General features: G+C 53.7%; 3 protein-coding genes across 3 annotated transcripts; 2 read left to right on the top strand and 1 right to left on the bottom strand.

Annotated features, from left to right (window-relative positions):
• The first annotated feature begins 4397 nt into the window (after window positions 1-4397).
• On the top strand, window positions 4398-5254 carry CLDN4 (claudin 4). Its single transcript, XM_052654368.1, has one exon. It carries the CDS (start codon window positions 4625-4627, stop codon window positions 5252-5254), a length of 630 nt encoding a protein of 209 aa, XP_052510328.1. The 5' UTR covers window positions 4398-4624.
• Window positions 5255-7035: 1781 nt separating this feature from the next.
• On the bottom strand, window positions 7036-10910 carry METTL27 (methyltransferase like 27). Its single transcript, XM_052636190.1, is given in 6 exon segments — window positions 7036-7225; window positions 7227-7356; window positions 9333-9425; window positions 9805-9940; window positions 10149-10277; window positions 10794-10910. Coding segments are annotated over 6 exon segments (795 nt in total).
• A 27000-nt stretch (window positions 10911-37910) lies between these two features.
• On the top strand, window positions 37911-39482 carry TMEM270 (transmembrane protein 270). Its single transcript, XM_052636270.1, has 3 exons — window positions 37911-37982; window positions 38612-39031; window positions 39195-39482. Exons 1-3 carry the CDS (start codon window positions 37911-37913, stop codon window positions 39480-39482), a joined length of 780 nt encoding a protein of 259 aa, XP_052492230.1.
• Window positions 39483-69733: the final 30251 nt, after the last annotated feature.

Genomic DNA, 69733 nt, shown 5'->3' on the forward strand with positions numbered 1-69733 from the left:
ACAAGTCATTTAGAACCAACTTTCAGCTAGACTAATTTTTCAGCTGAGAGTGAAACTGCTTCTTTTTTCCTTCAAAAAAGCCATTTAGTTTTATACTGATCAAAACGTTATGTCTGGTAGGGGAAGAATAAACCTTTTTTTTTTTCTTGGCTGAGCTGCACAGCATGTGGGATCTTAGTTCCCTCACCAGGGATGGAAACTGCACCCCTTACATTTGAAGCGTGGAGTCTTTAACCACTGGATCGCTAGGGAAGTCCCAAGAAGAATGATTTTAAGCTGACACTGACTTACTGGCTTTGGAGTTCCAGGTCCCAGAAGATGAGTGAAGGGGCCGAGACCTGGGTCTGCTCGACCTTCAGAGATTCTTCTGGATGCCTGGCAGGGGTCTGGTGGACCCGCACAGACCAGGGAGGAACAAAGAAGGTTCAGAAGGCAGCAGAGAGCCTTAGGGTTGGATGAGACACTTTATCTGTCCCTTTCCCAAGGACACTCAGGGAGTTGGGCACGAGCATTGTGCACGCATGTGCACACGCGCGCTTGTGTGTGTTTGTGATCAAAGACTTGGCTGAGCCCCTGGGAACCCTGGTCTGAGAAGTCCTAGTGGAACCAGAGCTGAGGGGCTGTTGGTTTGGGACACGAACTTAGCTCTTTCCTCCTCAAGCTTTTCAGCTCACAAAGCATTTTCATATCCTCATCTTATTTCACATCTGGGGGAAGTGCTAACGCCTTCAGTTTTCAAAGAGAGGTGATGCTCAGATGTGGGGCTGGCTTCTCCCGAGGTCACAGGGCTGGTGAGAGGTTATGGGCAGGGATGGGTGAGACGATCTGGTTGGGAAAGAGGGTTATCATAGATTAAAAAAAACAGCATGTGGTGGCTCAGTGGTAAAGAACCCACCTGCCAAGGCAGGAGATGCGAGTTTGATCCCTGGGTTAGGAAGATCCCCTTGAGAAATAAATGGCCACCCACTCCAGTATTCTTGCCTGGAAAATCCCATGGACAGAGGAGCCTGGTGGGCTACAGTGCATGGGGTCACAAAAGAGTTGGACACGACTTGGCGACTCAACAAGTGTAAGATACAATTCTATTGGCATAAAATTAGTGTCTGTTGGGAGAAAGAAAAAGAAGTAAGTGTTAACCCTGCCCTCCCAGCCTCAAAAGCAAAAGTGGTGAATGGCAGACACATTATTAAAGTGTCACAGTGAAAGGTTGTCTAAGCTGTTGGGAGGACCAGGCTTGGGGAGCCGGAGTGGGTGTAGCAGAAGTGTTCTGGCTTTGCTGGTGTTTTTCCTTTTCCTGGGAGGGACCCAGCCAGTGTCTCCTGGCATAAATGAAGCATCAACAAATATCTCTCCAGCTCCACTCATGTGCAGAGGGTTCATGGCTCCCCCAGGACTGGCTCCTGATTCTCTTTCATACCTGGGCACCTCCAGCTCTGCCTGAGCTCCCCCGCAGAGCCCCCCTACCAACTCCCCCTCACATCCCTCCTTCGCTGTGGGCTCGTCCTCTGCTTGGGGCTCTCCTGCAGCTGTCCACCCCTCTAGCGCTCAGCCCCTCCCCCACCTCTGATGTGCTTGGCTGAGCTGGGTAGGGAAGGACAGCTTCTTAGTCACTTCTGTTGGGCCACACGTAGAAAGTGCTAGGGCCTGTGTGCTTCCCCACCCCCACTCCTGCTTCTCCAAGTGCCAGCTGACGGTGTCCCAGAACAAGAGCCGGAAGTTGGCAGGGGCTGTCGTGGGGTGAATGAAGGTCTGGCCATCTGGCCAATTCACTCCTGTAGGCAGAAACCTTACAGAAGGGCTGGGAAGACCGGCCCGCCCCATGTTGGGCAAGCTCTCCCCCTCCCCAGCCCTCTCTGGACCTCAGTTTACCCGTCTGTGCAGAGGCAGTAAGAGTCTTTGCCCGGCTCACTGATGGGCAGGCTGTGATGAGGTCATCCCAGAGAAGCACTTATCATGCATCTCAAAGGGCAGTTATCTCTGTTGCTCAGTCCACAGCCTGTTTGTGTGCCGTTCCTCAAAGCCTTGTAAGGAAAACGCCAGCAAGGCGTGGTCCTGGCAGAAACCATTCCTGTTTGTGTTGCTGTGTGTGCTTGGGAGTGAGGGCGGGGGAGGGGAACCGGAATAATGCCTCCTGCCTTACTGAGCACCCAGTACATGTCAAACCGGGCACTGAGCTCTGAGGTTGAATATCCTCAGGAGCCCCCAGCATCGTCCAGCCCCAAGTCTGACGCCCTGGGGCGGAGGCTGGGTGTCTAATCTGACCCAGACAGTGTTGTTTGAGCTGCCTGAAAGAGAGCTTGCGTGACTTGGGTGGAAGCCTTCTGTGAGCTCTCTGAAGCGTGCTGCTGGCCGGTGGAGCCCCCAGCCTTGTAGGGGAGACTGAAGTGTTTACAGTCAACCACAGTACAGGACTTCAGCTTCTCCATCTAGCTAGATGATCCCCGCCAGCCCTGCGGTTCCATGGGCCATCAGCACGCTTCAGATAGCTCACAGAAGGCTTCCACCCAAGTCACGCAAGCTCTCTTTCAGGAAGCTCATGGAACACTGTCTGGGTTGGATTATACACCCAGCTGCCCCAGGGCGTCAGGCATGGGGCTGGATGATGCTGGGGGCTCGGGGACTAATGGGAGCCCTGGCCCCTGGGATGAGCTCCCCAGCACGTGGGGAGCTCTGCAGCACGTGGATCACGTGGGGTGCCCTTGATCCAGCCAGGATGAGCCCAGCCACTCTCTCTCACCTCCATAATGGCTGCTTCTTTAGGTTCCCAAAGTCCTCTGCCCTGAATCAGGCCCTTCCTGGTCCTCTGCCCGCTTTCATCTTCATTCTGTCTCCAGAGACTCCCCCTTCTTTTATTTATTCATTTTTTAAAAAATGTGGACCATTTAAAAATTCTTTGTTGAATTCATTACAATACTGCCTCTGTTTTATGTTAGGAGGCATGTGGGGTCTTAGCTCCCTGACCAGGGATCGAACCAGCACCCCCTGCGTTGGGAAGCGAAGTCTTAACCAGTGGACCACTGGAGAAGTCCCCCCAGAGAGCCGCTCAGCCTGCATCCACTGCCTCTGTACACAGCCCAGGGCTCCGCGGTGCCCGAGGCAAAGATTTCTGGCTCTTTTGCTCCGGCCCCTCCCCCACAACCCCTGTCTCCGGTCAGACTGGATTCCTCTGAATCTGTTCTGGTTCCCAGAACTAGCTGCATTTCCCCACCTCGGGCACCTTTGTCCTTGCTGTTCCCTCTCTCTGTTCTCCTTCCCCTAGTCCGGCTACCTTGCCCAACTCCAGGGGGACCCCTCCGTGGAGATTTCTGTCCTCAGAGGCCTCTGCTGCACAACCCAAGAATTCAGTGCCCCCTGGAGTTGAGCCAGGCAGCTCCCCCTCCCAATCAGGCCCTCTCCCTGGCAACCCCACCTCCAACTCCATCTGATTTAACCCTCCCCTTCTCGTGGGACTTTGCTCCCACTCTGGCTTTATTGGAGAACCGCTCTGTGTATCTTCACTAAGTAAACACCTGTTTGTTGGGCTGAAGTCCCCACAGTCTGACCCATGGCTTTCTCTTGCTGACTTCCCCCACCACCTAGTTCTGGCCAAGCCAACTTAGCTCCAGCAGCAACTGGCTGAAACTTCTGATCTTGGGGGTCCGGGGGTGGGGTGGAGCAGGCTTCCTTCTCTCTTTGGCCAAAAAGGTGTCTCCTCCAACACCCATCCTCCACAGGATTGGGAAGCCAGGTGATGGTGGTGAGAGAGGAGGAGGGCAGGTGAGGGACCCAGGAGTCCGGGGCCCCCCCGCAGCCCCTTGCTCCTTAAAACTGGACCTCACCAGGCCAATGTCCAGATCTCAGGTGAGGATGGTGGCTGGTGAGACTCAGCTATTAATAATTATCAGGCCAGTGATGAAGCTGATACAGACTCTGCCAACAGTAATCAAGGTGGGGCTGCTCTTTGGCATTTCCAGGACTCTATCCTCAGACCCTTTCCCTGAAGGTGGTCACACAATCCTCCACTCCCACCCGGTCCATCCATCGAAGCCTGGAATGAGGGAGCCCTGGGACGTGGGGATCCTTCTCTTCAGGTCCCCAAACCCGGCTGGGCCTGACTCCTCCTCCAGCCCCTCAGGGATGTCCAGGTGCTTAGAGGCTGTGACTCAGTGTCTGTCTCCTGGGTGACCTCAGCAGGAGCCTGGGGGCAGGGGGAAAGGGCAGTTTCCTCTGAGACTGGATCGTGATTCAGGGGCCCAGGGCTGGGACCTGAAAGTCCCTTTGTTGGCAGGCTCAGGAATCTAGAGGAACTGGTCAGGGGGCGGCTCCAGGGATTGAAATCCCTCCCTCGGCCCCCGCCCCTCCCGCGGAGCACCATATAACCGCTCCAGTTTTGAGCGCACGAGCTTGTGGCAGCTGTTGGCAGGAAGGGAACTGGTCGGGTCACACTCGCTGGGTTTGTGCCTCTGACTCTCGGGAGAGACGCCTGAGCGGCTCCACCTGGCTTTGCCCCGGGACTCCCTTCCGGTGTAAGGCCTTGCTGTGAAGTAGCCGTCCGCGGCTCTTGGACTCCTACAGCCTCCGGAGGCAGGTCCTCAGCGCCGTTTCAGGTCCTAGACGCGCCCCGCCTCCTCGCCGACGCTGAGCCATGGCTTCCATGGGGCTGCAGGTGATGGGCATCGCGCTGGCCGTGCTGGGCTGGCTGGGCGCCATCCTGAGCTGCGCGCTGCCCATGTGGCGGGTGACGGCCTTCATCGGCAGCAACATCGTCACGTCGCAGACCATCTGGGAGGGCCTGTGGATGAACTGCGTGGTGCAGAGCACCGGCCAGATGCAGTGCAAGGTGTACGACTCGCTGCTGGCGCTGCCGCAGGACCTGCAGGCGGCCCGCGCCCTCATCGTCGTCTGTATCATCCTGGCCGTGTTTGGCGTGCTGTTGTCGGTGGTGGGCGGCAAGTGCACCAACTGCGTGGATGATGAGAGCTCCAAGGCCAAGATTATGATCGTGGCCGGCGTGGTGTTCCTGCTGGCCGGCCTGCTGGTGATGGTGCCCGTGTCCTGGACGGCTAACAACGTCATCCGTGACTTCTACAACCCCCTGGTAGCCTCGGGCCAGAAGCGGGAGATGGGGGCCTCGCTCTACGTGGGCTGGGCCGCCGCTGGCTTGCTGATTCTTGGGGGGACCCTGCTCTGCTTCAACTGCCCGCCACGCGACAACAAGCCCTACTCCGCTAAGTACTCCGCCGCCCGCTCCGCCCCAGCCAGCAACTACGTCTAAGGCACTACTGTTGACTCTTAAAAAATTTTTTTTGCTTTCGTCTTTGTTTCTCCCTGGACTGAGCTCACTGCAAATCTGTGACCCTAGGCGGATGGCCCGGCCATGGGCAGCAGGGGACCGGGTCAGCAGCCCCCAGAGCCTCCTGGCCCTCTCGGACACTTTCTCAAAGCCACCTCCAACACCAGCAAGGAGGAATGGAAAGAGACTCCTGGGCCACCCTCCTCTGAATGGCTGTGGATACAGGGGGCTTGCTCCTGCTGGCCGGGACAGTTCAGCCTTAACTTTGCCTGGGCTCTGCCTCTGAGTGGGTGCTCAGTGGACCAAGGGGCCCGCGTGGACCACCGTCCCCCTTCTTCAATCCTCCCTGCTCCCCTCTGCCAGCATTTTCTGGCTGGGCCAGTGAGCGCTTAGGCTGGGTCTTGCCCATGGAAACCTGGGGCCATGAGAATGGCCGCCTTGCTCACCTACCTGTCCTTGGAGCTTAGTTGCACAGAGTGGACAGACAGGTTTAGAGGGGAGGGGTGGAGGTGCTACAAACTGGTTTGGATAGTGGTGGGGGAGGAGGCCATAGAAGTGGCCCAAGCTGCCTGCACCCCTTCCAGTCCCTGACCGTGGCCCCCGGCCCCTTGACCCTGGCCACCTCTGGATCCTCCGCCCCTACCAAGGTCATTGGCAGCCTGGAGAGAGCAGGGGGAACACTCTTTCTCTGGCCCTCATCCCAGGAAGTCCTGGGGCTTTCCCCTGCCTCCTACGTGGTTTCTGTTTTGTAATTTAAGCTATTTGTCACGGTAATTGCTATTATTTTCTACAATAAATGGGACCTGTGCACAGGAATTCTCTGTATTGATCTGACTTCAGTTGTGGACATGGGGCGGAGGGGCGGGGTTGGAGGCCTGGGCAGGGGGTTTATAAGGGGCAGGACCGCCATGGAGTGGCTGGGGTGGGAAGACTTAACAAAACTGATATTGGGGAATTGTGAGGCATGGAAACTGGCCCTGACCTTTGTAGCCACCTTGCTCAAGGCCTCTGTTTGTCAGTGTAAAGCCCAGGATCCTCGTCAAGTGCTGGGGACCCTAGAAGGGAGGACAGGTGAGAACAGCCAGCTCTGGGGATTGGGCCACCTGCCCTCTCCCACTTTTGTTCCAGGTTTGTCTGGGCAGCCAGGCTGGTCGGCTCACCCTCCAGATCCTTTCTCCCAGCCTGTGCTCAGGCTGTCCCTGCCCTCAGTCTGGAATGTCTTTTTTCCCTCCTCCACCCTCTGAACCCTGTTAGTCCTGAAGGCCCAGCTCCGCACCTCCTCTTCCATGAAGCCTTCCTGTGACTCCTGTATGGAGGAGTTATCATCGGCCCTGGGCACATCCCCACCAGTGCTGGTGCTGACTAGTCACCCAGGCCCTTTCACCTGCCCAGCTCTGGGGCAGCCTCCAAGCTACGCCCTGAGATCTTCCACTCTGCATTCCGATCCCTTTAGAGATGAGGAAACCGAACCCAGGACACGTGAAAGTGTTTGGCCAGATGTGTGAGCATGGGTTCCTGGTCTGCGGGTTAGAGGGAGGGGGCCCTCCACGCTGGGAAGAGTCCTGGAGTCACGCCTGTGGCCCTGGCGTGGCAAGGCCCAGTGACAGCCAGGGGTGGGGGCCCTCTTTGTCCTGTTTCTTCTCTCTGTCTCCCACTGGGACAGACGTCACTCTGGCGGGGGGTGAGAAAAACCACAGCGATGCCCACTTTGGGTCTCATTTAATAGGCACAGCTCTCCTGGGGGCAGGGGTGACTCACTGGCTTCATTTTACAGGCAAAGCAGAGGCTGAGGCCACAGGAGGGTCAGAGGCCAGCTGGGGGCTGGGGGCCGGGCCTCCCTCCCTCAGCCTGGGCTGCCGCCTGCTTCCGGTACAGGTAGATGATGCCGGAGATGAAGCCGTCGCTGTCGGAGGTGCCAGGCCCCACCTCGAGCTCGGAGGTGGCCAGTTCCCACCGGTCTACAGTCCGGGCCTCCAGCCGTTCCCATGCCCCAGCCTGCTCCAGCCCATCCAGGGTGGCCTCCAGCGCCTCTTTGTATCGCAGGTTGGATGGGTTGGTCCTGGTGGTCAGACACACCAGCCCACCTGGGGAGAGGTGGGAGGGGAGCAGACGAGTGAGGGGAGGGCAGGAGCCAGGGACAGGGAAGTTGGTTTCCTTCCCACTCACATCCTCACAGGCGGAAGTCCTCCCAGCTTTGAACCCAGGCCAGCTGTTTCCCATCTCCAAGCCTCTGGGGCTCACTGACCCCTCCGCCAGGCATACCTTCTGCTCCCCCAGCTTGATGGCCTCCTATGTACCCTTCAAGGCTCAAGCATCCTTTCCACTGGGAATTCTTGGCTGAATCCCCTTGACAGAGGGGGGCTACCTTCTCACTGCTCACACAGTCTGTCTGCTGGAGGGTATGGTTGTGTCTGAACGCTCACGGGCTTTGGACCTAGAGCAAGTCCCTTCACCTCTTGGCGCCTCAGTTTCCCAGCTTGCAAAGCGACGAAGGTTACCCTGTCTCACAGGAAGGCCAGCACACTCAATAAGCACTGGCTGAATGAATGAGTGACCTCGTCCTTCCAGGTCTTCTCTAGGCACCTACTGTATGCCCAGCACAGGCTCAGATATACTCAGGAGAGACAGGGGTCTGGAAGGCTTCCTGGAGGAGGAGGTAAGGAGAAGCAGGGTGCTACTGGTGGACAGGGAGCTTTGTAGACGAAAGGCTCTGAAGCAGGAGAGCCTGTGACCATGGGCAGGCAGATTGGCCAGCTAAGGGGTCTGGCAAGCCCAGGCTGGGCGAGGTGGCCTGGTCTCCTTACTGATTCAGGTGATGGAAGTTTCCTGTCCCCCTGAGCCTGATCACTACCTCTCTCTCTGACCCCAACACAATGTCCTTGCCTCTGTCAGCCCCTGTGGTTCCCTGAGGGTAAGCCTGCCCGGACCTGCCCTGATTTAACCACAGCCCCTGCTGGGCCCTGCGGGCAGTGAAGCAGGCAGGAGTAGATGAGGTTTTGCTGGGATGGGGCACCTTCGGGCTTCCAGATCCTGTGCTTCAGCCGGGTCTGAACCACAGAATCCTCATACTTCATCACTCTCCTTTCTGCCTGGGACTTTGCTTAGACTGTGCACCTGCGTGTTACCCCCTCATGCCAGAAGTGGGAGATGCCTCTCTTCCCTGAATTCTCAGAGGATTGAACACCCACATTCCTGGGGCCCACCTCCAGCCTGGTCTTTTTCCCCTGGCCCCTTCCCAGGGAGTGTAGGGTGTGTGTGTACCTTCTCCCCAGTCCAGAGGCTCCCATGGGGTAAGGCACACAGTAGGAACACAGTAACCACAATCCCCACCCGCACACCAGCCCCGTGTGTGGAGTTTATAGAAAAGGGCTTATATCTATCAGCTCCATTTCACAGATAAGAAAACTGAGGCCTCAAAACTGAAAGAGACTAGTGGGGAAGCTGGAAGATGAGGGAACTGAACTGAGCCCCTACTACATGCCAGGATTGAAATGCAGGCCTTATAGACACCGGGTGAGCAAGTGAAAGTCATTCAGTTGTGTCCAGCTGTTGCAATTCCATGGACTACAGCCTGCCAGGCTCGTCTGCCTGTGGAATTCTCCAGGCAAGAACACTGGAGTAGGTAGTTAGTTATTCCCTCCTCCAGGGGATCTTCCTGACCCAGGGATCAAACCCAGGTCTCCCACATGGCAGGCAGATTCTTTACTGTCTGAGCCACCAGGAAGCCCTGATAGACACTGCTTCACCCAATTCTCACTGCACCGCTTGTGGGGAAGGGACTGTGGCGCTCTGCTTATTGGTGAGGATACAGAGGCCAAAAAAGAGTGGAGTTGTTTCCGGTTTCCCAGTGGCTGAGAGGCAAGCTGACCACCTGGGTCTGTTGATGGTGGCAGCTGAGGCCGAGCCTGGTCTGGAAGCTGGTGGCTGAGATGCTAGGCTGTGTGACCCCAGGCACAACCCCACCCCACACCTCGCTTGGCCTGAGGGGTTCTGAGGCTTGTGTCTGTGCCTGTGGCGAAGGGAAGGTGTGCGTGGGCTGGTTGGATGGGCTGCTTCTCACCTGGCTTGGTAACTCGCAGGAGCTCAGGTATTGCGCTGCAGGGCACCTGGCCGTCACTGAGGGCACCCACCATCAGCACCGCGTCAAAGGTCCCTGTGTAGGCGTGCGGATATGGTGTGGTGGTTTGGCTTCAGTGTGGCCTCAGACCACCCTGGAGGACGGTGTTCATGGTGGGGACTAGAGAGGGACCAGGCCTGCTGCTGGGGTCTGCAGGACCAGGATCCCTGGGGCCATATGGCAGCTGTAGCTCAGTCCTGGACTGAGATAAGGTCATGGGATGGAGGTTTCAGAGGAAGCATCTCAATGAGAGATTGTCCCTCAATGAGAGATTGAGGGGCTTGGTGTGGGAGGGGACTTGGGGAGGGCTAGGCAAGGGGGATGGCGTCTTGGCAAAAGGAAGGGACTCTGTCAGCTGTCAGGTGGGCTAGGTCAGAGGGTGGGCCTTGGGCTGTCAAGGGGGGAGGGGAAGTACCTTCAGCGCTGGGTAGTGGCTCCTGGCCCAGGGTGCAGAGGCTGAGGCACTGGTAGAGGCCACGGGCCTGGGCCTGATCCAACATCCCTGGGCTTCCATCCACCCCATGCAGCTGGCGGAAGCCCTGAGCCTGCAGCTGGGGTGGAGGACCCACTCACAGTTCACACTTGCCACCTCCCAGCTGGGTCCCCACACCTCGGGGAGGACAGTGGGCCCCATGGTGGATGTGGCCCCAGTGTCTAGAAACAGTGAGTCTGAGCAGGCAAGTGGGGATCTGGGGCTGGGTTAGTAGGAATTTAGAAGTAGGGGCTGACAGGAGGGAAGGGGGTCTGGGGTGGCCTCACCTCTGCAGCCACAAGGCCAGTACCACAGGCCACATCCAGGATCAGGGCAGCGTGGTGTGGACCCACAAGGGCTTGGGTGAGGCAGTCAACTGCGAGGCGGGGAGCGCGGTACTGCAGGGCAGCCACATCCTGGGGACAGAATGCTGAGCCAGCCACCACCCCATGCTCCAGCGTTCAGGGCCCCTTCTTGTGGGGTAGAGTCAGCCAAGCCAAGCTGTATGTGTGTGCTGGGGGCCCAGGATCTGGTGGAACTACAGTGAGGGGAGACGCAGGTGTGAGGTGCTTTTCTCTGCCAACGGGCCTTTTCTGTGGGCCTTGGCATCACTGTCTGCTTCATTGTGATCACTCATGGCACCTCTTCCAGGCAGCTCCTCTGCCTGGGCTCCTGTACCTGGGTGAGGAGGTCTTGGCTCCTGGTCTCTAGGGGCTGCCAGTCTGGAAGAGGATCAGAGGGCAGGGCCACTGTGGTTGGGCTGAAGAGGAGTCGGATGGAGAGCAGACAGGACTGGAGGTTGCACCCAAATCTTACTTCACTCTCACATTCATCTCCCTGGGATGATGCTAGGCTTACTATTCCGGCTTTACAGACAGGAAAACAGGCCAGGTGAGCGGAGGAGAGCAGAGGTGAGGACATGGCCGATTTACCTGGTCATAGTTCGGAGCCCATTGGTCATAGAAGTGAAGCTTGTGGGCCAGGTCAGTGATGCCATGCGAAGCCCCAACCAGCGCACGCACCTCAGGCAGGCTCCTGCCCTCCGCCATCCTGCTGTGGGAACATGGCCCACCTCAAGCTCTAACCCCCTCCCACCCTCGTGCGCAGCAGAGGAGGCTGTCAGGACGCGGCCTCTGCCGGGCGAACAATGGAATCCCATTTCACAGGAGGGAACTCTTGAGCACAAAGAGGGCGAGGCTGGACACCTGGGGGCTCAGGGCTGCGGAAGGGGTGTTTCCCGCGGTGGGGGCCAGGGGGAGGACCTGCCCTCGTCTCCCAATCGGCCTTGGTGAGAGGGAGTCCAGGGTAGAAGGGCCCTTAAGACGTAGGTGGTCAGAACTCACCGCCAATCTGACCCGCCAGGGAGGTGGGTGGGCTCCGGAACTCTGGGCGGGGCCTGTACTGCGAGCCTGGCCCCGCCCCCATCTCCCTCAATGATTGGTTTTCCTCTAAGGGAAAATGCCCAATCAGAGTAAAGCATTGGCAACCCGTCCCTCCACCACCAGCCAATGAGTTCAAAGTTCTTGGGAACGCCTTCAGCCTGAAAAGATCCCAGAATCTTCACAGACGCTATGCCGGTGGAGGTGTATTTCTTTTTCCTCCCGGCTCCTGACGTCGTTTATGCTTGCCCAAAACATCAGCTTTTAGGCAGTAGGAGCCTTAGAATTCCGGCGGGACAAAAAGGGACGTAGGATCAGCCTTTATTTTTAGAATAGTCACCAAGATCCATGTGAGGCTGTCCAGTAGAACTGATGACGGCATTGTTTTATAATACACGCTGTTCAAATGGCTGTTGAGCACTTGAAATGTGTCTAGTGCTGCTGAAACCAAACAACTCAGACTGGGACTCGAACCCAGTTGTGCTTCAGATGGGACATGAACCCACAATCTCTGGCTGTGGAGCAGGCTCCAAGCACCAGAGAAGAGTGGGTCCTGTAGATGGAGGAATCTGGGCCCTAGATTGTGTGGGGCAGTGTCCTCTCTACCAACCTGCATAGCATTGTAACATGAACAAAAAATAAACTTTCATATTGTTAAGCCACTGAGATTTTAGTATTTGTCTACTACAGTAACTATTTTATATGTGATATATATATATATGTATGTATGTATGAAAGAAATGACAACCCACTCCAGTATTCTTGCCTGGGAAATCCCATGGATAGAGGAGCCTGGCAAGCTACAGTCCAAGGGGTCACAGGAGTTGGACACGACTTAGTGACTAAACAACAACAATATACATATGCTCTTTTTCATATTCTTTTTCATGATAGTTCACCAAAGGATATTGAATATAGTTCCCTGTGCTATATAGTAAGACCTGTTGTTTATCCATTCTATAGATAATAGATTGCATCTGCAAATCCCAACCTGTCCCTTGGCAACCACAAGTCGGTTCTGTATGTCTATTTCTGTTTTGTAGATAAGTTCATTGATGTCATATTTTAGATTCCACATACAAGTGATATCCTATGGTATTTGCCTTCATGATGCTAAAGCTGAAACTCCAGTACTTTGGCCACCTCATGCGAAGAGTTGACTCATTGGAAAAGACTCTGATGCTGGGAGGGATTGGGGGCAGGAGGAGAAGGGGACGACAGAGGATGAGATGGCTGGATGGCATCACAGACTCGATGGACGTGAGTCTGAGTGAACTCCAGGAGTTGGTGATGGACAGGGAGGCCTGGTGTGCTGCGATTCATGGGGTCGCAAAGAGTCGGACACGACTGAGCGACTGAATGAACTGAATGAAACAGGAGGGCAAGGGGGTAGGGCACAACTTTTAAAAGGATGACATAGCTGTCGAAGGTATGACAAACTGGTTAGAACCCACTAGGTCCAAGATGGCAGAAGATTCAACTTCCAGCAGACCTTGAGCCTCATTACATGCTCATTGTAATTCACTGTTGTTGTTCAATTGTGTCTGACTCTTTGTGACCCCATGGACTGCGGCACATCAGGCTTTCCTGTCCTTCACCATACCCCGGAGTTCGCTCAAACTCATGTCCATTGAGTCGGTGATGCCATCCAACCATCTCATCCTCAAACCCAGTCGTGCCTCACAGGGGACATGAACCCAGCTGTGCTTCAAATGGGACATGAACCCACAATGAACTGTATAATTCATTATGCATGTATGAAGTAGCTCAGTCGTGTCCGACTCTTTGCGACCCTGTGGATGGTAGCCTACCAGGTTCCTCCCTCCATGGGATTCTCTAGCCAAGAATACTGGAGTGGGTTGCCATTTCCTTCTCCAGGGGATCTTCCCAAGCCAGGGATCGAACCTAGGTCTCCCGCATTGTAGGCAGATGTTTTAACCTCTGAGCCACTGGCATAGACTATATGACACACCCATCAGTGAGATGACAGGTCTGAGGCTGACCATAAAAGGCCAAAAATGGACAGTGGCCCGATTCCTGGAAATCTCCTCCCCTTCTCCAAAATAGTTGGAATAATCTTCCCACTCATTAGCCTATGAAGTTACCTAGCCCATAAAAACTAACCACCCCATGTATCAGGGCCTCTTGCCTTCTGAAATGGCCAACACTCTGTGGAGTGTGTTTCTCTCTAAATTTGTTAATTTTTTTTCTGGAATAATGCTTAATTGTGTTTAATGTGATTTGAAACAGTTTTGTTAGACTGTGACAGCTGCTGTATCAGTGTGCATTAAAAAAACATCAAAATTGGTGAATTGTTGTGTAGCCATTTTAATATTGAAGATGGAAGAAAAAAGTCACATTTTCTTCATATAATGCTTTATTATTTCAAGAAAGGTAAAAACACAATTGAAATGCAAAAAAAAAAAAAAAAAGATTTATGCAGTGTATGGAAAAGATCTGACCGATCAGACGTGTCAGAAGTGATTGTGAAGTTTCATGTTAGAGACTTTTTTGCTGGGTGATGCTCCACAGTCAGGTAGACTGGTTTAAGTTAATAGCAACCAATTGAGACATCGAGAACAATCAACATTATACCATGCGGGAGATAGCCAACATACTCAAAATATCCAAATTAAGCTTTGAAAATCATTTGTACCAGCTTGGTTATGTTAATCATTTTGATGTTTGGGTTCCACATAACTTACTTGGAAAATACTTTCTTGACCATATTTCCACATGTGATTCTCTACTGAAACGTAATGAAAACCTTCTGTTTTTAAAGCAAATTATGATGGGCAATGAAAAGTGGATACTGTATAATAATGTGGATGGAAGAGATTGTGGGGGAAGTGAAATGAACCACCACCAACCATACCAAAGCCCGGTCTTCATTCAAAGAAGGGGATGTTGTATATATGTTGGGATTGGAAGGGAGCTCCTTCTGGAAAAATCAAGGGATTACTTTCAACAAGTACTGCTCTCAGACCGATTGAAAGCAGCACTCAGTGGAAAACATCCAGAATTAGTCAACAGAAAACACATAATCTTCCATTAGGATAAGGCAAGACCACATGTTTCTTTGATGACCAGGCAAAAACTGTTACATTTTGGCTGGTAAGTTCTGATTCATCTGCTGTATTTCCCAAACGTTGCACCTTTGGATGTCCATTTATTTTAGTCTTTACAAAATCATCTGAAAAAAATTTTAAAGTATTTATTGAATTTTTTACAATATTGTTTCTGTTTTATATTGTTTTGGGTTTTTTTTGATCATGAGACATGTAGGATCTTGGCTCCTCAGCCAGGGATCAAACCTGAAGTCCCTACACTGGAAGGCAAAGTCTTAACCACTGGACCACCAGGGAGTTCAGTTCAGTTCAGTTCAGTTCAGTCGCTCAGTCGTGTTCAACTCTTTGCGACCCCATGAATCACAGCACGCCAGGCCTCCCTGTCCATCACCATCTCCCGGAGTTCACTCAGACTCACGTCCATCGAGTCCGTGATGCCATCCGGCCATCTCATCCTCAGTCGTCCCCTTCTCCTCCTGCCCCCAATCCCTCCCAGCATCAGAGTCTTTTCCAATGAGTCAACTCTTCGCATGAGGTGGCCAAAGTACTGGAGCTTCAGCTTTAGCATCATTCCTTCCAAAGAAATCCCAGGGTTGATCTCCTTCAGAATGGACTGGTTGGATCTCCTTGCAGTCCAAGGGACTCTCAAGAGTCTTCTCCAACACCACAGTTCAAAAGCATCAATTCTTCAGTGCTCAGCCTTCTTCACAGTCCAACTCTCACATCCGTACATGACCACAGGAGAAACCATAGCCTTGACTAGACAGACCTTAGTCGGCAAAGTAATGTCTCTGCTTTTGAATATACTATCTAGGTTGGTCATAACTTTTCTTCCAAGGAGGAAGCGTCTTTTAATCTCATGGCTGCAGTCACCATCTGCAGTGATTTTGGAGACCCCCAAAATAAAGTCTGACACTGTTTCCCCTGTTTCCCCATCTGTTTCCCATGAAGTGATGGGACCAGATGCCATGATCTTCATTTTCTGAATGTTGAGCTTTAAGCCAACTTTTTCACTCTCCTCTTTCACTTTCATCAAGAGGCTTTTTAGCTCCTCTTCACTTTCTGCCATAAGGGTGGTGTCATCTGCATATCTGAGGTTATTGATATTTCTCCTGGCAATCTTGATTCCAGCTTGTGTTTCTTCCAGTCCAGCGTTTCTCATGGTGTACTCTGCATAGAAGTTAAATAAGCAGGGTGACAATATACAGCCTTGACGTACTCCTTTTCCTATTTGGAACCAGTCTGTTGTTCCATGTCCAGTTCTAACTGTTGCATCCTGAGCTGCATACAGATGTCTCAAGAGGCAGGTCAGGTGGTCTGGTATTCCCATCTCTTTCAGAATTCTCCACAGTTTATTGTGATCCACACAGTCAAAGGCTTTGGCATAGTCAAGAAAGCAGAAATAGATGTTTTTCTGGAACTCTCTTGCTTTTTCCATGATCCAGCAGATGTTGGCAATTTGATCCCTGGTTCCTCTGCCTTTTCTAAAACCAGCTTGAACATCAGGGAGTTCACGGTTCACGTATTGTTGGAGCCTGGCTTGGAGAATTTTGAGCATTACTTTACCAGCATGTGAGATGAGTGCAATTGTGTGGTAGTTTGAGCATTCTTTGGCATTGCCTTTCTTTGGAATTGGAATGAAAACTGACCTTTTCCAGTCCTGTGGCCACTGCTGAGTTTTCCAAATTTGCTACAAAATTCTGTTAATGGAAAAATTTTCAATTCCCTGGAAGACTGTAAGAGGCACCTGGAACAGTTTTTTCTTTTTTTTTAGTTTTGGGAAGATGAAATGATGAAATTGCCTGAAAAATGGCAGAAGGTAGTGGAACAAAATGGTGAATACATTGTTCAATAAAGCTGTTGGTGAAAACAAAAAATGTCATTTATTTTTATTTAAAAAACAGAAGGTACTTTTTGGTCAGCTCGATAAATTCACTTCTTACCTATCACTTTGTCTCTCCCTGAAATCTTTCTGCAATTAGACATAACCTGAGCTTTATTAGGTCCTGAGACCAGGAGTGTGAACTCAACTAAGAGACAATGGTTTCTGGCTGAGTTTGAGTCCTGGGATGTGGGTTTAAACCCCAATCTGAGGTGCATGGTTTTATTAAGACTCAGAAAGAAACTTTGGGACTGCGCTGGTGGTCCAGTGGTTAAGACATCATGCTTCCACAGCAGGGACACAGATTTGATCTCTGGTTGGGAAACTAAGATCTCACATACCTCTTGGTGTGGTAAAAAAAAGAAACTTTGACCTTCCCCCTAAGTGCCTAAAATATTTAGATAGCGCTATAGCCATAGATATCTGCAAAGAATGTGAGCTAGGTGTGGTGGGGGGAAATTCCAGGAAGTGCCTAGAGATCAGAGTCCTCTCTTTGCCCCATTATCTCTGCTTGGCCCAGCAAACATTTGTTTACCAAACATGTACTTTTCTGTCGATATCAATGGCCTTCTTCCTTTTTTCTTAACATGTTTGTTTATTTATTTGGCTGTGTTGGGTCTTTGCAGCACTTGGGATCTTTACGTAGCACACTCTTTTTGTAGGTCTTTCTGTTGGGTGCACAGGCTGTCCAGTTGTCGCTCATAGGCTTAATTGCCCCTCAGCATGGGGGATCTTCCTTTCCCAACCAGGGATCGAACCTGAGTCCTCTGCACTGGGAAGCAGATTCTGAATCACTGGACCACCAAGAAAGTCCTGCATTCTTCCTTTTTGACATTCCAGACCCCTACCCCAACATCCTCCTTATCTTTAGCTGACGATGGTATTTAAAGCGAGTGTTTCAGCCGTTTTGTTGAGTTACTGTTTTCCCGGGGTCTCTTCCATGTATGTTGTTGTTGTCAGTTGCTCAGTTGTGTCTGACTCTTTGCGACCCCAGGGACTGTAGCCCGCCAGCCTCTGTCCATGGGATTTCCCAGGCAAGAAAACTGGAGTGGGTTGCCATTTCCTTCTCTAGGGGATTCTCCCCACCCAGGAATCGAACTCACCTCTCCTGCACTGGGAGGCAGATTCTTTACCACTGGAGCCACCAATATATGTTATTAAACTTCTGTTTGATTTTCTCTTGTTAATCTCATGTCAATTTACATCTTAGGTCAGCCAGGAGAACCTAGAAGGGTAGAGGAAAATTTCTTTCTTCCCTGAAAGAGTTCCCCTGCTGAGTTTATGATTAACGTCTATCCAAAATGTTGTTCTCTTTCTTGTCTCACATCCGCTCCCCTCAGGATTGAGGAGTTCTAAAGAAAAGCGGGGAAGGAAACCCTCCTGAGTACAAAAGCCTCTCTGTGTTGCCAGGTTCCTGTTTATAGAAAATGGCTTTAGTCTCCTAGGCCTGCCCTGAGTTCCAAAGAGCAGGCACAAGCATTACTAACTAGGGAAGTGAGGAGACGTGAAACAAAGGAAAAGCAGTTAAGCGAGAAAATAATGACAATAATTCAGCTATAAAACAGAGTCCCAGTTCCTCTTTAAGGGACAAACGTAATCATCTGACACGTATCTGGGAGCTGTTCTGCAGGAACTAAGGCCCCCACCCAGGTGGAGGATGGTGACTCCATGCTGAGACCAAAAAGTAGATTGCAGATTGGTCAGTTGGAAATGGGGAGGTTGAGGATGGAGCTTGATGACATTCCTGGAACACCACCTCACCAACTAATCAGAAGAAAGTCATGCACTCTGCAGCCCTTTCCCCAAGTGTTGCCTTTAAGGACCCTTCCCTGAAAGCTATCAGGGAGTCTGGGTCTTTTGAGCACAAGCTGCCCATTCTTGGTGGGCTCTACAAAAAATGCTATACTTTCCTTCCCCACAACCCTGTGTCAGTACCTTGACTTTGCTTCATGTGGGCCAGCAAACCCAAGTTTGGTTTGGTAACACCCTGACACCAGCCTTCCCTGGGGGCTCAGTTGGTGAAGAGGCTGCCCTCAATGCGGAAGACCCGGGTTCAATCCCTGAGGCAGAAAGATCCCCTGGAGAAGGAAATGGTAACCCACTTCAATATTCTTGCCTAGAGAATTCCATGGACAAAGGAGCCTGGTGGTCTACAGTCCATGGGGTCACAAAGAGTCGGACACGGCTGAGTGACTAACACTGTCACTGACATCAGCCAAGATCCCAACCCCGACCTATCTTGGCCTAGAGCTGTACCGAGAACATGTGAACCTGCTGCACATAATAGACCCCTGAGTGGCTCAGCTGGTAAAGAATCTGCCCGCAATGCGGGAGACCTGGGTTCGATCCCTGGGTTGGGAAGATCCCCTGGAGAAGGGTATGGCTACCTGCTCTAGTATTCTGGCCTGGAGAATCCCGCGGATTACAGTCCATGGGGTCGCAAAGAGTTGGACACGACTGAGTGACTTTCACTTCTGTGTACGTGTGGCTTCAACAGAGAGGGATTTACAGGTCTCAGATAGGAAGCATGGTCTGGGGTTCAGTCACACCATCAGGGACCCTGGCTTTTGTCCCCTTCTCTCTCCGCCTCCTTTTGTATGGAGGCCTTTGTCCTCATGTCTGTGCCAGTGACTACACCTCCCAATTGGACAAAGGGGAAAGGGCACAGAGCCAGGCCAGCTGAGTCACCAAAGTTTTATTAGAAGCCCCACCCCATGACTTCTGCATCCTCCTATTGGCCAGAATGGGTCACATGACCACCCCTGAATCATCACTGAGTTGGGGGGAGGTGGGGCGGAGATGGCTAGCTCAACCAGGTGACACCTGGGCCCTATCTCTGCAGCCTCGTATGCCATTTCGGCCCATAAATATTTATTGTGCACCTTCTGTTTGCCGGGTCCTGGGCAGGACACTGGAGGCAGTCACAGAGATGACTCCACCCTTTTCTGGTGGTGATGGTGAGGGTGGGGTGTCTTCTCCCGTCCCAGCTCTGGTCACCCACCCCCTGCATGTCCAGGACCACTTCTTTGACTGGGCGTGGATGGGCGCTGTGAGGGAATGTCACTGTGGGGAGTGACCCTTCACGTAAGGTGGCTGGCTCCGATAGAGGCAGCTTGGTTAGACCAGCAGAGGGTGGCCTTGGGTTGCTTTAGGAGAAGCCCTGGCTGGAGGGGGTGTCCCTGGTGGGGGCCGTTTGTCCCGTCTGCCTTTGTAGCCCCTCAGTGCTGTCCTGCTCACCGGCCTGCACAGTTTGTAGGCACCCATGTTTAAGACTCCTGCTGATACAAGGGACTTGCCATGTAAGACGTGTGTGGGGGGCGCTGGTGGACTCTGGATACCACTCTGCTCCCGCCACTCAGGCATGGCCCCAGGCCTCATGGACTTCCCCTGTAACCCACTCTATTCCTTCCCCTGTTCTAGCCTCGGGTGGGGAGGTCTTTTCTCTGACAACACATTTTTATCTCCTTTGATCGTTCCATCTCAAGTTTCTAGAACCTTTGCCCCAAACGATCTTTCCCGGGGCCATGGACACCACTGGAGGAAAGTGCCACGCAACAAAAAAACAGTTTGGGGGTGAGGAGGGGGTGGTAATGATCTCTGGTGGCCTTGGCCCGCAGCGGCTTGAAGCAGGGTTTCTGGTTCCTGGCCAGGGATTGAAATCCCGCTGCGGCAGTGAGAACACTGAATCCTGGCCGCCAGGGCTTGGTGGTCATGACAAGCCCCGTCAGCTGCATAGAAATGAATTTCCACATAGAAATGGAAAGTAGTGAAACAACTAAAGTGTTTATTAGGAGGAGAAAGGGTGCGTGTGGATAGACACATGGGTGTTCATCAGAGAGTTGTGCCCTCATGGTCGTTTGACTCACTTTTTTTTTTTTAAGTTTCAGACTGTTAATCAGTACACCAGCATGCTTTCATGCATTTAGAGGGGAAATATTTCCTGGTTAAGTGGAAAATTGTGCAAATGTCTTCTGGAAGACCTTCGTTCTAAGCAGCTTCATAGTGAAATGTTTCATATAGACGTCTGGACCTTCTTTCTTCAGTTTGCTATAATCTACATTCACAGAGTAGAACTTGTACTGACCATCAGGACCCAGTTTGTTCCAGTTGTTGTTGTTCAGTAGCTCAGTCATGTCCGATTCTTTGTGACCCCATGGACTGCAGCACGCCAGGCTTCCCTGTCCTTCACCAACTCCTGGAGTTTTCACAAACTCATGTCCACTGAGTTGGAGATGCCATCCAACCATCTCATCCTCTATTTCCCCCTTCTCCTCCTGCTCTCAATCTTTCCCAGCATCAGAGTCTTTTCCAGTGAGTCAGTTCTTCACATCAGGTGGCCAAAGTATTGGAGCTTCAGCTTCAGCATCAGTCCTTCCAATAAATATTCAGGGTTGCTTTCCTTTAGGATGAACTGATTTGATCTCCTTGCTGTCCAAGGGACTCTTGAGAGTCTTCTCCAGCACCACAGTTTGAAAGCATTAATTCTTCAGTGCTCAGCCTTCTTTGGGCTTCCTTAAGAGCACTTTCATGCATTGGAGAAGGAAATGGCAACCCACTCCAGTGCTCTTGCCTGGAGAATCCCAGGGATGGGGAAGCGTCGTGGGCTGCCATCTGTGGGGTCACACAGAGTCGGACACGACTGAAGTGACTTAGCAGCAGCAGCAGCAAGAGTTCAGTTGGCAAAGAATCCACCTGAAATGCAGGTTCAATTCCTGGGTCGGGAAGATCCACTGGAGAAGGGATAGGCTACCCACTCCAGTATTCTTGGGCTTCCCTTGTGGCTCAGTTGGTAAAGAATCTGCCTGCAGTGTGGGAAACCTGGGTTCCATCCCTGGGTTGGGAGGATCCCCTGGAGAAGAGAACGGATACCCACTCCAGTGTTCTGGCCTGGAGAATTCCATAGACTGTATAATTCATGGGGTCACAAAGATTGGGACGTGACTGAGCAACTTTCACTTCAGCCTTCTTTATGGTCCAGCTCTCACACTTGTACATGACTACTGGAAAAACCATAACTTTGACTAGACGGACCAGGGTTCCAGTTTGTTCTAGGGTTCTGGATTAGTCTTCCTGGATGTCACAGGATTGAACAAGGCCAAGCACAAGACATACAGCGCTGCTCTAGTACCTCCTGCTCCAGTAAATAGGAAGAAGGGGATCAAGCTAGGATGCTTCTTGGCCTGACCGACGGTCCGGCAGATCATGGTTGCAAAAGAGGCCTCGAGTCCAAGCAGAGAAAAAAATCTAACCCACAAGGCCAGGGATTAAAATTTCTACCTGAATCATTAAAAAAAATTATTTTTAATTGAAAGATAATCACTTTACAGTATTGTGTTGGTTTCAACATCAACATGAATCAGCCATAGGTTTACCCATGTCCCCTCCCACTTGAACCTCCCTCCCATCTCCCTCCCCGTCTCACTCGTCTAGGCTGGGACTGAGCCCCAGTTTGTTCCCTGAGTCATACAGCAAATTCTTGTTGGCTATCTATTTTACATATGGTAACGTGAAGAGATACCCCACGCCAAGGTAAGAGAAACCCAAGTAAGATGGTAAGTGTTGCAAGGGGCATCAGAGCGCAGACATGCTGAAACCATACTCACAGAAAACTAGTCAATCTAATCACACTAGGACCACAGCCTTGTCTAACTCAATGAAACCAAGCCATGCCTGCGGGGCAACCCAAGATGGATGGGTCATGGTGGAGAGGCCTGACAGAATGTGGTCCACTGGAGAAGGGAATGGTAAGCCACTTCAGTATTCTTGCCTTGAGAACCCCATGAACAGCAGGAAAAGGCAAAATGATAGGATACCAAAAGAGGAACTCCCCAGGTCAGTAGGTGCCCCATATGCTACTGGAGATCAGTGGAGAAATAACTCCAGAAAGAATGAAGGGATGGAGCCAAAGCAAAAACAATACCCAGTTGTGGATGTGACTGGTGATAGAAGCAAGATCCGATGCTGTAAAGAGCAATATTGCATAGGAACCTGGAATGTCAGGTCCATGATCAAGGCAAATTGGAAGTGGTCAAACAAGAGATGACAAGGGTGAACGTCGACATTCTAGGAATCAGCGAACTAAAATGGACTGGAATGGGTGAATTTAACTCAGATGACCATTACATCTACTACTGTGGGCAGGAATCCTTCAGAAGAAATGGAGTAGCCATCATGGTCAACAAAAGAGTCCGAAATGCAGTACTTGGATGCAATCTCAAAAACAACAGAATGATCTCTGTTCGTCTCCAAGGCAAACCATTCAATATCACAGTTATCCAAGTCTATGCCCCAACCAGTAATGCTGAAGAAACTGAAGTTGAACAGTTTTATGAAGACCTACAAGACCTTTTAGAACTAACACCCAAAAAAGAAGTCCTTTTCATTATAGGGGACTGGAATGCAAAAGTAGGAAGTCAAGAAACACCTGGAGTAACAGGCAAATTTGGCCTTGGAATGCAGAATGAAGCAGGGCAAAGACTAATAGAGTTTTGCCAAGAAAATGCACTGGTCATAGCAAACACCCTCTTCCAACAACACAAGAGAAGACTCTACACATGGACATCACCAGATGGTCAACACTGAAATCAGATTGATTATATTCTATGCAGCCAAAGATGGAGAAGCTCTGTACAGTCAACAAAAACAAGACTGGGAGCTGACTGTGGCTCAGATCATGAACTCCTTATTGCCAAATTCAGACTTAAATTGAAGAAAGTAGGGAAAACCACTAGACCATTCAGGTATGACCTAAATCAAATCCCTTATGATTATACAGTGGAAGTGAGAAATAGATTCAAGGGCCTAGATCTGATAGATAGAGTGCCTGATGAACTGAGGTTCGTGACATTGTACAGGAGACAGGGATCAAGATCATCCCCATGGAAAAAAAAATGCAAAAAAGCAAAATGGCTGTCTGGGGAGGCCTTACAAATAGCTGTGAAAAGGAGAAAGGAGAAAAGGAAAGATATAAGCATCTGAATGCAGAGTTCCAAAGAATAGCAAGAAGAGATAAGAAAGCCTTCTTCAGCCATCAATGCAAAGTAATAGAGGAAAACAACAGAATGGGAAAGACTAGAGATCTCTTCAAGAAAATCAGATACCAAGGGAACATTTCATGCAAGGATGGCCTCGATGAAGGACAGAAATGGTCTGGACTTAACAGAAGCAGAAGATATTAAGAAGAGGTGGCAAGAATACATGGAAGAACTGTACAAAAAAGATCTTCACGACCCAGATAATCATGATGATGTGATCACTAATCTAGAGCCAGACATCTTGGAATGTGAAGTCAAGTGGGCCTTAGAAAGCATCACTACAAACAAAGCTAGTGGAGGTGATGGAATTCCAGTGGAGCTATTTCAAATCCTGAAAGATGATGCTGTGAAAGTGCGGCACTCAATATGCCAGCAAGTTTGGAAAACTCAGCAGTGGCCACAGGACTGGAAAAGGTCGATTTTCATTCCAATTCCACAGAAAGGCAATGCCAAAGAATGCTCAAACTACCGCACAATTGCACTCATCTCACATGCTAGTAAAGTAATGCTCAAAATTCTCCAAGCCAGACTTCAGCAATACGTGAACCGTGAACTCCCTGATGCTCAAGCTGGTTTTAGAAAAGGCAGAGGAACCAGGGATCAAATTGCCAACATCTGCTGGATCATGGAAAAAGCAAGAGAGTTCCAGAAAAACATCTATTTCTGCTTTCTTGACTATGCCAAAGCCTTTGACTGTGTGGATCACAACAAACTGTGGAGAATTCTGAAAGAGATGGGAATACCAGACCACTTGACCTGCCTCTTGAGACATCTGTATGCAGCTCAGGAAGCAACAGTTAGAACTGGACATGGAACAACAGACTGGTTCCAAATAGGAAAAGGAGTACGTCAAGGCTGTATATTGTCACCCTGCTTATTTAACTTCTATGCAGAGTACACCATGAGAAACGCTGGACTGGAAGAAACACAAGCTGGAATCAAGATTGCCAGGAGAAATATCAATAACCTCAGATATGCAGATGACACCACCCTTATGGCAGAAAGTGAAGAGGAGCTAAAAAGCCTCTTGATGAAAGTGAAAGAGGAGAGTGAAGAAGCTGGCTTAAAGCTCAACATTCAGAAAACGAAGATCATGGCATCTGGTCCCATCACTTCATGGGAATAGGTGGGGAAACAGTAGAAACAGTGTCAGACTTTATTTTGGGGGTCTCCAAAATCACTGCAGATGGTGACTACAGCCATGAGATTAAAAGACGCTTCCTCCTTGGAAGAAAAGTTATGACCAACCTAGATAGTATATTCAAAAGCAGAGACATTACTTTGCCGACTAAGGTCCGTCTAGTCAAGGCTATGGTTTCTCCTGTGGTCATGTACGGATGTGAGAGTTGGACTGTGAAGAAGGCAGAGCGCCGAAGAATTGATCCTTTTGAACTGTGGTGTTGGAGAAGACTCTTGAGAGTCCCTTGGACTGCAAGGAGATCCAACCAGTCCATTCTGAAGGAGATCAACCCTGGGATTTCTTTGGAAGGAATGATGTTAAAGCTGAAGCTCCAGTACTTTGGCCACCTCATGTGAAGAGCTGACTCATTGGAAAAGACTCTGATGCTGGGAGATATTGGGGGCAGGAGGAGAAGGGGCGATTGAGGATGAGATGGCTGGATGGCATCACGGACTCGATGGACGTGAGTCTGAGTGAACTCCGGGAGATGGTGATGGACAGGGAGGCCTGGAGTGCTGCGATTCATGGGGTCGCAAAGAGTCAGACACGACTGAGTGACTGAACTGAACTGAATGTGTGTTTCCATGTTACTCTCTCCATACATCCCACCCTCTCCTTCTTGCCCCTCAGCCGTGTCCGTAAGTCTGTTCTTTATGTCTGTGTGTCCATTATTGCTCTTCCAACAGGTTCATCAGCACCGTCTTTCTAGATTCCATATGTATGCGCTAGTATACAATATTTGTCTTTCTCTTTCTGACTTTCTTCACTCTGTTTAGTAGGCTCTAGGTTCATCCACCTCATTAGGACTAACTCAAATTCCGCCCAAATTACTTTCGGGGGAGTTTCTTCCGGGTTCCCCTTGGCCAGTCATTTCGTTTTGCCAAGTTCTGAGGCTGTATTTGGTGTATATCTCAGGGTCCTTCCATGTGTGCACGCACATCTCTTAGTCAAGATGGATTCTAGCAAAGAGCCTTATAGGTAGGTTGACATCACTTACTATAGAGTGGTGCCCCCTACCTTTTTGACCTTCAAGGAGCCTTTCTGCACATGTGTAGTTAGGAAGGGCTCCTTGACCTCAAGAATGAGAAATATGTGGTCTCCATGTCTTATCTGGGCAAGGCTCGGCTCTTCTCTGGCTCCCGCTATCTCGGCTCATCTGTCTACAGGGCACAGCTGACCAGCCTGGGGTCCACATAGCTCCCGCCTCAGTAACAGCAGCTGCTCATCTTTCAAAGCTACCGTCGGATCTCAGATGTACAAGCCACAGGTCAGGGGTTGCTGGTGGTGGAGGAGAAAGGCCAGAGTCATCTGTAGCCAGAGGGAGTGGGCCAGGGCGAGGGGGCGATGAAGCAAGACCTGGAGATGAGCTCTAGGGGAAAAGCCACTGCTTTTCGGGGGTCAGGCATGTGAGGCCGGGTGTGCACATGCGTGAACATATGGAGGTCAGTTGGGATGGTGCTTTTATTTTTTTTGGCTTTCTCATCAATTTCATTGGTAAAATTCACACACCGCCAGTTGGATGCTTTCTAGTCTATTCCAATCTACATAAGCATCAGCATAGTTAATTTAAGACCGTGCTCATCATCCAAATGGAAGCCCCAACCCTGCCAGCAGTCGGTCCCCAACTCCAGCTGAGAAGTTTCTGAGTGCAACTGTCAAAACCACAAACCTGCCCGAGGTGGAGTAAGTGGTGGGTTGCCGTTTCCTCTGACAGGAAGTCCAGTGGTTAGCAAAACCAAAGCGCAACTGATTTGGACTCAAAGTCCATTCTCTGGTTTGCTGGTTTGTGCCGTGCCTTTGCTCTGGGAGCCCCTTCTGGTCCGAAGACAGTGACAGCAGCTCAGGCACTCGTGTGTCCTCACAGACAAAACCCCAAGGTGGGCTGCAGAAGGCCTTGTCTCCTGGTCTCTCTCTTGTCCTTTGGGGGAAGATGTTTTCCCAGAAACCCCAGAGACCGGGAAAGCAAGGTCTGGTACTCCCAGGCTGGGTTGTGGGAGGCAAGCAGGGTGTCCAGGGAGGAGGGAGGGGGAATGGCTGTTGGTCCAAGCTGCAGGGCCCGCTTCTCGATGTGGGAGCATTTGCGGGTGGAGCAGCAGCCGCGTGCAGAACCCAGGCCGAGGGGAGCGCGGTTACCAGGCTGAGGACTTGGTTTCTAACCTTGAATGAGTTGCGGGGAGTTACAGTGTCAGATCTGCGTTTGACAAAGATGGTGAGAGTGGGGACTTCCCTGGTGGCTCAGTGGTGAAGACTCTGTGCTCCCAAGACAGGGGTCCCCGGGTTCAATCCCTGGTCAGGGAACTAGATCCTACATGCCCAAGCCGAAACTAAAAGTTCCCATGCCGCAAGTAAAGATCTTGCATACCTCAACTAAGACCTGTTTCAGTCAAAAATAAAGATAGTGAGAGTGGACATGGTGACTGCAGGGTCCGAGGCTGTTGCTATTATTTACGCAAGAACTGGAATCTGAGCAGCATCAGGGACTGCCGTGGGGATTATAGGTTGTGGAGCTCGGAGAATGAGGGGAGAGGAACATCCCTTCTCTGGTGCGTTCTCCTTCCTGAGAAGCTGCTTCTTCTGGTCTCCTTTCCTGCTGCCTCCTCCTCTCCTCTTGTCCACCTGTAATAGGAGGGCTTCCCCGGGCTTGTCCTGGGCCCTCTTTCTCCTCCGTCAACACCCACATCCTAGGTGGTCTTTGTCATCCAGTCTCGTGGGTTTAAATGCTATTTATACGCCGTATGTGCGTGCCAAGTCTCCTCAGTCATTTTCCAACTCTTTACGACCTCAAGGACTGTAGCCTGCCGGGCGCCTCTGTCCATAGAGTTCTCCAAGCAGGAATATTGGAGTGGGTTGCCATGCCCTCCTCCAGGGGATCTTCCCGACCCCGGGATTGAACCCGCGGCTCTTGTGTCTCCTGCATTGGCGGGCGGGTTCTTTACCACTAGCACCACCTAAGAAGCCCCCAGTGACTCCCAAATGGGTGACTGGCTCTGACTCTTCCCTGAACTGTGGACTTGTGTGCCTGACCTCTCCTTTCAGAGGGGGGCTCTCCTGGGCCTCCTCCTCCCAAACCCCTCCCATCTTCACAGACGCCGGAACCACTAGGCATGCAAAGACTCCGCCCAAATTTTCTCTCATCCCACATTCTGTCTGTGGGCAAATCCCGTGTCTGTTCCATTCCTCCCCAGCCCCTCCCACCTTCCCCAGACCCCTTTGGCGACCTCTAAACTGGCCTCCCTGCCTCCCCGTTGTCCCCATACCCAGTCCGTTTCCCTCACAGCCAGAGGTCATTATTATTATTTTTTAACTTCTAATGGGAAATTTCAAACACACACAAAAGAAGAGATTAAGACAATAACCTTATGTGTTTACCACTCAGTTTCAATTGTTAATAAGATATGCCCAACCAGAATGATGTCTTTATAGTATAAGTTTGGTGAATTTCCCCTCCTGCTTAACCTCAAATCAGATTCCTTACCAACCTCATCCTTAACCTTTTTCTTCTTCACTCCGGCATCCTGGCCTCTGCTGATCCTGAAACGTGGTATGGTGACCTCAGGGCCTTTGCACTGCTGGTTTTTTGTTTTTTTTTTTTTTCTTGGCCTGATTACTCTTCTTTCAGATCTTTGCTCGCCTGGCTTGTTCTCAACCTCAAGGTATCCACCGTGTGGAGTGAACAAACGTTAGTGCTTTGTCATTACGGCTTCTGAATATTTGAAAATAGAAAAAGAGGAATGCATTACAGGTGAAGCTGAAGTTCCCTCTGAGTCTCACCCTCCTCCATCTGCTGCTCTAGGGAACCAGCTACCATCACGAATGGGCAGGGATCTTCTACGTCTTTCTTTGGCCAGAACATGCAGCATGTGGGATCCTAGTTCCCCAACCAGGGATTGAACCTGAGCTCTGTGCTTCCAAGGCTTTGGAAGCACGGAGCTTTACCCCTGGACCACCAGGGAAGTCCCTAGGTCTTGTTTTTTTTTAAAAAATATTTTCACTATACTTGTGTCCAGAACAGCATATAATACTGCTTAATGGGTTTGAAAAAAATTATACACATGCTATCATTTCACAGCTATTACTCTGTAACTTTCCCCTCTCACGTGACACTATGTTTTTCAGACCTGTCCATGCTGACGCATATAGATCACATTCATTTTAACCACTGCTTAGTCATCCCTGAGCCCGATATACCCAGTATATTTATTCATTTTTCCTAGTGATGGAAAAAATGCTGCCACACGCAGTCTCGCACATGCTTTTTCATTCACAGATGAATGCTTCTGGAAGGAGTGCCTTTCAGGCTGGGGTGTGCAACCCTTGAGGGGGTGGTTAAAAACAATCCAACCGGTTGTGAAGCAGGATGGAGAGAAAACAAAGGTTCAGTGAGGGTAATTGCTATTTTGGTAACTTGCATTTCAGTTTCCCATGTCTGAGTAATGGGTGGTTTTGTACAGGACCCTTCTCACCACTCTGAGAGTCTGAAAAACCAACAGAGAGCTGTGGGCTCAGAGATGGGCAAAGTTCGATGCTCCGATAGCCCCGTGAGCTCATCCATGCCCAGTGTAGCGTCAGACTTTCTTGGTTTTTGCAAATGAGATAGTATCTCATTGTGGTTTTAATTTTGCATCTCCCTCGCTAACTAACGAAGTCGAACGTCTTTTCCTACATTCTTGGCTCTTTGGTTTTTTTTCTCCCTCCTGTGACTTGCCTTTGCCTAGGTGTTCCACTGAGTCACTTGATTTTATCTTACTGATGTGTAGGCGTTCCTTAGATATTCCGTGAATTCTGGCTACTTGTCCTTGGACTGTTTCACGGGTTGCACACATTTCTTCCAGGCTGTCACTACCTTTTGGCTTTGCTCCAGCTCTCTCTACACCAGATCCAGCAACAAGAAGTTTATCAGTGACTTGGGCCAGGGCAGTGGGGCGGCATGGGCAGAAGCTATGTGGCCAGTGGCTGGTGGCTGCACAACTTCTTTCAACAATATGGCTTAAATGATCAAGTGAAGGGGCAGTGAGGAACATTTTTCTTTCTTTTAATAAAAATTGTATACTTTTTCTTCCTTTTTGCTGAGTCGCACGGCTTGCAGGATCTCAGTTCACCAGGGATTGAACCTCCGGCCATGGCAGTGAAAGCACCCAGTCCAACCGCTAGACCACCAGGGAACTCCCCAAACTGTATACACTTAATGTTTACAGTTTGGTGTTTTGGGATACCTATACATTGTGAAACAATCGCCACAATCCGGCTAAACAACATTTCTGTCACCTCTACAGTCAGCATGTGTTGAGAAGATGTAATTAAACCTAGCCCCTTAGCAAGTCTCAAGTACACAACGCAGCATTGTCAGCTGTCTTTGCCGTGCTGCAGGTTAGCTCTTTAAACCTTACTCATCCTGTGTAACTGAGACTTCGTACCCTTTGATACTGGAGTGGGTTGTCATTTCCTCCAACCCCAGCCTCTGGCTACCCTCTTTATACTTTCTAAGAGTTCAGCTTTGTTAGATGCTGCATGGAACCGAGGTCACGCGGTCTTTCTCTTTCTGTGTCTTGCTTATTTCTCTTAGAGTAGTGTCCTCCAGCTCCATCCACGTGGTCACATCTCACGCGTGGAAATGTAAATTAGTGCGGCCATTCTGGAACACAGGATGGAGTTTCCTCAGAAAATTAAACTTAGAACTACCTTAGGATCCAGCAAGCCCACTTCTGGGTGCGGCTGCAAAGGAATCGGAATCAGGATTGTGAGGAGACCCATCTATACCCCAAGTTCACTGCAGTGTTATTCACAGTAGAAATGGAAACACCTAAATGTCCTTTGATGAGTGCGTGTTTAGTCGCTTCAGTCGTGTCTGACTCTTTGCCACCCTATGGACTGTAGCCCACCAGGCTCCTCTATCCATGGGATTTTCCCGGCAAGAATACTGGAATGGATTGTCACGCCCTCCTCCAGGGAATCTTCCCGACCCAGGAAACGAACCCACGTCTCCTCTGTCCCCTGCATTGGCAGGTGGGCTCTGTACCACTGAGTCACCCAGGAAGCCCCCTTTTGACAGCCAGAAGGAGCAAGTAGGGAGAGGAGTTGCTGAGGAAGCGTAGGGAGTGGGTGGGTGGGGGAAGATCCCAGAGAGAAGTCCAGGAGAGCTGGCAGAAAACAAGAGTGTGAAACACATTGGTTCTGCATAAATTAATAAATGAATGGGTGAAAATTATATTTTCCGCTGTTGTTTTTTGTACCGTGCAGTGTGACTTTACAATCTGTTGTGGGCGTTGATGTGCTTTTTGCCCCATTTATCCAAACGTTTTTTGGGGTGTGGTGATGAATGTTTTTCAACAATGGGATGGTTTCACAACTTCATATCCTTTTAAAGAACTCTTTTTAAAGTTTTTTCATTCGTGCTTGTGTGCAATAAAGTTTTTGCATTAATTTTAAAGTAGCGATGATCCTTTTCAATATGGTCGTTTTCTTTTTTTTTTTAAATTTTACAATCTAGTCTTGGGCTCCAAGTGAATTGTTTGAAAGTGGTTTGATTGCAGTGAATATTTCCACATATTGGTTTATAAATTAGCAAAATGCATGCCCTTGGGTTGATTTTTTTGTAGAAATTTGTACATATTTGAAAGCAACCTGTGGCTTATTTTGTTTTTTAAAAAATCCTTGCATTCCTTCTCACCTGTGGACGCTGACTTCACTCACCCATGAGCTCCCAAGCATTGGTGTGTGGCCAAGTGCTGGGCAAAGCATTTCACAGACATTATTTCATCGGCTCCTCCCCAAGGCCTCACCTGGCAGATTCTATATATAAACTATGTACCAGCTTTACAGATAAAGAGACCTGGGGCGGGAGCTTAGATTTATGATTAAGTGGTAGAGGTCAGTTCAGTTGCAAGTCTGTCCTCTGATTCCAAAAACCTTTTCCCTTAGTCAGGTATAGGTTCTTCAGCTTTCATCAGTTTTTAATGATGATTTTTGCATTTTCAATCAAGCCATCATTAGAAAGTAAAAAAAAAAAAAAAAGAAAAAAGCAAGTCACAGTAAGTTTGAAGGCATATTTATCAATTTTGCCTTCTTCTGAGTGAAAAAAAATGAAGATTTGAAATGAAGTGAGGTTTTCATGTTGGAAGGAGGAAGAAAGACTATTCGTCCCCAACATTTTTCAGCGGTTTCGCCTCCAGCGACTCAGGCAGGATGGGACCTGCACCGGGCGAGCTCCTCGGCATGACGTAAGTTGTTGTCGCAGGCTGAGAAGGGACAAAATCAGCCACAGAAAACTTTGCATCAATTTGCGCAGCGCGCTCAGGTGCGTTGGGCACCTGCGCCCCAGGTGTTTGCTGCCCCCTTGCGGTCTTGCCGTCGTCCTGCACCCTCAGGGAGCGCACCTGGCAGGCCTTGGGACTGGGAGGGAGGTGACGCTTCCTGCATCTCTAGGCCTGAGTCCTGGGCTGAGGCGACGAATCTCTATGGAGAGGGATCGGGCCCGGGGAATGGCGCCCCCTGGCGTTTGACAATGCAGCGGTCACTGATTGCCTTATGCCACTTGGTCCTTCCTCTGAGGAAGGGGAGATGTGGTCTAACCACTGAGCACAGTAGTGCACGCATGGCCTTGAACCTAGGTGTTAGGCAGGGAAGAGAAAGGAGGGGAGGGCTCTCTGCTGCGGGATGCAAGGGCGGGGGGCGGGCTTCTGCAGCAGCTCCTCTGCTCCTATTCCAGCCTGGCAAGTGGGGATATCTGAGGCCATTACTCACTCATTCATTTATTAATTCAACAAATACTGAGTTGCCCAAAAACTTGGTTTGGGTTTTTCTGTGGCGTGTGCGTGCATGCGTGCTCAGTCAACTCTTCCCGACCCCGTGGACTGTAGCTCAACCAGGCTTCTCTGTCCATGGGATTCTCCAGGCAAGATCACTGGGGTGGGTTGCTATTTCCTTCTCCAGGGGATCTTCCCAACCCAGGGATCAAATCCACGGCTCCCACATCGGTAGATGGGCTCTTTACCACGGAGCCACCAGGGGGCCCACACTTGAAGATCTAATTGGCTTTATTCAACAACTCATGAGTAGAGTAGCATCCCATCAAGCAATCAGAAAGGCGCTTTGAGGAGCTGTACAAAATGGAAGGTTTTTATAGACAGAAGGGGGCGGGACATGGAAACAGACACAGTGGACGAGTTCACTTCAGTCACTTTGTCCTGTCCGACTCCTTGCGACCCCATGGACTGCAGTATGACAGGCTTCCCTGTCCATCACCAACTCCCAGAGCTCACTCAAACTCATGTCCATTGAGTCAGTGATGCCATTCAACCATCTCACGCTCTGTCGTCCCCTTCTCCTCCTGCCCTCAATCTTGTCCAGCATCAGGGTCTTTTCCAACAAGGCAGCTCTTCGCATCAGGTGGCCAAAGTATTGGAACTTCAGTGTCACCATCAGTCCTTCCAATGAATATTCAGGGTTGATTTCCTTTAGGACTGACTGGTTTGATCTCCTTGGAGTCCAAGGGACTAGTTAGGCAGGGTTATCTCCCCTTAGGGGAAGTCAGGAAGTCTTAGGCAGATTTGCTTATTAGTGGCTCACCAAGTAACTCCAGACTGATTGGTTTAAAACACCACTCTTGAGAAAGGCTGAAATTATAATCGCTGTTGTTTTTTAGTTGCTAAGTCATGTCTGACTCTTTGTGACCCCCATGGACTGTAGCACATCAGGCTCCTCTGTCTTCCACTGTCTCCTGGAGTTTGCTTAAATTCACGTCCACTGAATCAGTAATGTCATCAGGCTAGGTAGTAAGCCTTGGTGGAGCTTAGCATAAATGACTCCATTTTGGACCTCTTGTTTCTTTTCAACAATTCCACTTTGATCAAACTCTCAGCCTAACTGAGAAATGGGATAAATATTTAAGGCATTAGCACCACTCACCTACTGCCCTATAGTTCTCACCGCTTTTGTTGATGCTGCTTTGTTGCTGAATCTTTGTGCAATTCACAGTTCACCACTCCAGGCTCACCATTTTTCAATCATTTGCTTTGTTCCTCTTTTGAGGTCCAGTCTTAGGGAGGTTTGCTTGGTGACTAGAGGCTGTGAATATGCATTTAAAGCGTTAGAGAGGATATGCAATGTACTAGGGATATTATTTTAACTACAGGCGGGATAATTCCCAGTGTTAAGAGTGCACTTGGGAGCCGTGGGTCTTCAAGACCCAAACCACTCAACATCAAGTTAAAGGAAGACCCCACTGAAGGAGTCACCTTTAAAAGCCAATGGTTTGCTCAGGGATCTTATGTAACTGAGTTTTGGCTTCCCCAGAAGTATTAACTCTAGTATGGTAGGTGATGCTGGCCATAGAAGAGCTCAGCTAAAAGATAATTCTGTTACCAAGAACAACTTTGGCCAGAGAGTCTAAGGATCTTTGCTGGGTAGCCAGTGTCTTAGAAACAGAATCTGCAATGTTTCAAGAGTTAAGGAGAGGGTTCTGATTGCACTTCCATTGTATTTACTCCTAAGCCAGGGCTCCTTTGTGCTTCCCTGATGGCCTAGCAGGTAAAGAATCCGTCTGCAATGCCGAGACACAGGAGGCGTGGGTTCGATCCCTGGGTCAGGAAGATCTCCTGGAGAAGGAAATGGGAACCTCTTCCAGTATTCTTGCATGAAAAAATCCCATGGACAGAGGAGCCTGGTGGGCTACAGTTCAAAGAGTCACAAAGAGTTGGACACGACTGAACAACTAAACACCTCCCCACCCCCACCCCCACACAAGGGTCATTCAGGATTTTTAGTGCATATGGGGGAAGAAACTTCTAGCCTGAAATAAAAAATTGTTCTAAATTCCAGAACTTAACCCCTCTAGCAATGGCCTGAGAAATATGAGTGATGTCATTATCTTTCCAGGCCAATGCCAGGGTAAAGGAGAGGAAAAAGAGAGAGTTTCGTGTTTGTTTGTTTGTTTTTTGACCAAGCTCTGTGGCATGCAGGATCTTAATTCCCCAACCAGGGATCAAACCTGAGTCCCCTACCTTGGGAGCTCAGAGTCTTAACCACGGGACTGCCAGGCAAGTCCTGAGTTTCATGTAAAGTATAAAGTCTTGATCTGGTGTCTTGAGTGGAAGCAATCTGCTTTGATGTCTAACTGCTTCTCTTCCTAATCAATTTGATTTGGATATCCCCAGTGTTTTGCACAGGACCCACCGATTTTGCAGCTTTTTGGCTTCTGAGATTCCTGTTAGCCATTGTTTTTACTGGACTCTGTCCAGCTCAAGTTGGACCCAGTCCAACTCCAGCTGGTAACCACCAAGAATTCCCATGGAACTCTGGAGTGGGGGAAAAGCCTTGAACAAAAGACCTCAGCTAAGTGAAGATGGAAGCTTGATTCCAAACAAATGGGGAACTACAGTGGCTACCGCATTTCCCGATGTGGAATTTGGGGAAGGATTTCAAAGTGGGAAACTGCAGACTAAATCACCAGCAATTCCCAACATGAAATCTGGGGGCACTATCAAGAACTGGGGTTTCCAAGCAAAAGGGGAACTGACTAGAAAGCCAATTAGACCAGGCACTTGATGCAAAGAAAGCAGAGCTCATGACCACGATGAACTTCCTCTGGCCTCAGACATGTTGAGAAGACAGTACGGTCAAAAAGGGGTTTGCTGGCACCACACTTGTCTTTCTCATTGTCCGTGAACGCCATCAGAAGAAGGTCATCTTGGATCCCACCACTGCCACCAAATCTGTTAAAAGTCAAAATTCAGTTGAGTACAGGGAGGAAGATGGGAAGGCGTTTCAAAAGGGAAGGGATATATGTATACTTATGGCTGATTCATGTCGAGGTTTGACAGAAAACAGCAAAATTCTGTAAAGCAATTATCCTTCAATAAAAAATAAATTAAGACAAAAATTCAGTTGAGTACATTTGATGATTGAATTGGCTTCATTCAAAAATCTTGAACAGTCTGCATCCTGCCCAGCAGGTAGAGAGGAGCTCCAAGGAGTGGAACAGCAGTACAAAAGGGAGGCTTTTATAGGCAGGAGGAGAGCAGGACAAGGAAGTTAGAGGGTGAATTATTTCAAGTCAGGTCACCTTCTCTTAGAGAAAAGCAAAAACTTCAGATGAATTGGCTTAAAATTCCACTCCTGGGAGAGGTGGAAATTGCAATTAAGATAAATATTAAGTCCTGGGCTTCCCTTGTGGCTCAGCTGGTAAAGAATCCACGTGCAATGCGGGAGACCTGGGTTCCATCCCTGGCTCGGGAAGATCCCCTGGAGAAGGGAAAGGCTACCTGCTCGAATATTCTGGCCTGGAGAATTCCATGCACTGTATAGACTGTGGGGCTGCAAAGAGTTGGACTCTGAGTGACTTTCACTTGCTCACTCACTTTAAGTCCTGGTGGGGCTTAGCACAAGTGACTCCATGTTGGGCCTGTTGTTTCTTTCTAACACATTACTGACTGGGGGATTTTTGCAGAAACTAACGCCTATGGCTAGTGATTTGTTGTTGTTCAGTTGCTCAGTTGTGTCCGACTCTTTGAGACTCCATAGACCGCAGCTCGCCAGGCTTCCCCGTCTTTCACCATCTCCTGGAGCTTGCTCAAACTCATTTCCATTGAGTTGGTGCTGCTGATGCCACCCATCTTGTCCTCTGTCACCCCCTTCTCCCCCTGCCTTCAATCTTTCCCAGCATCAGGATCTTTTCCAGTGAGTCGACTCTTCCCATCAGGTGGCCAAAATATTGGCGCTTCAGCTTCAGCATCAGTCCTTCCAATGAATATTCAGGGCTGATTTCCTTTGATCCCCTTGCAGTCCAAGGGACTCTCAAGAGTCTTCTCCAGCACCGTAGTTTGAAAGCATCAATTCAAATGTGGGCATTTAAATGTGGACATTTATTATTACAAAATCAACTGGTTTGATAAAGATAACCATCGTATTTTAAAATAACTTAATACAAATACAAGTTAAAACAACTGTAAACTGCGATTCTTTTTTAAAAATTAATTAATTTGTGCTGAGTCTTAGTTGCAGCATGTGGGATCTTTAATTTTGACCTGTGGGATCTAGTTCCCTGACTAGGGGTTGAACCCAGGCCCCCTACATTGGATGCAGCCACTGGACCACCAGGGAAGTCCCATTGTGATTCTTTTGAGTGCAAACTAATGGTCACCCAAAGAAGAAATAAACCTTGCATGCTCAGTCGCTCAGGTGTGCCTGACTCTTTGCGACCCCACGGACTGCAGCCAGCCAGGCTTCTCTGTCTGTGGGATTTTTCAGGCAAGAACACTGGAGTGGGTTGCCATTTCCTTCTCCAGAAGCGCAGTTTATGCTCCACCCATACTGAATTGTTGGAATCATGCAGTTCCTTCTGCCCATACCACCCTTCCTACTCCGGAAAGCTCCCACCCATCCTTCAAAACTTAGCTGAAGGAGGCCTTTTTGAACCCCAGCTTCCCCTCAGGGCTATAGTGTTGGGGGACTGTAGAGGGTGGTGGGGGAGGGGTAAGGGCCTCGGATGGAGCCGAGGGACTTTGCACCCTCCTCGAAGTGGACCCCAGCTGTCGCCCCGGGAGAGGACACAAATGGGCGAACGGGGCCCATCCTGGGCAGGGGTCACCTCTGACCTTCCAGGGACTCTTTATGGCGGGTTGTATCCTGCACGAGGGTCCTCGCGGAGAAAGGGAGTGAGACTGCTATTGTGCCCTGCACTCACGGGCCACCAGAGGGCGCGCTTTTAAAAAATTTCTAAGTGGCTTGAGAGCCTCATCCTTGGAGCCTCTCTGGGCACTTGCTGAGACCCAGACAGGAAAGCATTGTAGAAAAGGCTGTGATCAAGGTTCTGGATTCTCTCAGAATTCTAAGACTTTAACTCTGGTCCACGGCTTCCAGAAACCTCTCTTCCAGGCAGCCTGTGGCCCCCCCAGGGGTCTCGCTCAGCAAATTGCCCCCTTTCCCTCTCTGAATGCCTTTCTCCAAGACCCTCTGAAGACTTTCGTGGGCACATTTTCTCTCCCCTGCCCTCATCTGAGTCTTGGAAGCCACTGACGCCTCACTCAGATCAGAGAATAAAGGTTACAGCTGACTTCTCTACTTTGTGATGAGACCAATCTTTTAGCAAAATACAAGAAGGATGAGAGGGGGTTAGGTAGGAGCTTTCAGAGTCGGGCGGTTGAGGCTTCCATCTGCCTGCAAGCGTCCTGTCGCCTGCGGCCCTGGGGTGAAGATCTCTGTCTCCTGGGTCTCTGGTCCTTCAGGCTTTGGAAGGAGGTGGGAGGTACAGCATCTTTGGGCTGCCTTGGGTGCCTGTGCCGGACCGACCGGAAGTTTGTGGAGTTGATGTCTCTGGGAGCAGTCTCCCATCAGGAAGGCGACAGGATGCGGAAGACAATTACCCCAGTTCTTGAGCAGTGATGGGGCAGGAGGCAAGGAAAGGGGAGACTTTCGTGGCAACTGGGTCCCCACGGTAACTTGGTCCCCACCCTGCGGTGTCTGTGAGGTCACCCTGCTTCTTCCACTGGAGAAACGAAAGGAGGGCCAGACATGGAGGCCGTCCCTCCGGTCAGATCCAGCCTCTCGGGAACTCTGCTGCTGGTGGTGAAGCTGTCCACACTGGTGAGGGGGAGTTGATGAGGGCCAGGGGGCCGAGGGCCAAAGCTGCTGCTGGGTGCTGCTGGTGAAACGAGGTGGCTGCCCTCCTCCTGGAGTAATCCCATAGCTTTCAGAAGCCTCACCCCCAAGCCGCAGAGCCGCAGAATTTTCTTTAGAGCACTCCTGTGGGTTAAACACTGACCTTCCCACCCCTCTTTTTCAAACATGACCTTAGTCTGGAGGGTGGTAAATAACCATTGAAACCCAAAGGAAAGGGAATTTCCTGGTGTTCCAGCGGTTAAGACTCTGTGCTTCCCCTGCAGGGGACACAGGTTTGATCCTTAGTCAGGGAACTAAGACCCTGCAAGCCACCTGGTGTGACTAAAAAAAAAACGAGGCGGGGGGGGGGGGAAACCCAGAGGAAAGAAAATCAAATATAATATGAAACACCTACTAAAGCTCCCTCCTGAGAATGGAGTCCTTCCAAGTGGACAGATAAAGATCACTCATGGGGTGGGGGAAACAGGCCTTGAGAAGGGGAGGGCCTGGCCCCGGATGGCCTGGCAGCCACACCGGCACCGTAAAGCCCGGGACAGTCAGGCCCCCGTGGCAAGTGACCAGCAACGGGTGACAACGGTCTCCCCTTCCTGTAGCTCGTCCAGAACCGGGCCCACCTCTACAACTTCCTGCTCCTCAAGATCTTCCTCTTCAACCACTGGCTGTCGGGGCTGACCCGGGAGGCCCAGGGGTCCCACCCACCCCCCAGGATCGCCGGCTGCCCCGTGGGCCGGGTTCTCCGGGCTGGGCTGATGCTGCTAGAGGTCCCTGTGTGCCTGGCCCTGCGGGTGCCCAGGCTGGTGTGGACAGGCCTGCTGGGCTGTGCCCGGGCCTTAGGCCTGGCCCCGAAGTGGCTGGGGGCCTGGGAGCAGATGGGCCTGTCTGCAGCCACCTGGACGGACCTGTTCCTGTCGTGTCTGCACAGCCTGATGCTGGCTGCGTTGCTGTTGCTGCTGCTGGTCTGGAGACTGTACCGGAAAGCCCAGTGCTGCAGCCTGGGCCGGCTGCCCAGGAAGGTGGGTGAGGGCAGGTGCCGGCTGGGCTGAGGAGCGCAGACCTGGGACACTGGGCCTGGGCTGGGCTGGGGGGTCATGGGGGGGGCACCTAGCGGCCAGGCAGTGTGGCTTGTGAGCTCCGGACAGCCGCCTGCCCATCCACTTGCCCCCCCGCCGCCCCCAGGCTCTGCTGGAGAACTGCGTGGTGCGGAGGTCACTGGCGCTGCTGAAGAGTCTGTACTCGTGGGTGGAGAGCAGAGTAGCACTCACCTCCTGGCACCTGGCCTACCTCATCACCTGGACCACCTGCCTTGCCTCCCACCTGCTGCAGGCCGCCTTTGAGCACACAGCGCAGCTGGCCCAGGCCCAGGAGGCCGAGCCTCAGAAGGCCTTGGGGCTCTCGCCTGAGACCCCGCCCCCTGGGTCCCCAGCCCCCGAGGCCAGGCCAGTCCTGCCAGAGCCTGGAGAATAAATGTATCCCCTGTGCCTCCCCTGTCTGGTCTGGCCTGGGGTCTCACCCTCGGTCCCTCTTCCATACTGGGCTGGAGGGATGTGCGTGTGCGTGTGTGCGCATGCACTCACACGTGCATTTATGGGGGTGTGTGTGTCCTCTGGGGCTTCCCAAGTGGCTCAGTGTTAAAGAATCTACCTGCCAAAGCTCTCGATCCCTGGGTGGGGAAGATCTCCTGGAGGAGGAAATGGCAATCCACTTTAGTATTCTTGCCTGGGAAACCCCATGGACAGAGGAGCCTGGCGGGCTACAGTCCGTGGGGTCACAAGGAGTTGGACAGGACTTGGTGACTAAGCCGTGTGTGCCCTAGGGCTTCCTCTAGGAAGGAAATCGCCTTCTGTGAGCACCTGCTTTGTGCCAGGTAACCCTCTCAGGCATCTTCTAAGGAAAACACGAAACAAAAAAAGACTATAGCCTGCCAAGCTCCCCTGTATATGGGATTCTTCAGGCAAGAATACTGTTGTGGGTTGCCATTGCCTACTCAGGGAATCTTCCCCACTCAGGAATCAAACCCAGGCCTCCTGCATTGCAGGCAGATTCCTTACTGTCTAAGCCACCAGGAAAGCCCCCTCAGTCGCTTTACACACATAGTTTTGTTTAAATCACTTACCAGTGCAGACATCCAGATGAGACTGAGCCTAGAAGCTTAAACATCCATTCCCTCAGTCCCAGAATAAGTCAGAGCAAGAACCAGAACTGGACCCTAGTTTTTTTTTTGTTTGTTTGTTTCCTAGAATCCCTCACTTCATCTGGGTCCATGCGCCTTCTTCCTGAGACTGCTGATGCCCAAGGTTTTTAGGGATGATGGGTAGTTAGAGACTCTGGCCTCGGGGGGGTGCCAGGGCCTCACATTTCAGAGATTTAGAAAATTTAAGAAAGGAGTTATTCCTGAGCCAGTCTGCAGCTGGCCTGTGCATCCATTTATACACTTGGTCACTCATGTCCCCACTCATCCATCCATCTGTCCACTCAAACACCTGTCTCTCAGCCTGTCTACCTATTCACCCACCTGTCCATCCACCCTGCCTGCCTGCCGGCCTGCTAAGCCGCTTCAGTCATGTCTGACCCTTTGCAACCCGTGGACTGTAGCTCCCCAAGCTCCTCTGTCCATCGGATTCTCCAGGCAAAAACACTAGAGTGGGTTGCCATGCCCTCCTTCAGGGGCTCTTCCTGACCCAGGGATCAAACCCACATCTCTTACATCACCTGCATGGGCAGGCATGTTCTTTAGGACTAGCGCAACCTAGGAAGCCCGTCCATCCACCCTCTCACCCACAAGTACAACCACAGATCCATCTCCTCCAGGGAGAGGGAAACACCCAGTATCTCAGCCCTTGACCCCAGCTGCCCAGGTCCTGCTCAAGGGGTGGGGATGCTGTCGAGGCGTGCTCAGGCCACAGTGGGTCAGCTCCCCCATTCGCCACCCTTAGGGCAGTGCTTCTGTGAGAGGAGCAGAGAGGTGGTTTCTTGGGAGTTGGTGATCGCTCCTTACTCATTCGCAAGCCGGGGGGGCGATGAGCGTGGGAAGACATTCCAGAGAGCTCTGCCCTACATTCTGCTCCTCCATTCTGGCTCCTAGAGAAGTTAGGGCCAGATTCCTGCCCTGCCTCTCACAGAAAAACCTGCAGATGGCCGGGGGGTGGATGTGGGGTGAACTTCCAGGCCCTGCTTCTGAGTCTCAGGGCCTGCCCCTGGCCCGATGACTCGGAAGGGCTCCCTGCTGGCCAACCAGGCAGAACACCTGTGGGGGGGTCAACACAGCTGGGATTCTGGAACTCCCACCCAGCACGCAGGGAAAGCTGAGCACAGAGGTGTGTGAGCTCGGCCCCCTGCTGAAGGTGGGGGCTGGGGGACAGGGAGGAGGCCCCAGAGCTCGCCTGGGGAGCGGCCAGGGACCAAGATGGCACTTGATAGGGCTCTGGCCATGGGCCTGGGGTGCTGGGAGGGAGGGAGCAGGTGGAAAGGGGCCTCAAAGGCCAAGAAGGCAGGGGAGGTGGCAAGTACCTGTGCCACCTGGAGAGAGAGGACCGGAGCCAGGATAGAGCTGGGAATGGGCTGGAGGCTGGGACCAGTGGTGGGGCCCATGGGCAATAAATTTTTTTTTTTTTAATTACCACAAGTACAGAGATGTTGATAATTCCCTGGTGGTCCAGTGGTTAAGGCTCTATGCTTTCACTGCTAGGGCCCTGGGTTCAATCCCTGGTCAGGGAACTAACATCCCACAAGCCCCATATGTGTGTGTGTTAGTCGCTCAGTGGTACCCGACTCTTTGCGACCCCATGGACTGCAATCCACCAGGTTCCTCTGTCCATTAGATTTTCCAGGCAAGGATACTGGAGTGGGTTGCCATTTCCTTCTCCAGGGGATCTTCCCAACCCAGGGATCGAACCCGTGTCTCCTGCGCTGCAGGCGGATTCTTTACCTGTTGAGCCATAGATCCTTACATGAGCTGAGATCTGGCTCCACAAAGTAAGTGGCTCCTGGGCCTTCCAGGGGCCCTGGTGACCCGGGGCTGGGGCTTGGGAGAAAGAGGAGAAAGGCATGAACCTGCCCGTGGCTTTTCCTCACAGGTGGTGAGAAGATCAGAGGCCCTGGGGTCAGATAGGCTGCAGTTTGAACCCTGGACTGACCCCCTCCCCTCTGCGTGACCTTGGGCAAGTTCCTTGACCCCATGAGCCTCAGTCTCCTCACCTGTGAACAGGTACAACCGTAGCCTTGGGCCTCACAGGGCTGCACGGGGTCTGTGCACACACAGTACCCGACCAGGCCTGGCGGGGCGGTGCTGGGAAACCCCAATCTCTCTCTCTCACTTGGGCCTGCGGCCTTCCCAGCATCACGGGGGGTCTTGCTCTGAGGTCTTCCCAGCGCCACGGGGGGCCTTGTTCTGAGGTCTGAAGGGCGGGCGGGCGGGTCTGTCTATCTCAGGCCTGAGAGTGTGGAGGGGCCCTGGCCTGCTGGAGGGAAAACAAGTTGGGGGGCGGTGGTGGTGGGGGTGCGAACATGGTGGGGGGAGTTGGCTGCAGGGCTGGCCAGCGGCTCCACGCAATCTGTCTGCTATGCAGTCCCAGGCCTGGCCTGTATTTATTTATGCTGAGCGTGTATTTATATCAGCCCCTTTCTCATTAATAGGGCAGGAAATGGCTGGAATTGTTACATACCTGGCGGCCCAGGGGTCCCGCTCAGCCAAGACACACAGGGCCCTGGCGGCCCAGCCATGATTGTGAGGGGCCCCTTCCTCAGTCCCAGGCCTTTCATTGACCCTGAACCCCCCCCCACCCCCGACCCTTGCACAGAGCACCCATCTAGGTTCTTGGGCTCCTAGTCACTCCCTGAGCCCACTGCCCTGGGAGTCAGGCCCCTTTTCAGGCTTCTCCTTGTCCCCAGAAGGGAGAGTGATGTTGGGGGCTGTCAAGGTGCGTCTCCGAGGATGGTGGGGAGTGTTGGTGCTGGGCAGACCCCAGGCAGAACAGTGAGAATATGAGAAATCAGGGCCCCCTGAGTTGGGGATGGGATCCTGGAGCCCCGGGGTAGGGCTCTGGCCGGAGGAGGAAGTCATGGATGCTAGAGGGCCCCTCCTGAGGCTTGGGGGTCATCCCAGGACTCTGCTGCTCAGCAAGCAGAGCTACCTGTAGGCTTGGACAGACCCTGCCGCCCAAGGGGGTGTCCCCCTGTTGGCCACCCAACGGAGGCCTGATGGAGTGGAGGCTCACCCGGGCCTTGCCTTCCGGGCTACCGTGGCTAAACGGCTTCCCGGCTCAGGGCAGGCAGCCCCCTCCCCGGCCTTCCGGTGTCAAGCAGAATCAGGCCAGCATCTCTCCCCAGGCCCCGACTCTTGGCCATGGGCCCCAGGTGGGGCTGCGGGAGCGGAGAGGGGCGGTCCCCTCCCCAGAGCGCCCGCCTGACATAACCCGTTAGCGCCTCTCGCCTCTGCCGGCTCCCGCTCCGCCCGCCTCCCCGCTGACCCTCTCTGGGCTGCCTCACCAGGGCAGGGTAAGAAGGCATCTGCGGGGTGACCAACAGCCCCCCAGGGCCGCTGTGCCCACCCCGCTCTCCTCCGCTCGGGCCCAGAGGCCGCCTCTAGGCTGAGATTCCCAGAAGCCACTGCGGGAGGTAGGTCTGACCTCTGACCTCTACCCACCGGGGCCGCCAGGCCCTCCTGGTTTAGAGCCCAGAGCCAGGGCCCCTGTGCAGACGTGAGGACTGAAGCTTAGAGGGGCTTTCCCAGGGCCCACCATTGGCCTCCATCCTTGCCCTCTCAGCCCACTTGCAGGGTCTACGGGAAGGGGTGGGGAGGGGGCGGCTCTGCACATCGAGGAGGGGCTGAGGCAGGGGTCTGTGCTTCCTGAGGCGGTCCCACCATCCGGGCGGAAGTTCTGTGTAGCGACAGGAGGCTCAGGTCTAGGGAGGCCCCCTCCGACCCAAGTCTTCCTTAGGAAGGCTGTCCCCAGACACCGTCTTGAGCCCCCAGCCCGCAGAGCCTGGCAGGCCCGGGCCAGGGGCTGGTCCCCGTGCCCCTCTGGCCCTGCCTGGCCCAGCCTGGGCGCCTCTGGGACCGGCCGTCTCTGAGATGGGGAGCCCGCACTCTGCACCGGAGCTGTGGGGAACCGCCCTGGCTGGTAAGGGGCCTGCACACGGCTTGCAGATGCTGGTGCTCAGGGAGCAGGAGCACCTCTTTCAGCTTTGTGGCTGAGTGCCTTGGGTCGGCCGGGGTCCTTTGCCGAGCTGAACCCCAACCCTGCCACCTCCCCATGGAGCAGCCCCGTCTGCGTCCAGAGGAGGCTGAGGGGCTGCGTCCTCTGAGTCTCCTGGGCCTGGACCATGTGTCCGTCCACCCCGCGGACCCCACCTCGAAGGTCAGGGCTGCGCCTCCTCCAACTGCTCCCCCAGGGATGCCCAGGTCAGCCCAGTGTGTGGCTGACAGCGTCTGGGGAGAGGCTGGCCTCCAGTCCTGGAAACCATGCCACCCCGCGCCACCCCCAGCTGCCTGTGGTTGGAGGGACTCGAGACACTTTGTTCCTGCTGGGGTCCCGCCTGTCCGTGGCTTGCATGACCCTGGGCAGGTCCCTGGGCTCTGTCCTTGCTCAGGAAATGAGGCGGAAGGAAGCCTCTTGGCTTGGTAGTTGCTGGGTCAGAGTTCTGTGAACCCTGAATCCCCTGAGGCCCAAGGGCTGGAGTGGTGGGTGGGCTGGAGAGGATGCAAACAGAGAGGCCCCTTGGCCCAGCCCTCGAAGCTCTAGGCCCCTGGGCCCCCGGGGTGCTGCCACTGAGTCCCACAGTCATCCCTTGCTCAGACGGCACACATCTGGAGCTGTGACCCATCCCCGCTCCCCACCCCAGGCCCACATCTGGAGCCCAAAGCCAGCTCGCTGGCTCAACACGGAGCATCTGGGCCCTGAGGAGCCTGCTCCCAGGTTAATGCAGCCCATCTGGCCCCTGGCGGCCGCTCTGGCCCGTCTGCAGGCTGCACGTCTGGAGGCTCCGATCCCCGTGGCCGTCCCCTCGCCCCACGCCCGGCGGGGTCTGGAGTCAGTACTCCCTGGGGTGCCTGCCCTGAGGTAGGATTCCTGTGTGCAGAGCCCCCCCCCCCCCCCACCTCTTCTTTTCTGGAAGTCACAGCTCCCAGGGCTTCTCCTGGGGAATAGCTGAGTTGTGACATAATGTAGACACATGTCCCCCGCTGGGAGTGGTGACAGCTGCCACTCTGCACCAGCTCAGCCAGCAGGCTTTTGGCATCGCTTGAAAGAGTCTCCGCCTTCCCCCCCTCCCCGCCCCCGGCTCGCCTGCCTGCCCAGCCCCTGCAGGGTGAGCCACCCACGAGCTGATGGTGGGACTTCACTGGGTGCCTGTCACGGAGCACACCTCACACGATGTACCCACCTGTCACTTCCTTTCTAACCCAGTCTCTTGCCAGTACCTGTGCTTGGCAGGATGGGCTTAGATGTCTCCCAGAGGCCCCCGATTCAGAGAAGAGAGCCTGGCAAAGCAGGTGGCTGGAGGGCACTGGCCCTAGTCTGCAGGAAAGACCACCTCAGGGTGAGGGGCTCCTGGGGCAGAGATGTGGCATGGAGCCATGAGGGGAGGAAGACAGGTCTGGGCTGGAGGAAACCTTCCAGCCGTGGGAACTGCCCAGCGGAGGCCTGGACTGTTCCTCCTCAGTGTGGGGCATGGCCCTTCTGACCTCACTGGGCATGTGGGACCCTAAGGAATGAAAGCAGATGGGATTCTCCCGGGATTGTGGTGGTGAGCTCCCCATCGCAGGAGGGGATCCAAGCTGGCAGGGCTGCTTACCATCAGGAAGATGGCAGAGGCTGTTCTCACCAACAGTTCAAAAGCTGTGTTAAGATAGTTTTCCATCACTATACTCCAGCCCTGTAATTCCAGACATCTAGGGTTCTGAGGCTCAGCCGCCTATGACACGAGACAGCCGTGGGTGGAGGCCAGATATTCGGCATGGAAGGCGGTGGCGGGCAAGCAGGGGAGAGAGGCGCTGGGAAAGCAGAGAAGTGTTGGCAGCCTGTGCCCTAGGACTGAGGGCTTTGCTGCCTCCCCACCCCGAATGGCCTCAGCTCTGGTGCTGGACTAGCCTTTGAGGCCTGGGGTGTGAGCCTACAGCCCGCCGATTCTGCATCCTGTGGTCAAGCTTTATCAGAGCATCACTGGCCCCAACTGAAAGGAATCCTTTATAGCCGTAGCCTCCAGCTCGGAGGCCCTGGGAGCAACGGGCAGTTTAGACCACAGAACTTCAAGCCTTCTTCCGCACCTCCTTACCCACGGAAAATTTGAGTCAACAAACATGCAAGACAGAGACACAAATAAAAAATAATGAGGGTTAGCATTTATTGAATGTTCACCCTGGGCCAGATACCGCCCTGAGGCCTTTCCTTGTATTAACTCATTCCAGCCTCCCTGGGATGAGGTACTGTTGTTATTACTAATCCATTTTACAGATGTGGAGCCTGAGGCTTAAGGTCCACTCAGCCATTGGGTGGCAGAGGTGGGATTCAAGCCAGGTGGTTTGCCTCCCAAGTCTGTGTCCTTCCCCGCTTTCACTGCTGCTCTGCAAGTGGGATGGGTGGAGGAGACAGCAGACGTAGAGAAGAACTGGGGAGGAGGGTGGAGCCTTGGGGTCTCTGAGGCCTTGAGAAGGGCTGCAGCCCAGGAGAAGCAGACCAGCTGATTTACAGGGGCCTGTTCCCTAGAACTGCCCTCCAGGCCTTCAGATGAGGTGTCAGGCATGCAAGGGCGGTCCCCTGCCTTGAGCCTTCCAGACCCAGAGACAGGCTTTTCTAGGGTGGGAGCCAGTTCCCCTGATTCTTCTGGAAGGCGGGAATCTCAGGCTGCTGGGGCTGTGAGGGTCAGCCCTGAGCTGAGCTGCTCTGTGACCAGCGTCCTCGGGGCACCCCTGCTCCCGAGGTGGGGCCGCTGTCTGGAGGGTCACCCAGAGCTTCCAGGGCTGTGGGCTGAGGGTCTCCATGGCTGTGTATCTGTGTGTGAGGGGAGGGTTTTCTGTCAGTCCGCCTCCGCCACCATCTGACCCGCCAGAGGAAAAAGCAGAAAGAAGGAGGAAAGGATTTTCTGGGGCCAGGGGTGTCATCGCTGGACAGCCCAGACTGACCTGCCTCGTTCCATTGATACTTTCTAACAACCTCTCCCACCTGGAGCCCTTTGCCACTCTTGGGCATGGACACGGCAGCCGTCCTCACTGGGTACTTCCTTTGTTCCAGGTACTGCCGTGAGGACACGGACTGTAATGTCATACTTCACTTAATCGCCACAACTGTGGCAGCAGGCTGTTAGCCTCACTCCCATTTTACAGATGGAGAAACTGAGGCTCAGAGAAGGCAAATCCCTTCTCCACACAACTGACAAGTGATTCAAATCAGGCCTGTCTGACCCCCTAGCCCTCACTAAGCTCCTGATTCCCACCCCTACCAAGAGGGCTGGGAACACACCTCCCCCAAGCCCCCAGACTCCTGGGGTTGGGCCAGGCATCCCAGAGCCCCAGCCCGATGCCCCCCATTCCCTAGCTGGGCTGGCCTCAGTGGGCCTTAGCCTGGCCTTTGGATTCTGACTGAGGGCCAAGAAGGAAAACAATGGGAGAGAAAGGAGCGGAAATCCTCTGGAGGTGCAGGGTAGGGGAGAGAAGCTGGGACGCGGCAGGGATTTTGGACACACTGGGTCCCCGGGTCCACGGGGCAAGGGGCAGCGGTGGGGGTCGGCGTGCCCAGACCATGCTTCCTGTGTGCGTTTGAGGTGTTCTGGCCAGACTCTGCGTGGGGAGAGCGAGGAAGGAAGGAAGGACCCATGCGAGTCCCATCCTGTGGTCTGAGGAGCAAGCTGCTGGTTGAGCCCGGACAGCAGCTCCTCTGCCTCTGGACAGGCTGAGCACGTGGGAAGAAAGGGAGGTGGGCTCAGGCTGCTGGACCCCTGGCCGATCCAGCTTTCCCCTGCTCACAAGGTGAACTTCCAGTATCCCCTCCTGGCCCCTCCTCGCCAAACCCTGGGATGCTGCCCTTGGCATCCCTTATGTTAACTTGGGGGAAAGCCCAGGTCAGCCTGAACCCAGGTCCCTTTTTTTTTTCTTTAATTTATTTGACTGTGCCAGGTCTTAGTTGAGACATGCAAGCTTTTTAGGTGAGGCATGTAAACCCTTAGTTGCAGCATGTGGGATCCAGTTCCCTGACCAGGGATCAAACCCTGGCCTCCTGCTTTGGGAGAGCAATGTCTTAGCCACTGGACCCCGAGGGGAATCCCAGAAACCAGGGCCCTTCTGCCGCTGCTTGTCAAGTTTCCAATGCCCTGACCACGTGTTCTGTGCCCACCCTGGTCCCCAGGACTGGATCTGTCTCAGCCTCGGCGCTCAGGATAGGAGATTGGTTCTCAAAGTGGCCTCAGACCGCTGTGACCCTGTAGCCTCAACCACTCAGGGCCCTCACCTTGACCCCCAGGATGGCAGGGTTCAGCCCTGGTCCAGGAGTCAGTCCCATCTGCGACTCTGTTCTGTCTGGTCGGCCGCCCCCAGCGGCTGGTCTGAGTGATGCTGCGGCTCTGTCTCCATCGTCTCACCTGGGGTGTCCCTGTCTTGCCCCCTATCCCAATAGCCCCTGGCCTCAGTGCAGTTGCGTCTCTCTCCCCTGGGAGCTGCTCCCAGCCCTGGAGGAGCGGCTCTCACCATTCACATCTGGGGGGAAGGAGATACAGATGCTCAGGGTGCTGGGGGACCTGCTCGCCTCCTTGTTCTGCCCCCAGGGGCCCAGCTCCCTCTGTTTCCTTCCTCTGAGCTGAGGATGAAGGATGAAGGGCTTTGACCACACTCGCAATCCACCCACACTCTTGGGGGGTTGGTGCCGGGTACGTGGAGTAAACCCTGATGATGCTGTTAACAGCTTCTGGCACTTCAGCTCACTCGCTTCCTGCTTCTGGCCTGTTTTCCCCTCCGAGGAATGGGGTTGGGCTTGAGAGGTTGACGAGGCCCCTCCAGTTCTTGCTGGAGTGAAGCCCACCTCTCACCCTTGTGTCCAGGGTCCCCAGTCCACCCATACTCCCCAGGTCACAGGGTGCCCCGTGATCAGTCCCCCGGCTGTGACCGTCTCTGGCCCATGTGGGCCTGGTCCCCAACAGAGAGGGAGGGTCTTCCTGCCTCACCCCCTCCCTCTCTCTGCAGGGCCAAGTGGCAGGGAATTTATGAGGGAGCAAATCCTCCAGACAAGACAAACCAGGCCAGTCCACAAACAAGCGACCAAAACAAGGCGAGATTACGAAACCCAGATTCAGGGAAAGAGGCCACTCGGAGCCTCTCTCCAGGACAGGGGGCGGTGAAATTGGGCCAGGCCTGTGGGTCAGAGCCGGCCTGGCCCGGACTATTTTTGTACTGTCTGGGGGGTAGGGGCTGATGAAATCCCAGCTGCATTTCACCAAAACACTTTCCCCTTAAGCCCAGGGCTCCATGTGGCGCAAATTCATTGTCACTTAACTCATCACTCAGGGCTCTGAGCCGCACCCCTCCCCCCTCCCAAGAAAGCAAAAACACACACTCTCTGGCCCGAGGGGGAGGTGGGCGTGAGGGGCTGCGACAGGCTGACTGGCTGTCTTGACCTGAGCTGCCCCCAGCAGGCGGCCGGCCCCTCCATCTTCGTGCCTCCTTCCCTCAAAGGCAGGCTGCATGGCAGGGCAGGCCCCCCACGAGGGATTGGGGGGGGTGTAGGTGGGAGCCTGAGGTCACTGACATCTCCTTTTCGCCCCACCCCTGGCTGCTGGAAACAGGAAACTGATGAGCCCCTGCAGGTCTGTGGGCAGGAACCCCTACTCCCCCGCGGCAGGGGTCACCCCGTGGCGGTGTCCCGTGCAGAGGCGTCTGCGCCAGCCACACAGGAGATTGCAGTCTGCTTTATCTCCTTGTTGTTTGCACGTTTTGTTGACTGGTACCTGGTGTTCTGCACCTCAGGGCAAGGGGAGAATCAGACCGGATGGGAAGGGCTTTCTGGAGGGGAGGTGCCTCCAGTCTTTTATCAGACACTGTGGACATCCACCTCTGTTTTCGCACACTGCCCTGACCCCTTGGCTTCCTGAGCTGGTGGCCACGGCCACGGGTGCTTGTGGCCCTCCCTATCCCTTCCCCATCCCCGCGTTCGCCGATCCCTTGAGCCCTTATTTGAGCTGACACTATTCTGGCTTTTCTCAGGAGGAATTTCAGCTGGGACAGAGCAGGCCCCCACCTGCCATCTTACTGCATTCCAGGGGGCCTCACCCTCTCTCTCTCTTCCTAGACGGTGGGCCTCTCCAGGGCAGAGTCGGGGGTGATCTACCCCAGATCCCCAGTGCCCAGCCTGGGGCTTGGCCCAGAACCCAATAAGCACATGCTTGTTGAATGAATTAATACATTTCTCAAGTCACATCAAAGTGCTATTTGTATTATCTTTAGGCCAGATTAATCCAGAGCCTGGGCTGTCCAGATAAATATTGACAATCTGGCTTTTGTGTATCCTGCAGTCGGGGACAGAGGTCCCTTTCTTTTTTTCTGTTCTTTATTTGACTTTATTTTTTTCTATTTTCTTTTTATTAGAGTATACTTACAAGGTTGTGTAAGTTTCTGCTGGACAACCATGTGAATCAGCTATATGTATGCATATACCCCTGTCCCCTCCAGCCTCTCTCCCACCCGCCGCCCCCATCCCACCCCAGAGCTCCCTTTCTGATTTGGGCAGGAAGGAAAAAACTCCAGTCCTTAGAGGGAGGTGACCCCTGAACTCTCCTCTGGCCACCTTGGGGATGCCCGTGACCCCCTTTGCTCTGGTAATAACCTCTCTGCTGGTTTCTGATCCCCAGACCAAGGGGGCCACAGGGTGGAGCTGGAGAATTTCGCTTTCCTGGGCAGGGTCAGGCAGTTCCTGAAGCAGCGGAGTTGTTTGGGTGCAAACATTTCCCTGTATTGTCCAGCTTCAGAAGGCAGCCAAAAGTCTAGGCGGGAGGGAGGGAGCTATAGCAGGATTTTCCTTGCCTCTGCCCCTAAGAAGACAGGAGCCTCAGAAGCTCACAGGTGGGGGTTGGGAGGTCATCTCAGGCACTGAAGGATGCAGAGGAACAAGGAGGAGACAGAGCAGGGGGCTCTGCTGGGCCCGACAGGGAGGCAGGTGTGTTGGTCTTTGATTCGTGTCCAGCCAAATGATGAGACTGTACCTGCCCCAGAGGATGCTGGGCGATGCGGTCACTCCCTTGCAGGCTGGCTTTTCCAGATTAGCCGTGGTTTTCTCTTCTGATGCAGCTGATGGCCGACCTCCTCTCTCAGCTAAGCTTGCCCCCTCCACCTGCGGCTTCTGTTCTTTGACCTCTTTTCTGGGGTCGGTGGCTCTGGAGGTGGGGCCTTCTGGAGGCGGAGACAGGGATGCCCATGCAATATGTTATTTAGATCTCAAAAATGCCCCAGTTACAGATGGGGAAGCTGGGGTTCAGCTAGCAGCTGGAGGGGGAGACCCTAGAGCCTCCTGCCACTGCAAGGTCCCAGTGCCACACCACCTGCCCCTGCAGACTCCCAGGGTCCCTGCTCTTTCTGTCTTGGGGTCTTTTAATAAGAAGGCCCCCCTCTCCCTATCCTCAGCGTCTGCTTTTCCTCCCAGGAATTCCAGAAAGAAGTTCCTTTGTGTCAAGATAGCAGTGGGAAATGTCGCTTTGCATTTTGGGTGGTTCCCAAGTGATGCTTCACAGAATGTTCTTTTGGGAGAGAAAAAAGGGTTCTGGACCCAATAAGCTGGAGAGACTCTGGATTTGACAAGTCAGACAGACTTCTCTCTCGTGGGACTTCTCAGAACCTTTGTCTATTTTGATCTATTAAGAAGGGGCTTCCCAGGTGGCTCAGTGGTAAAGAATTCAGCTGTCAGTGCAGGAGATGCAAGAGATGTGGTTTGATTCCTGGGTTGGGAAGATCCCCTGGAGGAGGAAATGGCAACCCATTCCAGTATTCTTGCCTGGAAAGTTCCATGAACAGAGGTGCCTGGCAGGCTGCAGTCCATGAAGTCACAAAGAGTCGGACATGACTAAGCGAGTACACGCATACACCAGTATGCAGTGTTTCCCACGCTTATTTGATATTAGTGCCTTTTTTCTCCATGAAATCTTTCCTAGGACAAGCGGGACATACTCTTGGCCATGCAGATTTTGAGGATATCTCTGGGCTTCTTGGTCTTCCCTGGTGGTTCAGACAGTAAGGAATCTGCCTGCCATGCTGGAGACCCAGGTTCAATCCTTGGGTCAGGAAGATCCCCTGGAGAAGGGACCCAGCAGAGATGGTGGCTGTGGCTAAGGATGCTTCTGTTTTCATGTTGAGTGGGAAGTGGTCAACATTGGAGGAAGCTGGCCATGGAGGTTCTCCGGTATCAAGCAAGTGGTGATCTGGTCACATGAATTGCCTGCTCTTCCTTGGTGCTGAATGGAGAAGAGCTGGCAGGTGGACAGAAGAAGGAGGTAGGGACATACCTTGTTTGTCTCGCTAATTTATTCTGAAAATATGAGTCATGATTCAGTCAACTGTGACCAAGTTTGGGCAAGACCCAGGCAGTTGGGAAGCTGGGAAGATTTCACTCATCCAGTTGGTGAGTTTCAAGAGTGAAGTTCTGAAAAGGGCAATCCCAACTTCAGCAGATATCCGTCTCCAAGACCAGATTTGGGGACAAGTTACTAGGGATCAGAAGGTACTGGGTTCTTACCAAGTATCTCCCTGTCCCGTCCTGACAGCTGGAGTCCCTAGACTCCACGGGCAGGCTCAACTCTGCCACAAACTCTGGGGCCGGACCTGACCTCAGTTAGGGCATTTCAGAAGGAGCCAAGTTCAGTGTCCAACCTGGTGTCTTGGTTCTAATAACAGAGGTTCAACTTTGCTCCCAGGGCCCCTCTTATCAATTCTTCCTTGGCATGAGAGACTTGGACCCCAGCTGTATACTGAGGACCTTCTTGCCTGCCGTTGGATGTTCCCAGCTCTGCCCTCCTGCTTGGTTTCCAGGTCCTAGGTTCCTGATGCTGAGTCCCATGGACCTGCTGGACCCCTTCTTCCCATCAATTCTGGCTCCCCTTTGCATCTCCCAAGTCCCAGGCCCCAGAGCCTCTGGATGGGCTTTCTGCAGGTAATGTTGTTTCAGAGCCCGCTCCATCTCAGAGGGAGTCCAGCCAGTCGGTCCTCTCTTCTTCCAGTCTGCAGTTCTCTCGGACACCAGCTGGGCAAAAAGGAATCATTCTACTCAAGCCTGGAGATAAGACCAGGCCTCTTGAAACTCACTCCACTCCCTTGTTCATTCATCTGATTACGTATCATTTCTATCAACATTTGTGGACTTAAGCAAGGTCACACTCTGAAGTCAGCGGTGCTCAAGCTTGAGTGGGCAGTGTAGGCCTATGGGACTTATTAAAAAAAAAGAAACAGTCTGTTGATTTCATAGATTTGGGGTGGGGCCCAGTCATTTGTATTTCTAACAAGTCTCCAGGTAATGTTGATGCTATGAGCCTGGGGACCACAGTGAGGACAGGTCGAGCCGTAGTCAGCTATCAAAGCCCACTTGTGGACTAGCTTATTGAGCCATTGAAATCAGAAGCTTCCCCAAGAGAGGTCTGGATGGGGATGGAGCGAGGCTGTGGACCTGAGAGGGGAGATGAAGCAAAAGACAGACAGAGGCCCATAAAGCTGGTTGGGGGCACAGAGGACGAGTCTGTCTCTTTCCTTGGCTGGGCTGGGCCTCAGAGCTTGGGGTCTGGGGACAGAGGGAGGCAGGCAGGCCTAGGAAGTCTGGGGCCCTGCTGAGCAGAGGCTGGGATTCGGCCCTGGCCCAGTGCACCTGACCCGTGGCTCTGGGAACAACGGCTGGCCCGGCACTGCCTGGCCTGCTGCCTGGCACATCTCTGTTTTCCTTCCCAGCTCCTGTCTCCCGGACCTCTCCTCGCTTGCTCTCTCTCCGGCGGGCCCATCCTGTCCGCTGGAGCCTGGACAGCACATTCCTTCGTGCTGATCTTTTCCCGGCGGCTGCAAGTGCACGTTCTCACAGAGAGGCGAGGAGCGTGGCCAGGGACTGGGGTGAGGCAGAAGGGGGCTCAGGCGGGCCTCCCTGGGGCCCTGATTCCCACATTCAGAGTCCGGGAGGCATATGGTGGGGAGAAAGGGGTCCCTCAGGACCCAGCCAGCCCGGGGAACTTGGACTCCTTCCTCCCCAACCTTGTGTATCCTGTTATTAGATGAGGACCAGATATTGGGAGCCCCATGCATAGCCACCCTCTGTCGAGAGTGGCCCTGATCCAGCTGGCCCCGGGTATGGTCTGTTCCCCCTGGGGGAAGGTTCAATGTATGGGGGAATCATCCCTTCTGAAACAGGGCCTCCCCCGGGGCAGGCCACCATGCCTGCGAGTCCTGTATTATCTCTCCCTTCTCCATACCTTCTCCATGGGTGATCCCAGCCATTCAGAGGGATCTGCTGCCCAGCACAGCAGCAGAGGGGCTCACGTCCTGGCCTCCCTGGACTCTTTCCTGGGCTGTTTATGCCACGCCAGTCCTCTGCCTTGGGACCAGGTGCAAGGTTCACTTTTGGGGTCAGGGTCAAGATCAAGGTTTAATTTGGGCTTGAGATTAAATCCCCCAAAGCTCAGTCTGGGCTGGGCTCAGGTGGCAGCCTGTATTTCAGGTTGGAGTCCAGTCTGAGAGTGGAGTTGGGGTTCGATTGGATGCCAGGCTCAGTCTGGGGTCATGGCTGGGCTTAGCCTAGGGTGGGTATTAGGGTCACTCTGGGTTTGGGGTCAAGGCTTGGACTGGCATCAGACTGGGCCTTCAGTGTGACGGCTGGACTCGGGTGTGGAGTTGACTAAGGCAGGTACATGTTAAGGGTGAGCCCTGGCCCATCCCACCATCTCTTTTCCCCCACTGCCCACCCACCGCAGAGCTGTTTCCTGACTCCTGGAGCCTCTTAAAGGGTCCAGAGGCAGAATGAAAGCTGGAACCCAGCTTGGTGGCTAGGGAGGGCATCCAGTCTGGCTCTTTCTTTTTGTAGCAAAATGCACCCCAATGCCTGGGCTGGACCTGAGGACACAGAGGGTATTGCACAGCCCCTCAGGCCTCTCTGGGCCTCAGTTTCCCTGTCTCAGAGGCTCAGTGTTGGGGAGCTGAGCTCCAGAAGCTGGACACCTTGGGCAGCTATGTCAAGAGGATTAGAGGGAGGAGAGCAGGCTGGGGGCGGGGGGTGGGCGGGGAACCACTTCAAAAGCTCTGGCCTGGAGCAGGGCAGGGAGGGGGGCTGCCCTGGGCAGGGGAGGAAAGAGGGGTGGGGAAGGACAGTTCTTCCTGGGACCCCACTGGGCGAGGGTCTGTGTAGTGCAGGAGGCATCCAGGGCCCCTTAGTGGCCCATGGTGCCACCTCCGTAGTCAAAGGGCCTCCTCTGGGACATGGAGCCTCCCAGACAACAAATTTGGCTTAAATGTTAGGGCTCAGGGGTGGGGTCAGTAAGGGGTCCCAGTGCTGCTGCTGACCCCTGATGCCCTGACACCTGCCCAGTAGATGACCCCTGCTCTGCTCATCAGCAGGGCCCCCCACTGCCCCCACAAGCTCTCTGGGCCCAGAAGGGCAGGTCAGAAGACCAGGGCTGCCCTCGCCTCTGGTCCTTCTCTTGCCTTTTCAGCTCGGCCCCCTAATCCGGCCTCCTTCCGTTGAAGCCGCAGACACAAAAGAGCAGCCCCGACTGGCGTCAGGCGAAGCATTCACAGGGCCTCTGTCTCTCCCAGAGATCTGGCCCCGGTGCCCGGTGTGGATGTCTGCGGTTTTTAAAAGGTGAAAATGGCCCCTAGCCCTGCTTCGGCATCTCCACCGAAACCTGGCAGGGGATGGGCGGTCTGGGGGAGGATGGGCTCCGGGTCCTGGTCCTACACCAGTGAGGTTGGACAGGTGAGCCCCTTCCCTTCTCTGAGGTCCCCTCTCCCAGCCCCCATCCCTCTACCCTGTCTCCCACTCACTTGCAGACCCGGGCATCCCATGCTCCCGGGTGGGCCCTAGCAACTCCTGCCCCCTGGCCTCACCGCCCCTTCTCCTTGCCCCCAGCTCCTCTCCACACCAAGGCACTGATCCTTCCCATGGCGAGGCCCCACTGCCCAGTGTTCCTGGGGGCTACCTGGCTCATGGACCTCTGGGTGCCTGACACCCCCTACACCAGCCCCAAGACTGGACATAGTAGGTGCTCAGTGAGACTTTGCTGGCTCAGGTTGGATGAATTCCTCCTAAAACCTCCATTGTTTCTCATACTTTACCCCAATTTGATGTGGATATTTGAACCACTAATTTCTGGAAACCATTCCATGCCCCAACCAAGGGCTGCTGGGAGGAGCTGGAGGAACCAGATGGCTGTTGTGCCCTTGGTCAACTTGACCCAGTTCAGCCCAGAGGTGGCCCCTCCGTGCAGAGGGCTTTGATGGCCAGGCTCCCTCAGGACCTGCACACAGTCAGCAGGCCAGTCCTGCCTCCTGATGCCAGCCCTGGGCACCACAACCCCAATCTTAACATCGAGGGGCCCACAGTCCAGGACGTATGGGGAGAGAAGAAAGACTCAACCTCTAATTCTTGCTCAGAGCCTTCTCGACTTCTGGTGTAGCCTCAAGGCCACGGACAGCTGTATGATGACCCCTTCCATGGGCCAATGGCCCCAGCTCCGTGGTCAACCTGACCATGACCCTGCCTTACTTAATCCCCTTGTTCTCCTGTCATTTATGGAATATCATCCAAGCAGCTGACGCCAGCCACCCACACCCATACTTTCTATTCCCTGTCCAGTCATTGCTCCTCCGGCTCCTGCCAGGACTCTTCGTGTCTCTGAGACTTTACCTGGTCCCCCCTCAGGCCTCACATCCCAGCTAAGACAGGGATCACCTGTACCCCTGCCCTCCCCGGGCGCCCCACTAGAACTGGAGGGCTCCTGAGTGTGGTCAGGATTTGGGAGCCCGGGGCTGGTCCTCAGAGCAAAGTGGAGTCACTGTGTGATCCCATTGAAGCCGGCATCCTTTGTCCCCCTTGTATTCATTTGTGAGACCACTGAGGCCTGGAGAGGGGAAGTGACCATCCCAAGGTCACACGGGATGTACAGCTCACCTTCTGGTTCTTCTTTGCGACTTTCCTTTGGTTGATCTATTGCTGTCTCCACCTGGGATCATCTGAATGGGCTTCACAGAGAACCCAACTGTTGGGGGAAAGCACCTCTTCCAGGAGGCCTTCCCACAATCTCCCAACCTTCCAAGCCTCGGACCCTGCCTGCTGCCTGGCATGATACCCAGGAGCATCCTCATCAGAATCTCACCTTCACCTCTGTCGCCCTCTGACCATGGGCAAGCCTTTGTCTTTTTTTTTTCCTGAAACCCCAGTTGACCTCATTATAGAACCAAGATATTGAACTTGCTGATCTTTGAGGCTTTGCTGTTGAAGCTAGGGGTTGATCCGGTGGGCTGGGCCCAGGGTCTCGGTGGCCTCTTGCCGTTGGGACCAAGTGCGGCAGGAAAGAATCCGGAGTGGGAGGAGGCAGTCCTGGGTGAGAACGTGCACTCACCTCTCAGACACTGTGTGGTCTCAAGAAAATTCCACTCGTTTCCGAAGAAATGAGGAAACCTGCCAGGCTTGGCTTCCTGCAGGGGTGATTAAGTGTGACCAGGGCTTTGAAGGTGTTTGCTGAATCAAAGGGCCGTGCTCAGGTGCTCAAGCAGGCTCCCCCGGCCCGCAGCGCTCCTCCCGGGGGGCCCAGCTCAGAGAGACTGGGCGGATGAGCCCCACGTGGCGGGCTGCCGAGGGAACGTGGCAGGTGTCTGGACGCTGCGTCCCCGGGCGACTTGTGCGGGCAGCCTTCCCGGCAGCTCATGCTCTGTTCCCAGCTGGTCCCACTGCTGGGCAGCTCCCTCCTCCCCACCACCACCCCCGCCCATGGATGGGAGGAGTGGGGGGGTGGGGGAGCCACCTGGCACCGGCCCAGGTTGGCTGGCTTCCCACCCCATGTTTTGTTCACAGAGTTTGGAATGTCCTGGGACGAGGAGCCGGGCTCCCTGGGGAGACATGGGTGCCATCTCCTTGATCTCATCGCTGGACAGGTTTCTCGCTCATTCCAGCCTGGGACTCGGCAGGCTCCCAGCCCCAGCTGTTGCCAGTCCTGCTCTGTCTGTGTCTGTCCCAGCTCTGGCAGCCAGGAGCTGTGCGGCTGGGAGCCGGGGGGCTTCCCAGAAGGATCGGGGAGCGGTTCTCCCAGGCTGTCTGCCGTGGGCCCTGGGCATGCCTTGAACGGGCTCTCTGCAACCCTTTCCAGCTGCTTTTCTTCACAGACTTCTTTGCCTGTGATCCCCTGATCCTGGGGGGTCTATTTGAAATGATGTTCTCAGGACCTAAGGGACTTGGGAAGGGGCAGAGTGGGCCCAACAGCTTTGATTTCTGGTTCCCTTGGTACAGGCTGTGCACAGAGTGAAAAGATGTGTGTGTGTGTGCGCGCGCGATCATGCATGTGTGAATTCGCACGTGCACAGAGTCTTTTGGAATTCCTAGTTTTACGTATCCCTAGACTTGATTCATTGCAGGAAGAGGTTGGGGGGAAGGGCTAGGGAGGTCAGGGGTCTAGTTCAGGAAGGAGTCCGTCCTTTCCTGGACAGCAGATGCCTCTGGGTGGCTGGACACTGTACCCCGACTTGGGCCCACGTGCTCAGGCTGGATCCACCTGGCTGGAAAGAGGAACAAGTGCAGCTGATCCTGTTGTCGGAAATGTGCAAATATGTGTGTGTGTTCGTGCACACACACACCCAGGTCAGGAAGGAGATTCATCATTACTCAGCCATGGGATACTCCTGGTGTGCGTAGCTCACACCTGGCTGGGTTGTGGGGCTGGGGTATCCCAGTAGTGCAAGAGGAATCCTCACTGGAGGAACAGAGCCCCGGAGGGACCCCTGCGGTCTGTCCTCAGCTTGGGCAGTCCCTGGCTTGACGTAGGTCAGCACCCGCCCCAGGCTCGGGTAAATGCTCTTCTTTCCACATCATTAATGAGGAGACTAAATAAGTCAGTGCCTCTGGCAGGCCCCCGAGCCCCTCAGGCAGCCTGGCTGAAGCTATTAATATTCCCCGTGTTTATGACCCCCCTGGCCCCGCCGACGGGCTCCTCTCTCTTAGCCGTTGGAATGAATTTTGTGAATCAGAAGGGGGCAGGGTGGGGGGGGCAGCCTGTTGGAATCCAGGACCATGACATCTCCACCCCCTCCTGTGGCGGGTCCCACTCACTAATTCTATAAAACAGTCACCGTGTCCAGCCCAGCCCGGGGCCGCCTGCTGGCCAGGACTGCCTCATACCTCTGCTATGCTCTCTCCCTCCCCCCTGGGGTGGTGGTGGCGGGCTGGCCCGGGGCCCTGATGATTCAGGCCCCCTGACACCTTACACTGATGTCAGTGGGAACTGAGACCTCAGGCCCTGCGACCTTCTGGCCTGTTGCCTGGGCCCGCGCCCTGCACGGGGCTTGGCCCCTGCCAGTGCCTCTCGTGACCTTGCCATGGACCAGGACTGGCCGGGAGAGGGAGTCCAGGCCAGACAGCCTCTCCCTCACGCTGTCCCTTTTCTGAAAGCTGCCCGCCCTGGCGCCGGGCCGTCCCCCAGCCTCCTCGGTTTCGAGGACTGTTCTAAAATTAATATGGGGGAATTCGGGGAATTTGCAAGCGAGTTCCCAGAGAACTGTGGCTGCCCTGGGGGCAAGGGTCCCTGCTTCTTCCCACCCTCCCCTAATTCTCCTTTCTGATTGCCTATATGGGCAGAACCCCATGGGAGCAAGCTCACTCCCTGAAGGGTGGGGTAGGTTGCCTGTGGTCTGTATCTCGGAGCAGGGTTATCCCCCTCCACACCCCCACCAGAGAGAAATCCTTCATTCAACATACTCTTAAGTCATTTGAAATATGATTTGCAAATATTTTCTCCCATTCTATGAGTCGTCTTTTCACTTTCTTGATAGTAATTTTTGAACCACAAAAGTTATTAGTTATGGTGAAGTCCAATTTATCTATTTTTTTCCCTTGTGCTTTTGGTGTTATATCCAAGAAACCATTGCCAATATCAAGGTCATGAAGATTTATCTCTATGTTTTCTTCTGTGAGTCTGATAGTTCTAGCTCTTACATTTAGGTCTTCCATCTATTTTGAGTTAATTTTTATATATGGTGTGAGGTATGGGGTCCAACTTTATTCTTTTGCTGTGGCTCTCCAGTTGTTCCGGCACTATTTGTTGAAAAGACTGTTCTTTCCCCCACTGAATGAAGTCTTGGCATCCTTGTCAAAAATCAATTAACCATCAACGTAATGATTTATTTCTCACTTCTGTTGCACCAGCCTCTATGTCTGTCTTCATGGCAGTGCTACAAGGTCTCGATTACTGAAATCAGGAAGTGTGAGTCTTCTGACTTTCTCTTCTTTTTTAAGATTGTTTTGACTATTTGAGATTCATTGCATTTCTATTTGGATTTAGGAAGAGTTTTTCCATTTGTGCAAAAAAAAAAACACCATTGGGATTTTGAGAGGGCTTGCATTGAATCTATTTTTGGTAACTTTGTCATCTTAACAATATCAAGTCTTCCAATGCATACGCATGAGATGTCTCCTCATTTATTTAGATATTTAATTTCTTTCCATGATGTTGTGTAGTTTTGGGTGTATAAGTCTTATTCTTTTGTTAAATGTATTTAAACATTTTATTCTTTTTCATGCTATTATAAATGGATTTTTTTAACTTAAAAAATTGTTTATTCATTTTTGGTTGCGCTGGGTCTTCATCGCTGTGCGTGGGGTTTCTGTAGTTGTGGCTCATGGGGGCTACTCTCTAGTTGCGATGCATGGTCTTCTTACTGTGGCAACTTCTCTCGCTGCAGAGCACAGTTTCTAGGGTGTGTGGGCTTCAGTACTTGCAGCACCCCAGCTCTAGAGTGTGTGGATTTCAGCAGTTGCAGCTCATGGGCTTAGTTGCCCCGCAGAAGTGGAATCTTCCCAGACCAGGAATCAAACCTGTGTCCACTGCACTGGGCAGGTGGACTCTTAACCATTGGACCACCAGAAAGGTCCTGAAATTGTTTTTTTCCAATTTCATTTTTTTTCTCCCTCCCCACCGACCTATTAATTTCATTTCTGAATCAGGTCATTTAAAATAGGATTTGACATAAAGCATCAGCCTAAGCATCGTTTACCACCCAACTTGTCGAGAACTTACTCATGTAAAATGTGAGACCTACCTGTGATTTTTAAGCCTAGGTCAGTGGCTCCCTAGTACCTGATCTAGGACCCACCAATGGGGCCCTGGCCTCTCAGGGGACATTTCATCCTCATCCTATGTCTCCCTTCCTCTGGTCTCTCACTGCCCAGGCCAGCCTTCTCCTCACTGCCCAAATGATTCTTCTAAATCTGATGCTGATAGCCCTTGCGGGCCTTCTCTACTGAGATGTCCCAGGTGCTGGAAGCCATCAGGTTCAAGGGAAGCTTGGGGATGCTACCAGATAGCTGTTCCTCCACTGTCTCCATCTCTACCTGCATCCTGTCCATCCTCCCTACTTCCCAGACACATCCTCCTCCTCCCCCTCAATTCCCTCCTTGCTGTTACCAAACCCTACAGATTTTATGTACTATGCTCTGTGTCCCTCTTCTTCATGGCCATCAAAGTTGGGCTCTATTCTGGCCTGTTCAGGTCTTTTCAGGTGGTGTTAGTGGTAAAGAACCCCCCTGCCAATACAGGAGGCATAAGAGACTTGGGTTTGATCCCTGGGTTGGGAAGATCCCCTTGAGGAGGGCATGGCAACCCACTCCAGCATTCTTGCCTGGAGAATTCCACGGACAGAGGAGCCTGGTGGGCTACGGTCCATGGGGTCACAAAGAGTCGGACATAATGAAGCAATTTAGCATGCATGCACTGGCTTGTTCACAGGCATCAGAATGATCTTTCTTTCTTTTAAATTTATTCATTTATTTAGCTGCATGGGGTCTTAGTTGCATCATGCGGGATCTTTTAGCTGAGGCATGAGGGATCTAGCTCCCTGACCAGGGATCGAACCCAGGCCCCCTGCACTGGGAGTGAAGAGTCTTAGCCACTGGACCACCAGGGAAGTCTCAGCCATCAGAATGATCTTTCTAAACATGGGTCCTCCTTCAAACCTTTAATAAATCCCCCATGAGCATGTGAGCTTCAGTAGTTGCAGCACACGGCCACAGTGAGGCCCATGGCCTCTAGGGACAGAGCCTGATGCGGATGTACTGACCTTGCTCACCTCCGCCCTCTCCTCAGGCCTGTCTGCCACCCTCTGTGAAGCCCTCTGCAGACCCCCTGCCATCCCCCCACCTCCATGCCCTTGAAAGCTCTTCACCCAGGCCTGCCTGACAAATTCCTACCCCCTGCACCAGACTCGCCTCTCTAACACAGCAGCCACACGTCCCAGGTGGAGTCAGTCACAGCATCCGGGACACTCCGTCTGTTTCCCTCCCCTGGCCAGGACCACGCTTGGTTTTCATCCATACCACAGAGCCTGGCACGGACCTGGAACATGGCAGCCATCAGCCCATGTTTGCTGAACACTGAGAGGGTCAGGGTGGGGGGTGCTTGGGGAGACATGGAGCCACGAGATGCTTTGGAAGAAAGCTGGGTCTGGCACCCCACAGCTCATGTTTGAGCGCTCTGATGATCTGTGGAGTCACTGGTGGGTCTGCAGGGTGGGGGTGGGCAGTGGGGTGGTGTGGTGCTGGAGCCAGCATCCTTTGCCCCTTTGGATTCATGAGACCACTGAGGCCTGGAGAGGAGGAAGGGACATCCTGAGGTCCCTTCTGCAGGAGGGCTCTGGGCTCTGGGTCGCCAGGTGGGCTTTGCCTGGGTGCTCCCCACCCTCCCAACACCTCCCACTCAGGACTCCCCCTGGCAGTCAGGCGCCTCCCCGCTCCCAAGGCTGGGTTTTGATCACCTCCACTTCCTCTCCTTGTCCTCACCCCTCCGTCTACTCCAATTTGGCTCCACTCTACCACAGCGTGGAGACCAGGGGCCTCTTCACTCATTAATCTCAGGGTCTGAACAGTGGGATATAATCTCTGCCCGCCCCCCCCCCCCCCCCCGCCCACCTCCTGGTTTCCTTCATCCTCAGCATCTCTCTGGGAGCGGGCCTGGCCCTGCGCCAGCCCCACCTCACAGCAGGCCCTGCTGGACTGTCCTCAGGCACTCAGCTTCTCCACGGCCACATGCCTCCCCTGCTTGACGGGACAGCTTTCAAAGGCAGGGACTCAGTGAGTCTTCTCAGAACCTAGCAACAGGTCTGGCTCAGGAAAGGCTTGATAAATGGTTTAGCATGGAGTTTTTTGAAAAATGCCTTCTCTGCTTTCCCCTTGCCCAGAGATGAGATACGATTTGAGGGGCACAAGAGCAGCTTCCCAAGGGGAAGAGGAGTATGTGATTGGATTTGGGGTGAAGGTGTTTACCTTACCATTAGGGGAGGTTCTAGGATCTTCTGGGGGTGGGGAGTAGCTGTGTGGGACAAGCACCTGGAATCTTCCTTCCTCTGGACAGCAAGTGTTATGGAGCGGATGGCAAAGGGGTCCCCCACCCCGTGTCCCATGCTTCTTTTCTGCCCTAGGGTCTTCTCTTCCCTGGGCGGGGGTGGGGGGTCCCACCTCTAGCCTTCTGGTCCTGTAGCACAGGAGCCTGGCTACACAGCCTTGCCTGCAAACCAGCACAGCAGCCCCAGGCCTGTGGCAATGGTGCAGCTGGGAGAAGCCACCCGCCAGGGTCTGAGCTCTGAGCCCTGAGTCCTCACGCTTGGTTCCCATCTCCGCCCCCTGCACCTCCCGCCAACGCCTAATCACTTCCATCTGCCCCTCTGACTCACGGGGCTCCATCTGTCAAGGTTCTAAAAATTTCCAAATTCCTCCCCACCCTGTCCTTCCAGGCTGCTTCCCCAGCTCTGACCCCCTGGTGGCATCCCCGTATACCCATCCAACTGCTCACTCTGGCCACACCCAGCAGGGCAGCGGGTAGCAGAGAGGGGCTCTGTGAGGCGCTGAGCAGGAAGCATCTCTGGACCTCTCCCCCTCCACCCAGGGAAGGTCCTGACAGCAGCAAAGAATATGAAAGTTGGGAAACCAGGGTCAAAGGAAGCATCAGGACTAACTGTCCATTTTACAGATAAGGTAAACTGAGGTCCAGAGCCAGTAGCAGAGCTGGGTGTAAACCCAGGCCTTGGGACCCTGCTCCAGGGCTCTCCTCCCTCTGCTGTCACTCTTCGTTTCCCTCTAGCTTTCCCTCTGGGCCTTGGGAAAGGAACTTCAGCCCTGGCCCCACCTTCTCCAGGGACCAGGGTTACTTGGTGACCAGGAGGGGCCTCTTCCCAGCTGGCTTGCTTCTCCTTCCTTCCCCCAGGAGAGCTCCTGAAGAAGTGTTTGTACCTAAACAGTATTTCCAGGGTAACTTGCCTTCCAGGGGGTGGGGATGAGGAGGGTGGGGGAAGAACCGGTTCAGGGCTGGAGGCACCCACCCCCCATGACCCACCCACAGCCCCTCTGGGTTTAGAAAATTCGGGCCCTTGGAGACCATTTCACCCTTGATCTTGGATGGAGCCTCAGGATGACCACGTGAAACACTCATTCCTTCTCTACAGGGCATCCTGCATGGATGGACAGAGTCCAGAAGTTCCTTAAGTCTAAGGAGGCAAAGGGGTGACCCTACAGTGACTAGTCCTGGGGCCCCCTTTTCCTTCTCCTGCTCCTCAGGAGACCCTCTCCCTGGCAGTGCCTGATTACACATCTCCGTGTGCCCCCCGACTTCTAAGATGAAATCCTATCCACATGGCAGCGCTTGCCAAGCTGTGTGTGGCAGTGCCTGTTCCCTTCTGCAACCCTGACCTGACCCTTTCCCCTGCCATGCCTGCCACACACCTGCTCTTGGATTGCCCCTCTACTCCCCGCAGCCAGGCCTCTTTATCTGGCTTCCTACTTCTTCAAGCCCAGCTTGAGGGTCATGCCTCCTCCTCCAGGCAGGTTTCCTTGGGCTGCCAGAGAGAGCTGACCACTGCCTCACAGGCTAGCTCACACCTGGAGATGACCACAGCAGCTCGGGTCTCCGCGTGTATGATAACCTGGTTCTTAGCCTTCCGACTGCAAAGCCAAGCCAAGGAGGGGGGTCCCTTTGCCTCGGCACTATGGCCTCAGAGCCTGAGCAGGGCCTGGAGCGCGAATCCTTCCCCACCTGGACCGCCCCCACCTTTGTGGACATGTCCTCAGAGAGGCCCCAGACCTCGAGCTGTTCTGTCTTGGATTCACTGAGGTCCCGGATGGACAGGGACGTGGCAGGGTAGTCAGAGCCAGGCAGGCCGGAGGACAGAGGTACAACCTAGAGCGGGTGGCCCTGTGATAGCTGTGGGGGAGGCTGGGAGGGCCTGGGTGCCCGCTCCCATCACTAAGCCCCTCCCGTCTGTCTGAGCCCCCTCCCCGCCCTGCCTCCTCCCTCTTATTAGATCCGGTGGTAATTGCACTCTTTCCCCGTCCCTCCCCACCTCCCCTTGGGCCGGGCTGGCTTTGCCAGGCAGGTGGAACCCCAGCTGCCAGGGGGCAGGTCTCCGGCGCCCCGGGTCCTGGTGATGCGGCCTCTTCCCAGGGTCTGGCCCGGAGCGAGGCGCTTCCCTGGGAGGCCTCGGGCCGCCCTCGCCCGTGGCATGCTGGGAATGCCGCCCCCCACTGACCGGCCCCCTCCGCCGGGGGAGAGGCAGTCCGGCCGGTGGACTTTTAAGGACTGAACGGGGAGCAAGCTGTCTCCCTGGCCTGGCCGAGCTGTCCTCGGATCTGGCCCCGTCTTGGAGGGGCTTGGCCGGGTGCCCCGGTGGGGAGAGGTCTCGGCGCTCAGATCAGGAATGGACCGGGCTTGGAAGCCTGCCGGCTCTAGCTGGGCCTGTGTGCCTCTTTCGTCCCCGCTTGGGCAGTGCTGAAGGCCGGGAACCTCTGTCCCTGACTAGCAGGGGCTCCGGGCCTGGTTTGGACCTTCCACCTGAGCCGGGGCCTCTGGGTGCTTCTTAGGAGGCCTGGAGATGGGGAACAGGACAGTGCTTGTAGCCCCAGCTGCCATTTTCCAGTGCCGGGCCCTTACTTGACTTAGCCAATGGCCCTCTGTTTTTATCGTCACTCCCATTTCATAGATGAGAGAATTGAGGCTCAGACACATCAAGTATCTTGTCCAGCGCCTTCTGGCTGATCTATGGTGCAGCCGGGATTTAGACCCAGTCTTTGGTCTTTCGGTCTCAGGGGACAGAAGATGAAGCAGAGGAAGAGTAATATCCCCACCCCCCCTTTCCATGTCCCCCGTGATCATTCCTTGTTCGGGCAGTTTTGCGTGATTCCTCCCACCCTCGGGCTTCGCCCATGGATCCTGGGGGCCCATGCTGTGTCCCCTAGGCCCAGAGGCTGCGGCCCACCTGCTGTGATCCTTGGGGCCTTGCACCCGATTCCCCCAACAGGCCCAGTCTTTCCCCAGAGGCTGGGAATGGCCTCCCCTGCCCTCTTCCTTCTTGGGCTGGAATTGGGTCCCTGGTTCCCAGATGTGACCTTCAGGCTCTCCACTGCCCAGTCCTGCCCCATTGCGCTCTGGAGTTTGACATCCAGCCTCCTGCCTCGTCCCAGGGCTCCAGGAGGGAGGACCATGTCTGGGTCCCCCTGGGTCCCTGGTGCCACCCCGTGTAGGGAGGCCTTGACCAGGTGCTCAGCTGGAGACTGGGGAGGGAACGGATGCCTGAGGAAGCCCCAAGGTGCTGGGGATTCCAGCTCCTGCTGGAGGGGGCCCTTCCCCCACCTCGGTGATCTGAGCAGTCCCTCCCAAGGCCAGCCAGCTCTGGCCCCGCCCCGCCACTCTGCTTTGTCTCAGCCGCTTCCTGGAGGACCCTCGGACTCACATCCGTTGTTTCCTGTGTTTTGGCCACATTGTCACCTGGGGTTACCTGAGGCCAACGGAGGGAAAGAAGTCCGGCGGATTTCAGGCCAACTGTGTGTTTGCCAGGAGTCTTTGCAAATGTTGCCTGCTGACTACCGGGACCCCCAAGGTAGGGGTTATGGCCTTTGGAAAACACAGCAACACTCTGCCCTCCTCCCTTGCAAGCTGGTTGGAGGGTGGGGGAGGCGGTGAAAACGCCGCCTCGTCCTTCTCCAGAGCTCAACGGGGCTGTCCCCGAGCAGTCTTCATCCCTGACCTGGGGCTCAGAGACCCTGTGGGGGCAGAGACTAGAGTTCAAGCTTTGGGTCAGACCCACTTGAATCTATATCTTAGAGCTACCCTTACACGACTCCACCTTTCAGACCCTTCTTCAAAGTCACCTCGCCGGGAACCCTCCCCTCCCTGAGAAGTCCAGCCCAGCCCTCTTGCCCCAAGTTGGGAACTGTCTATATCTGTCCTTGGCACAGAGACTCCTCAAGGAAGCAGGAGACCCTGAGGGTGGCTGGGGACCTAGCAACCTCCTTCACCTCTCTTCTCTGGGTGGCTGTTGACCCCCAATCCCACCCTCTCATGTCACCACTGAAAGAGAGATGAGACTGGGGAATACTGGTCTGACGGGGAGGAAGTGCAACCCTGATCTGGGATGACGGTCTGATGAGCTCACAGCCCTCTCCTAGGAATGTGGGTCTCACCGTGTGTATGTGTGTGTGTGTGTGTGTGTGTGTGTGTGTGTGTGTGTGTGTGTTGTATACAGCCTTGACTTGGGAGGCTTATTTTTAGAGACAATTAGTCTTCTGAAATGATAGTCTGAGGGTGGAGGCATGGTCCTAGAAGGGGGCATGGGGGAGGAAGACCTGAAGTCAACTCAGGGAGAAAGACAAGAGGCAGCTGAGTGTGTCTGCTCCTTGACCATCCAGGAGCAAGCTTTGGGTTCTCAGCCAGGCGTGGGATCTGGGCAGTGGGGATGGAGTGGACCAGGCTCTGGGCCGGAGGAGTAGGTGTGGGGGTGGGTAGGGACTTGTGGACGGATACAGGGGCTGGGTGTTGGGGTGAGCAGCCTCGCTTGCCCCGGACTCCTGGCCCTTCTTCATTCCCTGGACACGGAGCAGGTGGCGGCCTTCCTTGAATGTCCCCGCCCCATCCCCGCCGTCTGGGTTCCAGACGGCCTCGGCTTATGGGGCCACGTTCCCTCCCTGGCCAGCTTGGCAGCCACTTCAGACACGCTCGTGCCTGGATGCCCCCCGCCTCGCCGAGGACAGAGAACACAGTCTGCCTCCCCCAGCCCCAGCCGCCCCCGCCCTGCTAATCCCGAGCACACAGGCCGAGCCAAGAATGTCTTGCATACTCTGGCGGGCGGGCTAGCCACGAAGCCTCCTGGAGGGGCATGAATCACGGCCCCCGCCTGCCAAGTGCTCACTTGGGACGTGTTCGAGGCTGGCCGTGCCCAGAGCTGATGGGGAGAAGGGAGGAAGGGAGAGCTGGCAGCTGGTATGGGCAGACAGAGCAGTTTTGAGGGGAGAGATGTCTGCTGGACCCATCCCTGGTGGCAACACAGAAATTATGTTATAGGATTTAGGAGCCTGGACTTCTCGGAATTCCACGGGTCTGAAATGTGAGACCCGTGAAATGTCACATTGCACCCCTCTGACAGCACGCTGATGCCAAGGCCCCGTCCTGCAGGTGGGATGCCGAGGCTCCAAGAGGGCAGAAGGCTCTGCTCCAGGTCACGTGCGGAGTCAAGCATTGGGCTGGGCTGCACCCCGGCCCCCTGCCTTCGGTCTGACGCCCTTTCTAGTCCCATTGCAGTGTCCGTTCCAGCTCCTCTCCCAGCACAACCCTGTGCTCCCGACTGATAGAGAGGAGAGAACATTGGGGACCTCCTTCTCCTCCAGCTCCCCCATCACTCTAAGCACACAAGTCATCCCTGCCTTATCTGCAGCAACTCCCGTGCCCAGCTGGACTTCCCCTCCCTTCTGTCTCCATCATGAAAGGAGCCTGCCTGAGGCCCAAGCTTGCTCCCACTGTCTGTACTTGCTCACGCCCTTGTCCCAAAACTGCCCACCGAGTGCTGGGTGTCCTCCGGCCAGAGACACTGGGTGATCACCCTGCTCTCCCATGTCCGCAAATGCTCCCTAGCTCTTGGCACATCACCATGCTTAGTCTCTCCCTCATCTGAAAGGAAAGTGTCTCTGGGTGCCGCCTACCCGCACCTTCGCTCCTAAGCTTTCTCCATCAATCCATCCATAGTCAAGTTTCTTTAGAGGGTTGTCTACACTTCCCATCCCCTCCATCCTCACTGCCCACCCTCTCTGGATCCCTCTTCAGTCCTCTACAGATGGAGAGGGGGATGCCGAAGCTCTCATGGCTTATTGCTACTGCTCCCAACCATGTTGTCCGCCCTCAACTTCACCTGTCACAAACCCCTGCCCATGCGGGTCCTTCCTGTCTCCCCCATTCCCTCCCTTGGGGCTCCTCCTTGAGTAGTTGATCAGCCTAGATCCCCTCCTCTGTCCTTTTCCCCAGGCCGGCAGTCTGATTATCAAACACTGGGGTTGATGACTGTCCCCACTGTCCCCGGATCGGATGGCCAGCTCCGTCTCCCCAGGGCTCCAGACCAGTACATCCAGAACCAAATTGATGTACCCACCTGGGTGAGTCACGGGCCCTCACACTCGGCTGTCCGGGGTTCCCACCTGCCCTGCTCCTCACCAGGGCTCCCCCACTTTCCGTGAAGCTCCCCCCCCACCCCCACCTACCTGATTCCA

The sequence above is a fragment of the Budorcas taxicolor genome, chromosome 2 (assembly GCF_023091745.1).
Source record: "Budorcas taxicolor isolate Tak-1 chromosome 2, Takin1.1, whole genome shotgun sequence".
In the NCBI taxonomy this organism is placed as follows: domain Eukaryota; kingdom Metazoa; phylum Chordata; class Mammalia; order Artiodactyla; family Bovidae; genus Budorcas; species Budorcas taxicolor.

Bases quoted from the DNA above. Each gene is read 5' to 3' on its own strand.
- CLDN4 (XM_052654368.1), top strand. From the start codon at position 4,625: ATGGCTTCCATGGGGCTGCAGGTGATGGGCATCGCGCTGGCCGTGCTG.
- TMEM270 (XM_052636270.1), top strand. From the start codon at position 37,911: ATGGAGGCCGTCCCTCCGGTCAGATCCAGCCTCTCGGGAACTCTGCTG. The intron at 37,983-38,611 runs GTGAGGGGGAGT...CCCTTCCTGTAG, and splicing joins TGGTGAAGCTGTCCACACTG to CTCGTCCAGAACCGGGCCCA. The intron at 39,032-39,194 runs GTGGGTGAGGGC...CGCCGCCCCCAG, and splicing joins TGGGCCGGCTGCCCAGGAAG to GCTCTGCTGGAGAACTGCGT.